Source organism: Photinus pyralis, unplaced genomic scaffold, assembly GCF_008802855.1.
Source record: "Photinus pyralis isolate 1611_PpyrPB1 unplaced genomic scaffold, Ppyr1.3 Ppyr1.4_LG7, whole genome shotgun sequence".
Classification (NCBI taxonomy): Eukaryota; Metazoa; Arthropoda; class Insecta; order Coleoptera; family Lampyridae; genus Photinus; species Photinus pyralis.
In genome coordinates, this window is record NW_022170738.1 from 31205669 (window position 1) to 31267729 (window position 62061).

Sequence of the window (62061 nt, forward strand, 5' to 3'; positions counted from 1 at the left end):
CCCTTTGAATTTTTTTTCGAAATTGGTTTCTAGTCTATAACTTTTGATTGAGAAGTCTGATCGAAAAAGTACGAATTGTTTTGGATTCTACGCACCAAAATTAATAAGAAAAAGTGTTTTCCCGAGGAATTTTGGTGCAATCTATTTTGGGTAAAAAAGGAAGGTTATACACTGCCTTTTTTTGAGGCCCGAAAAAAAAATTGTCTCAGATCGACCCGGAAAAAAATTTCCTTATAGAATGTGGCCTGTAGAATCCATAATTTCAAACAGTTCCAAGATTGGGCTACTAGTTCAAAAGTTACAGCCCTTTGAATTTTTTTTGAAATTGGTTTCTAGTCTATAACTTTTGATTGAGAAGTCTGATCGAAAAAGTACGAATTGTTTTGGATTCTACGCACCAAAATTAATAAGAAAAAGTGTTTTCCCGATAAATTTTGGTGCAGTCGATTTTTGGTAAAAAAGGAAGGTTTATACACTGCCTTTTTTTGAGCCCCGAAAAAAAAATTGTCTCAGATCGACCCGGAAAAAAATTTTCTTATAGAATATGGCCTGTAGAATCCATAATTTCAAACAGTTCCAAGATTGGGCTACTAGTTCAAAAGTTACAGCCCTTTGAATTTTTTTCCAAATTGGTTTCTAGTCTATAACTTTTGATTGAGAAGTCTGATCGAAAAAGTACGAATTGTTTTGGATTCTACGCACCAAAATTAATAAGAAAAAGTGTTTTCCCGAGAAAATTTGGTGTAGTCGAATTTTGGTAAAAAAGGAAGGTTAAGTATTCAAATACCTTGCGAAGTATTCGAATACTAAATATTTGTGAAAGTATTTGAGTTACAAATACAAATACTGCTTCCATAAAAGTATTTAATTACAAAGTATTTGAATACTTTAAAGGATTTGAATACTAAACAGTATTTACAAAATCGAATACTGCCCAGCTCTGCTTTGAACTATCGGGTCGCAACCTCTCCGAGCTCAGAAAGGCGCTCTCTGCCAATAATCTGCAATCAGGCAAAACACGACAAGAACACAACAAAGGGATGAATGTGCATTAATTTACTGACCTGTATCCGTTGATATTACAATGTGCAAACGATGCGATCTTGCACTAAAATCGCACCGTATTAGATGTAGGATAATTTATTCCACAACGGATATCGACGTAGATAGTAAAATAGTAATGTTCAATGAAGAAATAAATATAGGCGGATAGAAAAGGAGGAAAGAAGACAAAGCCATAAAAGAATATACGTGTTAAAATAATGCTACGTCATCAAAATACGTACATGCGTCAGGGCTTAAATCACTTGTAAATATAAATCCGCTAAAACATATTCAATGGAGCCAACCAACCACTACACCAGAAAAAGAGGAGAACTCCAAAGAAAATATAATAGGCAATACAAAAAACATAGGTCAAGTAAAATAAAGACGTATTACATTTCTGTTCCAAATAACCACAGTGACGGCACAATCTTCTGTGAAGAAGAACAAGGTTATATGCCAGCCAGGATTAAAAAGGAAGAGATTAAATTAAATGCCGAAATTACAGTGGCTTTGAATGGTTGCTGAATTACGTAGTACACCATTATGTGCCAAACCAATATATCTTCATTCCAGTGGCCATTTTTAATTCATGTTTATTGTACATATTTCCATTCTTCCTGATGGAGTCATAGCTGGTAGTGGTTTGAAGGAGCGGATTATTTACGTCGAAAACAGGGGTAACATGAACCTCCATGGCCATGCATATTCAAGTGCCGTAAGGGCGTGTTCTGACCATTCTCGTATTAGCTGAAATGGTGATGACTCAGATAGACTGCACCAATCAAAACTGTGCTGAGCTGAAAAGACGGATTTGTGGAAATTAGGTCTTTCTTGCCAGTGAGAATGAAGTTTTTCAATTGGCGATTACCAATTTGAGGACAGCTTTGGAAAAAAATGAACACAATTGTCCCACATCCAAGCTTTGGTGTCAATCTTATCGAATGACTCCTCTTATAAAGCAATTTCATGAGGAGCTGGTGGGGGACTGGAAGCTTCACCTCAACCAGTTGCTCCCATTTTTTCATTCAGCAGGACATTGTTTTTTACGTAAAACGTTCCTGACTCTACCTTCAAAACATGCACATGAAGTAAGAAGTCAGAATTTTGCAGTTCGAGGATCCTGTATAAGGTAGCACAGCGTTTTCGGCGTTACTGACTACTTAATTAAGGAAACCATTTTATTTTCCTACATCTAAGGGTATTAAAATAAATGTGTCATTAAACATAAAATCACATTGTCCAATAAGCGTCATTACATAGTAAGTACCACGCGTTGGTTCAAAAGCGTTCCTCGGGCTTTGTTTTCATAACAAAAACAGGTGCTGCTGATGTTTGTGGCTCGTTATCTATACTGCATTCCTTCTGTCTGCTGTGGCTAATGCCGTATAAGAAATAGATAAAGAAACCTGTAAGTTAACATGCTCAATATAATACTCAGTGGATGTGCTACCTACCAATGCAAATCCAAATCAAGAATCTCAGCCACGTGTACGCGTCTAGCTCACACATCAAGTATAAGTTAATGAAAATACTTAAGCATGGGATAAAAGGGACCCAAGGGACCTGAAATTGGAATTGACTTCGATATTGAGCCGATGTGCTTACCTTAAACGAAATTTCTATCGAGCACGTCGGCTGCCTGGCAATAACAACGACGACACTCAGAAGAATTATGGCAAGAAGAATAAATCCAGTCAAATAATAAGGATGTTCCGCATTGACAAAGGTTCCTGCATATTTGATGAAGAAGCACACTGCCAACGCTATGACACCTACAATAGATCCTTAGTGTGTGTAATAATGAATACCAGAAAACCTACTGAAGACGCATATTGCTCCCTTGGTGAATGTGGCTGTGGTACAGTTAGGGTGCTTGTTTCCATTTAAGTTGAAGATCAACGCAAAGTGCTTGATGATTACTCCAGTAGTTGTATGATGACTGTCACTCTTGGGAATCTCGACTTCTTGGGGGTCTTCGTACCTCAATATTAGCACACAAATTGCCACAATTGTGTACGCCATCAATGTTCCAATGGACATCATGTCAATCAGCTGCTGCAGATCAAAAACTAGCGCCATGACCCCTAAAATGAGCACTTACCGGTGCATTTACTCCAAATCCGTCTATACGTTTTCTTACCGCCAAAAATACCGGAAACTACTGTTGCAATTAAAGGTGTTCTGGTTTTTGGATGCACGCGTGATAAAAAGGTGAATATAAGGCCGTCATTCGCCATAGCGTATAAGACGCGCGGTAGAGGAAACATCGCCCCCAACAGACTGGTGCATATTGCAAAAACAGCGCCGATCGTAACGATCCACTTAATTACCGGCCAACCAACACGTTCAAAGACGTAAGGGAATGGAGCTTCCGCATGCTGATCGTAGTACGGCCACATCATGGTCAGCACCACTGATACCCCAAAGTACGCCAAGAAAATAACAATCAAAGAAATAACGATTGCCAACGGTATATTTCGCTGCGGCCTTTTCGCCTCTTCTCCGGTGGTAGCGATGGCATCGAACCCGACGAACCCGAAGAAACACTTGGCCGCACCCGCCATAATTCCCGCGACGCCGAACGGCGCAAAACCGCCCTCGCCCGCATTGCGAACGTCCGGTGGAATCTCCTCCTTGGCAATCTTCCAATTTGCGCTGTCAGCTAAAGCGGTTCAGGTAATTCAGGGTCATATTCCACGGGTACCTACCCTTAATCGATCCAGATACCACAACAGTTATAACGGTCAGTAGATTTAAGGTTGTCAGAATATTATTCAGCATGCTAGATTTCTTTACTCCCGCCGCTAAAAGCGCTGCAAGAAGAATTAGACGTAATGGCGAAGACATTTGGTCATCGGCTTACCTGTCACTATCATCATCACGATGAAGGAGAAGAAATCCGGGTAGTCGGCTAAGAATTCGACGTCCATGGGAAGGGTCGCGGTGAAGAAGCTTTTCATTGTGTTGTTGGAAAGGGCGTCGATGTAGCTGGAAAGTCCTCTGGCTAAACTCGCTCCTCCTACAATGAGGCAAAACATTAACAGTTCTCGTCCCTCTGTCATTCAATTCCGTTGCCTTTTAATAAACGTAGCAGTTTTTATGGTACATATTTTGTTTAAGTTAACCCCCCCCCCCCTGTCCTGATACAGTCACTGTAGTTTCTATGTACGATGCAAGGGGGACGAGAGTATTTGCCAAGCGTCTCATAAACTTCTACAAATAAAGTTAATTGCAACGTTCACACTCAACCTAACAGGGTTGGCTCTGATGAATATTTGCTAAGACGTAGCAGTTGATGTAAATCGTGTACTTGACAGTTTCCCCCAAAGACAAAACCGGAAATTGAATTTTGTTTTTTAAAAATAATCCAATGGAAACTTAAAAATGTATTTTATTTCTGCCCCCTTCCCCTCCGCCCTTCAGAAAATTGTTTAGACCCGCCCTTGGTACAGTGACTGTATAAGGACATAATCCTCCATGCCGGTCATGCTTTTTTTCCAATTTATCATGATTGGTTTAAAATGCTGCCACAATTGTGCCCAGCAAGATAAATTCATTACCTTGGTTTCCAGGCAGTTACAGCCCTTTGAATTTCCTTTCGAAATTGGTTTCTAGTCTATAACTTTTGATTGAGAAGTCTAATGGAAAAAGTACGAATTGTTTTGGATTCTACGCACCAAAATTAATAAGAAAAAGTGTTTTTCCGAGAAATTTTGGTGTAGTCGATTTTTGGTAAAAAAGGAACGTTATACACTGTCTTTTTTTGAGACCCCAAAAGAAAATTGTCTCAGATCGACCGGAAAAAAAACATTTTCTTATAGAATATGGCCTGTAGATTCCATAATTTCAAACAGTTCCAAGATTGGGCTACTAGATCAAAAGTTACAGCCCTTTGAATTTTGTTTCGAAATTGGTTTTTAGTCCATAACCTTTGATTGAGAAGTCTAATCGAAAAAGTACGAAGCGTTTTGGATTCTACGCACCAAAATTAATAAGAAATTTTGGTGTAGTCGATTATTGAAGTACAATTGCTCTACAAATCCTACATGAAATTGCACATTTTCAACTGCCCTTTAAGGAAAATTGAGTCGGACGTGGCTATTAAGTGCATAAATTAAAATGTTATTGTGAATGTAGTTTCGTACGTGGCGACATCTCATTGGAACTGGTTCAACTATTACAAGAAAATAATTAGGAAAAGTATAGGGATTACCAAAGAGATGGCGCAAATGTACCAATTGCATACACAAAAGACAATTCCAGATACTGGATCATTGAAGTACATTTGCTCTACAAATCCTACATGAAATTGCACATTATCAACTGCCCTTTAAGGAAATGGCCTGTAGAATCCATAATTTCAAACAGTTCCAAGATTGGGCTACTAGTTCAAAAGTTACAGCCCTTTGAATTTTCTTTCGAAATTGGTTTCTAGTCTATAACTTTTGATTGCGAAGTCTAATCGAAAAAGTACGAATTGTTGATTCTTACGCCACCAAAATTAATAAGAAATGTTTTCCGAGAAATCGATTTTTGGTAAAAAAGGAAGGTTATACACTGCCTTTTTTTGAGGCTCCAAAAAAAATTGTCTCAGATCGACCGGAACAAAACATTTTCTTATAGAATATGGCCTGTAGATTCCATAATTTCAAACAGTTCCAAGATTGGGCTACTAGATCAAAAGTTCCTCTTCATACGTGGGAACAAAAAAGTCACCCGGAGCCATACCGGGTGAATAGGGTGGGTAGAGTGTCGGATTAACCATATCTCAAATGGTTTAACCGTGAGAGCTTTAATAACGACCCTGTATAATTATTGCATTGTGAAAGAAAAAATTTATTTTAAAAAGTAAGGGATGTGTGAAGTGAAGGAAAGAGGGGCCTCAAGAGTTGCATTGCCTAGGGCCCCTGAGAGGATTAATCCGGCACTGGTGGCCTGTGTGGGGCAATGCCGTTTCGGGCCATGAAAGTGGTCATTGAGATGACGATGTAAGCTGGTAGAAAAACCAATCACTGACTATCGACTGAAAACTTCTGAAAACTTTTGGGTACCCGTAAGATGGCTAGGTAGCCCATGACCATTTTACGTTTGACGAAAAAAGGTCATTTCTACCAGCCACAGTCCTCTTCCTCGTCGGAGGACTCGCAGGAGGTACTTACAAAAGGCTATTGCAACTTCTGAACAAAACTGCTACTAATTTTAAGCATTTGAACGCAACTATTATTTTAAATTTTTTTGTCTGATCAAGTAGGTAACATGTTGAAAACAAAATCCTCTAGATACAATACAATTTTGACATTTGATTTTAGGCTAATTTTTAGATCTACATTTCTCAAATAAAATTTCTAATGCCGTCTCATTATCATATAATGGTTGATTTATGATAATAAAATGCAAGTGTAAGAACACTTCAGTTAGAGGATAAATTACAGTGTACAAATGGGTCCATAATTATATTTAAGAAAAAGGTGTGTCTTTTGCACTTCTTTTCGAGATACCAGTCTTTTTAAGGAACAATACATGCCAGCTTTCATGGATATTATCATGCCACCACTGAAAAGCTCGACCTGTTTAACCGACATGACTTCCATGCAGAATAATAACTACATACCCGTATCGAACACGAACTCGCAAAAAAATATAAACTACAACTGCTGCAATTACGTGGCGAAACTTTTAGCTAATTTAAATATATTGAGATTAAACTCCAGACTTTGCGATGTAGAAATTGTAGCCGGCGGCGAAGTGATTAAGGTAAAATCTCCAATATTGTTTGTAATATTGCAATGCGTGGTTACAGGCACATCGCGCCGTGCTTGCTGCGAGCAGTCCGTATTTTAACGCAATGTTCACAGGCGACCTGTGCGAAAAAGATCAAAGGTCCGTCGAACTGCACGCCATTTCCCCGCACGTACTTACGACGTTAATCGACTTTGTCTACTCTGGCGAAATAGAGATCAATCAAAACAATGTGCAGGAACTCATGATAGCTGCCGACATGTTAGAATTAGACGATGTCGTGCTAGGATGCTCCGAGTATCTGATCAAGGAGCTACACGCCGTCAACGCCATAGGAATTTATAGGTAAAGCGGAAACGGCGACGACACCTTTTAATCGCCCCCCCTTTAGATTTGCAGAGTTACACAATTGGAAGAAATTAAAAATTGCCGCATTGCACTTCATTCAAAGCTACTTTCCGCAAATTATCAACGAAGACGAGCTCTACGAACTGCCCAAGGATCAAATAATAAAGTTTTTGTCGTCGGAAAACTTACAAGTTGATTCGGAATTTCAAGTCTTTCAAGCCGCCATAAGGTGGATCACTCACGATATTGTAGAACGTAGGCGTTTTGTTTTCGAAGTATTGAAATTTGTGCGATTGTCTCTTCTTCCATTAGGTAACTAGATATGTCGCGTCGTCTCAAATATTTACAGATTGATTTAGGTTTATTGGAGCATGCTATTACCGAATGCAACGATAGCAGCTTACGTGTCGCTCTTAAAAGTATTTGCAACGATTTAGTATGTAAGAAAGGATGTTTGGTAGCTTTAAATGTGTTCCCACGTCTCGGAGCGAAGAAGCACATATTTGTGGTGGGCGGTTCCAAAAAGGAGTTAAACAATTTGACAAGAAGTTTCGAAAGCAGTTACGTGACGATTGAACGATATGATACATTTAAAAGGTATATCGAGGGGTCTTCCACTGCTTATATTTGGTGCATTTTTTTTGTTTTTGTTTCTCCTCTACTTTCAATTTATTTCCTTTGAGCTATGACTAATCAAAATGTCTACGATTTTTATTTGCATAGGCCATAGAGCATAATAATAAGGATAAGGGTAATTTCCAAATTTTATAACATCTTAAAGATTTTTTTAAACGATAGGTAGATAGATATCTGAAAATTCAGTTTTACGTCCATAAGAAAACCATTTATGAGACATTTTTAATTTTTATATTTATCCATATCTTAGATATATAAAAATATGTAAGGTAAAGAAGATATATGGAAATTTGCGCCATCTATAGGATTTTACAACAGATAATTTTGAAATAACTACAATACTGCGATTTGAACAGCAGTGAGAGAGAAAGATAAATAACAAATCAGTGTTCTTTTTCAATTATTCATGCATTAAGACAAGGGGTGGGCGATTACAGGTTTGAATAATCGATTATTAAAAATAATCAGATAATCGAATAATCAAATAAGCGATTAAGATTAACCGTATAATCATTTGTCACATACAAGGAGTAATGAAATATCTGTTTGTTCTCTTTAATACGTTCCTTACCTAATAATTCTCTTCATCCAATCGTCCAAATAGGCAAATCGATCAATAATCACCTAACAATAATTCATAGGGCGTGCGTTTAGGTGTGGGATAGTTTTGATGAATAGGTCTTAATTAAATTACTTGAAAGTTTGATTTATTTGTCAAAACTTATATTAGTTTGCGTAGTGTGTACCTTGAGTTCAATGCACTTCTAGTGCTTTAAATAATTTTTTATTTATTCATTGTGACTAAACAGTAAATTGTCTACATCTATCACTGTTTATAATGATGATTTATTATTTGTCTTTAGTTAATTTTTTTTTGTTTTTCTTATATGTAATATCTACCATTATGCACTTATTGCATTCGTCTCGGCGTTCATGTCTTACGACTACGATTTGGTAAAATAAAAAGCTCATTTTGTTTATAAGGTACCATAAAAATATATTGTTTATTGAATAACATACACTTATCTATGTAACGTACACTGAACTGAATTACATGCGATAAAAATTAATTGTGCTGCATGATCTGGAGTAAGGCCAGCCCTATTATCAGTTACAATAGAGCCTCCCTTACTAAAAACACGTTCTGACGATTAGGGGTGGGCGATTACAGGTTTTAATAATGGATTATTAAGTATTATTTAAAATAATCGATTAATCGATTTTTTTGCCCAACTTACTTGGGGAGACATGATTCTTGCATTCCCATACGTAGAGAGATTCACGTAGCCTGTTCGTTAGAAGTTTTTAAACTTTGTCGGCTCGTGTAGCGCAGTACAGTTGAAGCTGGACTGGGGTACTAAGGGTCCCTGGTTCGAATCCGGGTTCGTGCATGGGTATTTGTAAATATGTAGTGGGTTGGGTTGGTAGACCAGCCTTGGCTGAAACCCCGCCCACTCTAAAATATAGGAAAAAATAAATAAATAAACTTCCGGTTAAAATAGAAACTTGAAATTTGGTTTATAGCCAGAATCAACTATTGCGAATTGAAATAAAATAAATACCGGAACTTGAGCGATCTTGGGTTTTTATTAATGGAAACATACTTACCATTTTACATTTCCTAAATGCGCCATTTTATTCTGAATTTCTGTCATAGTTTTTGACATATGTCAATTTTTCTGTAAAAGTTGAAGATCCAAGGGTGCATTCGGAAATTCATATGTCTTAAACAGTTTAAGATAGGTGAGTGCTCTTTTTTATAACCAAATCCTTAAAGTCTAAGGAATTTTTTGAGTGACCGCCGAAAGTCTTGGAAAACTTTTCAAGACTGCTGCGATTTTTTAAAGGCGCCAATCAAGAAATGTCATAAAAAAGTTTTTCAAATTGAAACTACTATTTCTGTTGTCAGAAATTAATGTCAATTTAAATTTTAGAGTCCGTTGTTCTGTTTTCTCCCTTTTCTCTATTTTATCATCTTCAAAAAGACCTATGTGTTTATTTCCCAGATTTGTTCTTCATATCTTTTTTTTTCTTTGCATTTTCTTTTATGTTCTCTTAACTTCTATATCTCTCCTTTCTTTCTCCATCATTATTTTATATTTGTTTGTGTATACCACTCTTTTCTATTATCTCCCCCTTCATTTACCTGTTTCCACGTTGTTGCCTTTGTAATACTCTCCTTCATATTTTTCCACCCCTCTGTACTCGCTCCCTTCTTCTTGTTCCTCTAGTCCCCTTCTACATGACTCCACAGTTCTTGTTTATATCTGTATCTCCTTTGTCTTTGTATCTTTCCCTTTCTTAGTCTTTTTATCTTCTCTTTTAGACTCATTTCCTTCTGATTCTATCCTTGTGTCCACCATAAATTCTTCAATTTCTTCCAGTATTTTCTCGTTTACTATTGTGTTCAATGTGTATCAATTACGGACCTCGCTCTTCCTCCCATGTATGCATATAGCCCGTCCCTATCTCCCTCCATATTTCTGTTTGAAATTCTTCATCCCCTATTTTCTAATAATTCCAGTAACACTTCTCCGTCTTTGTTGCACTCTTTATCTCTTGATTTTATATATTGTTGTGGCATTTCTCCCTATTGCTCATAAATACATTAACACTATAGGTTGCCGAGAAAAAAATGTCCTTATTTTAAGTGAGTGGGTTATTTTTAACTGGTCAGTACACTTCCCACCCAATCCACCATTCTTTTATTTGCCATCTGTTTTCAACAAATTTGTACCTTACTGCCAGCAGTGGAAGGTATATTGCCAATCGAAAAGTGATAGCTAAATCTGTTCTTATAGCGAATGGTGTAAAGCACCGAATATGACCGTCAGTCGGATAGTACCGGGCGTGGCTGCGCTAAATGGTAATATTTACGTGGTCGGCGGTGAACACGGATCGAACAGTTTGGCATGTGGCGAAAGATACAATCTTCAGGATAACCGTTGGACTCAAATTGGAAGTATGATCGTACCTCGTTGTGAATTTGGCCTGTGCACATGGAATGGGTATCTGTATGCGGTCGGCGGCTGGGTTGGGGGAGGTGAAAGGGGTGACATAGGAGATTCCATTGAGAGATATAATCCACAAACAAATATGTGGACACTCGTCGGGAAATTACTTCAGCCCCGCTTTAGTATGGGGGTTGTTTCGTATGAAGGCAAGTTAACCGTATTAACACTATCATGTGATATTTCACGTATATTATTATAACTGTAGGTCTCATTTATATGGTTGGGGGATGTACCGAATTTCAACGATTCTCTCAGGATCTACTAAGCTATAATCCCTTAACAGGACAATGGAATGCCTTGCAATCGATGTCGGTTGCGCGATCTCAAATGGGTGTAGCTGTCTTAGACGATTACTTGTACGTTGTTGGAGGTAATAACAGATCGCAGACGCTTACTTCCGTGGAGAGGTATTCGTTTAAAAAGGTTAACGGATTGAGTAATGATGTGTTTGGAATATTTATTTGAGTATTTAGGGTACCTGGAGTACGATACCGCCCATGTCGATCGGTCGAAGTGGCCCGGCAGTTGCCGCTGTCGATGGGCTGTTGTATGTGATAGGAGGCTACAAAACTTTGGAGAATCCTTTTTACCGAGCGCAATTTACGGTAGCCTCAGTGGAATGTTATGATCCTTTTACAAATACATGGTCCGAATGCCCTCCATTGCCCGAAAGTAGAGCAGAAGCTGGTGCTGTTGTATTATGATAGCGATTTGAATTAGCCATTTTTTAAGTATTATTGTGTTGTCGCGATTCATTTTTGTCTTTATTTTACGTTTACTAGTCTTTAAGTTGCAATATGTCGTACTGTCGCTATCATTTTTTAAATTTTATTTATTATAAATTGCTAGTCGCAAGGCATTTTACCAAAGATACACCAATAACTGATATTTTATTAATCACTTTTTACTTACAGCACTTTTAATTATATTTCCATGTGTAGCATATAGCATTACTATGTAAATGTTGAAACCAAATACTAAGTTAATAACTTAATTTATTCTTGAAATAAAATTGATAACCGATTAATATAATTTTTTCATGTAAAATGTATTTGGTATCATTTTTTACGATTTTATTTTCTAAATTAATCGCCAGCATTTAAAAACTTTTCTATATTACTCTGCTCCCTCCTTAACATTGCCGTATGAATCAAATCCTGACACTTTGTTCTGATTTTGTTTTCCCCGAGTTCTTACTCTGTAGCGGGTTTTTTTTAAATTTAAAACGTAACATGTATGTGAACATTGGAAGTCTGCGCATGCGCGTTGTTTTTTTCTTATTTGTTAAGACATCAAGCATGTGTACACATATACTATAGGAATAAGCAAGAAAGCAGTAACGCTAAGATCCAATGGCGTGCGGTATTTACTGTTATGAGTACCTACTCATCACAGATAAAAACACACTTTCAATGCTTTTCTGTTTATATATTTATAAGATTTTCTGATCAGGTCTAATTACTCTCAATTTATTGATTCACCTTGCCCAGTGCCATTAGATTTCAGTTTGTCAAATGCAGGACAACACAGGTATTTATGTATTCATTTAAATTGCGCATAATGATCGTTTATTAGTCTTCTTAATTAGTAACTACATTTTTAACATGGGGGAAGTTAGGTATAATCATTGAATTTATAAGTATAATGTTGATATGATCAGTAATGATTAGTAACTCATTTGTAGGGAACTGATGTGTTACTATAAATTCGGAAACTTACTCCTTTTATTATTTGCTTGCCATTTGTCCGATTTGAAGCATCAAATGCGATAAAATTATGATGTAAGATTGCAAACATCGACAAGAGTTGTTAACGGTCATTACAAAATTTAAATGAAAAATGATCTACTGAGCCTACTAAAAGCCGATTTACATTAGGCAATTTTAGTGCAATGCAAGGCTTGTGCTATGCAATCTAAAATTGCCTTGCATTGCTTATTACGGTTTTACATTTATGCAATTGTGTTGCAACTTTTGTGCAAGTTCAGAAAAGTGTTGCAGTACTGACAACATATTTTTCAAAAATTGAAACTTTTCAGTTTGTTTACACAGAAGGTTATTCTTGAAACTTAATAAAATTGACCATTAGGTATGAGCAAACAAAAGGAAATTAAGCTGGCTACAGCTTGTTATGTGGTGGCGCTTGCTATTAAAAAAAACACACGCGAAACCAAATAAATTGTGGTATTGACAAAATTACTAGAAAAGTTACTAGAACTTGCGCCAAACTTGCAAGTGAAATAGAACTTTCTCTATTTATTTTTCTTGCACCTGAATTGCGTATGAACATGCGCAGTAACGTATCTCTAACTTGCATTGCACGAAAATTGCCTAATGTAAAGCGGCTTTTTACTCCCACAAACACGCATCCAATGTCTGCGGCGTATACATTTTTTTTGTACAAAACGCTGCGACCCCCTTTTACTTGCCTAGTGGTAAATCCGGTATTGAATACCATACCAGACTACTTTTAAATAAAGTACTTTGTGTGTCGCATATTCGCATTGGTTCACTTTCACTCGACCCGCCCTCGTAGATATGATTAATGTAGAGAGTAGGTAATCATTTCGAGGTACCTACAAGCAGAAACCTGAAAAAAGGACATGACCGCCCCCCCCCCCTAAACCCGACGATCCCGTCGCCCCCCAGCACTTTCAGTATGTTCATATTGGCACCTCAAAGTGATCTTTGCAACTTTCAAAACTACACGAATTATTCGAAGGTTCCGAAACCACATTTAAGAACAGAGCACAGTATGATTTGTAAAATATTTGCTGTTAAGTGTGCTTAAAATTAACTTCGGGGGGGGGGTCATTCAACATGAACCCTTCCTATAACTAAACTGTATACTTACGTGCTTGCATTGGTCTTTTACTAAAGTACCTCTATCTACTGATTTACAGATTACATCTTATATCAGAGCTTATCTTTCCGATATCTGAAAGCCATATATAGACTTTTTTTAACAATTCAAGTATCAGCTGTAGCCTTTAACCATGATAAAAATAATTATACAAAATGATATCAACATTTGGCTAGAGTGGTTCAAAAGTTCATCTACATTAAAGTATTATGGTGATAAGTAGTATCTACTCGAGAGTGCATGTACCTAATTGAAAACGTTTATAATAATAATAATAATGTCTTTTATTAGTTACACATCTTGCAACAAAATTTATAACAGAAAAAAAAAAGTATATCGTGTAACTAATTGGGCGAAGTTCAGATGACAGTAGTGAAACCCACTGCCTCTGCTCTTCCACTTAACCCAGTATATTACTTATATTATAAAAGCACATGGCTTCTAATTATAAATAATAAAAACTAAATAATGAAAATTATTGTTGACCAGTGCGGTACAAAAATTATGAAATGATTATGGACGTAACGAGAATGATATTAAATAGGATTACTGTTACCATATAATATATATGTTCCTAATCAGATGTTCATTGGTTACGGATCTGGCGGTCAAGTATGAAACTTGGGACATGTAAATTAAATTGTTTGGGGCTAAGCTTTTTAAATGAGTTTGGTAGAGAATTGTATAGATGGGCAATGTTATAACTATAGGAACGCTCATAAAATACCGTTTTATGCATCGGCGGAGTGATCAGCACCGAAAACCTGGTATTGGAACTGAAATTGATTTTCTCATACAAATACTGTGGAGATTTATTAAGAATTATTTTGTGGTATAAGGAGGCAGCGTGCACAAGATTCCCGTTCTCCATATTTAACCAATTTAGTTCATTTAATTTGTGGGAGGCATGGGCATATCGCCTTAAACCATAAATTAATCGAATGCATGAGTTTTGAATCTTGTATTTGTCAGCAGCATCTAAACATGATCCATAAAGAGTATCACAATAAGTGAATTGCGAAAGAACCAGTCACTCACAAAGCATAATTTTAAGGTGTTTACTAAAACAGAACCGATTATTGAATATTAACTTTAAATTTAAATAGGCTTTCCTCACCATTTCTGATACGTGCTTTTTAAACCTGAGATCAGAATCTAGAACCACTCCAAGATTTTTTACTTTGTCTTGAACATGTAACGCAGCGCCCTTAACCTAAATTTCTACAGCATCCTTATACCTACTTCTAACATTACTTTTTCCAAACAACATCGCTAGCAACTTTGAAGGATTAATGTATAATCCGCATGTTCTTCAGACGTACGAACAATTCTGTAAATATCACAAGTCATGTGCTCAATAGCCTGAGCGATGTTGTCGTGGGGAAAGTCATAATGAAGCTGCGTGTCATCTGCGTATTGATGAAAATTGGCGTGTTGTAGACATTTATAAAAATTAGAGGTGTATAATATGAATAATAGCGGACCCAGAATAGAGCCTTGTGGGACCCCACAGCAAATCGGTAGTGCATCAGATTTAATATTATTTAGTAATACCAGTTGCTTACGATTTTTAAGATAATTTCCCATCAACGTACTTGCACCCGAGCTTAGGCCAACATAATGTAATAAACTTATTAAAATTTCATGACTAATGGTGTCGAAGGCCTTGGAAAAGTCAAGCGTTACTAATAGTTTATTCTTATCAGTTGCTGCGAATATATCATCCGTTAAGTTTAGCAGTGCCGTGGCACAACTATGGCCTTTTCTAAAACCAGACTGTGTTTTAGGTAGAATCTGATACTTTTCAGTATGATGATATATTTGAGAAGCTATAACCTTTTCCAAGACCTTTGACAATACAGGAAGTACACTGATAGGGCGTAAGTCATTAAAACTTGTAGGGTTACTGTTTTTGGGAATAGGTACCACCTTAGCAATTTTCCAAGTGTCAGGAACAGAGTTAGATGTAAGACACGCGTTGATGATATAAGTTATATATGGAATTAAAAATGGACAGCACAACAAAAGCATGTCAACACTTATTCCATCTTCTCCAATGGCTTTAAACCTAATATTGTAAAGTATGCTCTCTATATCGAAATCAGAAATTTTTGAAAAAGTTAATGTGTTTTGAAAGTTTAAGAGGCGCGATTATTTCTATAAAAATTAATTAATTCTTTATTAGACTGCTGGGGTTTAAAAACAAATGCTTCATTTATTAAATTTGGTTGGCTTAAATGTGGTGGAATTGCTGCATTACAAGAAGAGTAAATATTTAAGTATTTTAATTCTTTCCACAGATTGCGTGTTTTATTTGTACGTATCATATAATTTAAATATGTCTTTTTTTCTTTATTTATTGCGTAATTAGTGATATTCCGTAGAGTCTTGTAATAGTTCCAATGCGCTATATTTTTGGTTCTTTTAAATTTAAAAGCATCTCTCAAAGACATCATGAGTCGTACGTTATCTGTTAGCCGTGGTGACTTAGGTTTAGTTATGCGGACCGTTCTTAATGGGGCATGAATGGAGAAGATGTAATTGACACATGACTGAAATAGTTACCCATATCATTAACATCCCAGAGTTCATATATATAATTCCAATTTAACGTTTAACGTTTTCCTTTCCACTTTTTATTGAGCGTATACTTATATAGATATGATATTGATATGGATACGTCCCGTTACAAAATTCCTAAAACCAAAGTTAATTAGAGATTGCATTATACCCTGTCAAAAAGGTTGTGAATGCATTAGTTTTGAAATAGGTTAGGTGTATGGTTATGCCCTACGATGGATTGCACCTCTTTTCACTTTTTTTTGGTTTTTGGGTCTAAGATCTGATTATACCACAGTAGGTAACTCCTAATCTTTGGAAATTGGTAGTAACACAAAATAATAAGTCCTCATTCGTTCGAAAACCAGCCTTTAATATATTACCTCTAAAAGTGCCCTTTCCATGCTACCCACCCTACACATCTTGAGAGTTCTTCTGGTTATATAGTACATTCTAATAGCTGCTAAGCAAAAAGCAGTAGAAATGCAATTGTACGGGTCTTATTTAGTGTTGTACACTCTTGAAAGTTGAGCCAGTAAGTTGTTTCGATGTTTGGAAAATTATTTTTTAAGATTTCCGTGGCAAAGATTAAAGCCACCTCCCTCCACCACTATCACTGCTAATTAGAAGGATGCAGTACAATGACCCTATGGTGCTCCCCCCCCCCCCCCTTTCAAAATCCATACGAGAAGAGACTTTGGATTTCCTCAAGACTTCCTAAGAGCTCTTTGATTGCCAACGACTTGTACCGCCAGGCTCTAATAACTAACGTAGAAAGTTTAGCATCACATTTGCCAGAATATCTAATCCACTTGTAGACTTAGTACCTAATTATTGATCTGATACAAGTGCAAAATTTCCTTGTATCCACCCACAATTCATAATCTATTAAATAATAGTATTTATTGTATATAAACTATTTTTGAAATGAAAATTTCATTTTTCCAGTTACAAAAGTTAGATAAAAATTTATGCTTGGTGGGTACCACAAAAAATTATCCACCTAATTTGAGTATTTATACACTTAAGTATATCTCTACCTATCTATACTTATCTTTGTATGCTAAAAAAACTACTGCATGTATTAAGTACTTGCGTCATGTCCTTGCTTTAAATACCCTATATAAAAATATTAATCAATTAGGTAAATTAAGTGGCAGGTAGAGATCCTGAAAGTAATGGAAAACTTCATTACCAATTCAAACAGTTTTTTCCATAATTACGGTGCGTAATGAGAATAAAGTTCGCCCATTAATTAAATCACATTTAAATACAATCAACAATTTTGTCGACATTTTCCTCACAGGTATATAATATTTTTATTTAGGACTGTACAATGTTTTAATTAAAACTTCTTACATAGTTATGAAGAGAAATTTACCATAAATAGATAAGTGAAATTTAAGATAAGCTATCTAAGGGGCTTGACCCGGAAAAAGGTCACCTGTTACTGCAAGTTCTAGGTAAAAAAAATGCAAAATCCTCAGCCTCACGATTGTTTATTGGTGCGAGCACAGCACAGCACAATAAATAGTGTAACACAAAATAACAAATTGTATAAAAATGGTGTGGTATATAAAATTTGTGCTAATTAATTCATTCCAATTCTTTCGATGAGACTCTGCACCTTTGCAATGTATTGGGTTTTGGCATCATCCGCTGAAAGTCCCTTTTTACCGGTCCAAGCGTCCCACTTGGCCTTTCCCTTCATATCTAACATTCCGGGTCGATCTGCACCACAACAAAAACTGCATTAAATTGAACTTTGCTTCATATACCTATGCTTACCGGTATTGTTATCACCTACGGTTGCCTGCTTGAAAAGGGCATAAATCTCCAACAGTTCTTCGTTGGTCGGAGATGTCTTCAATTTTTTTACATCTTCAGCTGCCTTTTGGAAATCCTAGGGCGAAATTTTAAATGAATATCAATCCAGTAGGCTTATGTGTAAAATGCTTACCTCGTTTAAACCCATTGTTTCTGAAAGCAAAAAAGAATGAATAAATAATAAGTGAATAATAGATAAATCAATAAGAGCACCTAGGTACTTAAACACTCGACTCACCTAATTGTGTGCCGAGTGGAGATATACCTCGATGAAAGTTACAAGCGATATACTTGCTCTAAAACCGTATCGCCGGTTATAAGTGAAAAAAATCAAGGTTAATGTCCAATTTTTAATCAGATGGGTTTCTCCGCCATGCTGTCATGACATGCAGATCGCGTGGAATGTGAGTTGCCTAGCTGCACGTTGCTGTCAGGCCTAATACAACTTTTCTAAAGTGGGTCATCGTTGGCTATTGATGTTCGATTGGTGTAACTCCAAATGGGGTAAATTGACAGGAGGGTTGAAGAAAACTCTATACATACCCAAGTACCTATGGGGGGAGGTTTAGAATTTTCTTCAACTCATGGTGCTGATGTGCTATTCAAGCACATCACTAACTTACAGAATTATAGCTAGACTAAAAGCCTGGATGCTAGCAGATTGTTTGCGCAAACTTTTGTAAAGCAGCTCCATAAGACCTTTTGAATAAATCTGGAATATCCCATATAGCCCAAAATGGGGCTTTGCAAAAAGATTTTTCACAATAGTAGGCATTTACTTACTTGTGTCCAAGAGTATACCTATAGCTACCTATAATAATTACTCTTTGCTTGCATTTAAAAAGTTGAGCCCTTTATTGAAAGAAATGAACGAGTAGAAGGGATTTGAAAATTCAAGAAGAGAGTTTTGCTTTTATTGTTAAGACCTAGTGCACATCATGAGCTGCAAAGTCAATAAGGACGCCGGGGTTGTTGATCAAGATAGTCAAAAATATGGGAGTAATAGAGCAAGGTATCCTATAGCGGTGTAGTTAATCGTCCCATGTGCATTGCCCCATTATGTTCAACGTATTTCTGGTGTGCTTTTCCCCAAAATATTTAGGACATGCTAGGTATTATAATGATTATTTTTTAAGGAGTGCCCTAAAATAAGTTTCTTTTTGTGGGAGGTGTTCGTACGCAAGTTGTAAGGGCTGAACGTTTTTGGGGAAAACGTAGCACTGTACGGCGGTCTGAGGGGGTATGGAACACCTCCCATTAAAGTGGAGATTCGATGACACCCTCCGAAAGCAAGTATAGTGTTGTGGTAGTTTTCAGGAAAAGGTAATCGATTTTCTTTGTGCTGGCCCCCGACCCCCCGATGATATGCTTCCTCCAAAATGCTTATTAGTACATGCTTATTATTTTTTAAGGGATGCCACAAAAGTTTCTGTTCTTGGAGATATTCGATACACAAGTTTGTAAGGGCTGAAGGGGTGAATGTAGCACTGATGGGGAGTACCTAGGAATGAATTACCATTTCTCCAATCCCAAATGATCGTCTGGGTAATACAGAATTTGGCTGCTTTAGGTGTCTCAAACCGCGCTTGACCATCTTTGGAAGCACTTTTCGAACTTTACTTTATTTGGAGCTGATCCAACATTCAGGTGTACATATTTCTGTGTGTTCATTCCTAAGGCCTGTAATTGCTTCCTTGCTGGCACATGTAAACTGAAGCAAATCGTAACAATATAAATCGCCAAAAAAATTCTTTGTAATCGGTTTCCAACTCCGCCTCTGGTAAACGCAAAGACGGTCAAGCCATTACCAGCGCCGGTCCCAAGCCCGGATAAAGGAGGAGGGTTGGCGGGTATAAGTTGCGCAGTTTACCCGTCATAAAAATCGTCTCATCAAAGAATCCTCTTGAGAAACTGGTGGTAAGAAATCCGATGCTACACTAATTATCCAATTTGGGTCCCATTAAATCCTTCAGTCATATTTGGTTACGAATTTTGTTTACGTGAAAGGTGAAACGTACGTTTTCATTATACCTATGACGTAAAGTGTAATCCCACTCAATACCCAATTCTCATTAAATATAAAATTTCACTAATTTTCCAGTAACTAAATACGTTATACCTTTCAAGTATAAGTACGTGCCTTATAATTAGTTTTTCAATAAGTGTCTCGACTTTTAAACGCATTCCCAATAATAAAAATGACCCATTGAGGCACTTTGGCAGCGCTACTATTATCTACCATATCTTTATCTTAAACTTTATAGCGACTTTTCTTCGCTACTTTGTGGCCTCGAGCTTGCAGCAAGGAAGTATTCTATTAGCCAGTTTTGACTCCACCATCAGTAAGATCTTGTCGTAGACAATCACATTCCCTTTGTCGGTACCCACTTCTGACGTTCACCCGCAATTCGCGAGTTTGCAAAAATGCGCTAAAAAGGGCACAGTGAATGTTAAATCGATTAGGTTCAACTTTTGGAATTGCGTATCGCTAAAACTATAACCAGTTTGAATTTCATGCAATTCGGTTCGTAACTAATGGTGATGTCAAAGGGCCTTCCTTACTTTTTGCCCTACATTGCCAATTCACGAACTCCGATCTACAAATTTGATAAAAAAGTCCACCTGCAAAATACCATCGTAAACGGTTCATCCAAGAAGCCCTCGCGCGATCGAACGATTGAGAGAAAGCATAAGCGTCGACGCTAAAAAGATAATTAGCAACGCTTGTTATTTATTTCACATATGATGGTTGTTGCTCGTAATGTAAAAGATTATCAAAGTCCTCCTGTGAGATCGAAGGCCCTTATTTAGTGTGGCGGATCAGTATTCTATTAGCCAGTGACTCGACCATCAAGAAGATCTTGTCGAAGGCTACCGCATTCCCTTGAAGTTTTGACTCCACTACCAGTAAGATCCTATCGTGGACAATCACATTCCCTTTGTCGGTACCCACTTTTGACGTCCTGTTCACCCCCGCAATTCGTGTGCTTTTTTCTCTCGCCTTTAATATCCACTAAACCTCATGACCTTGGTACGAATACCGACAAATTTACGTTGAAAATTATGCTGTTACAATTTTCACTGAAAATTTAGTCACATTGACTAGGAGCAATGCTAGGCGGTATTATTCAATGGCGGGAGTAACAGTATTGAGTAAAGACTGCATGCATCCTAAGCCCAGGATCCTGGTTCCTAAGCATCTTCGGACCTGACAATTACGGTTACTACGGCACACGCACGGACGTCACTGAGAGCGAATATCCCCCCTTTCTGAGGTTAATGATTTTTACTATGTTATTTTATTTATGGGTGGGTATCCACCCTTTCTTGACAAACTTTAAGAAAAAAAGAACCGTTTCGTTATTACGAAACAAGGCGATAAATGGTTCGACATATTTTCTCATTCCTTATTCAGCTTTGACTTTTAGATTTCATGTATTATATAACGTTGCTGACATCTATAGTTGTATTTATGTATGAGCCTTCTGGAAAATATTTACACTATCCTAAATTTCAATATTTTTCATTTCCATCTAAAAAGGATTTAGACGTAATTTTACAATGCATACATAACGACAGTCTAACCTAATGTTACACTCCAAGAAATTATATAAATATATGTCAAAGTTAAAAATCATATACGTGTAGTATTTTCAGTTTGTTAATTCAATGGATAGATGGCGTCAACTGAATAAAATAGTCAAACTCTATGATACCATTGTATTTGGCGAAATCTCTAACTTTCTAACAATAAATTGAATTATTGTAGAATGTTCAAATTCCAAGGCAAACACAAAAAATTTTATTAAAAATTGCCCCAAATCCCAAACTTCTCTTTGTTACAGGGATTATCCTTACTTCTCCATGTAACAATAATAATCCCAAGTTGCTACTCGAAAGGCGCTAGCTTTGAAAGAGAAAAGTCAATATCTTGTTCATTTTTACACTAATTAATAATAATAATAATAATAATAATAATAATAATAATAATAATATCCCTTTATTTTAAACTCAAACCGCCTTCATAAATATAAAAGAGATTGAAATTAAATGTCATGTTCTAAGCTAAAACTAAAAATTAAATTTAACGGGAAAAAAAAATACATTACTTGTATTAAATCAACTTAACCCACAAAATTAAATAATTTCTAATAGTCGACGAGAGACAAGATGTGCACGCTAAATGATAACTTGTTGCATGCAGATCATGCTAATCGTAGACACCCCCATTAAAATTTATGTTTAAAAAATAAAATAATAATAAAATAATCTTTCTTTCATTTATTTTAATTAAAAAAATTTGTGTAAATAAATAACTGAAATAGATGCAGTAGGCCGTAGAGACATTCTAAAGTATTTAGAAAATTTGAAAAATCTTTTACACTCTACGGACTAAAATAGGTACTTAATTACTTTACTCCCGCAGAACTCAGAAACGTTGGTAAACCAGAATTTCACTTCCTAGGGACTGAAAATTATGGAACATCCCACGGGAGTAAAAGTCAAAATTGCTAAAGCAGTACCTACAACGGTTGCTGCAGGTGTAGCCTAATGAATATAAAATTCTATTCAAAGGTTTCTATAAGAAAATGCGAAAAACAGACCTAAATATTCATAAAGCATCAAACCTACAGTTTTAGTTTTAGTAATTTTAGTTTTAAGAAAGGGGCAGCCATAGAAATAAGTTTTAAAACCACTGGTCTAGAAAGATTTCGATAATAAACATTTTTCGTCCTTGATATATAAATAAGTAAACGTATTTATATACTGGAGCCCTTTGATCTTTTGTAGAAAAAGCCGACGTTCATTTAAACGATTTTCCAACGATAGTCCTTTAAGACTTTATTATAAATACGCATTTGATCAATCAGTTGTATGCTCCAAAGAATAATAGATAAATAACTTTTAAACTGAATCGCCGATAATCGCCTGTTTACATAAACAAAGCGATTCATTACACAAGTACATAATTCAGTCTGTTTTAGTGAATATGTCTGTACGCACAGTGGCTCCCGCCTTGTTAAAATTAGCCGTGCAAGAACTTGGCGAGGTTCCTAGCCGACGAGCGGAAGATATTGAGTGCATCAGGGAGTGGCTCAAGAAGAACCACTGTCTTAAGAGCAGAATCGGTTAGATATCTACTTATAATGGCATGCTTTCTAAATTTGTGCACTAGACAATCAATGGATTTTGTCCTTTTTGAGAGGGTGTAAGTTCAGCCTGGAAAGTACAAAGAAAAAAATAACGCACTATTACATGATGAGGACAGTAGCTCCCGAGTTTTTAACAAATAGAGATCCATTGCTACCCGAGTTACAAGCGTTATTGCAGCTAGGGTAAGATCGGAACGTGTAAGCCTCATCTCTGAATTTGTCTGGACAGGGTGCTGATTCCTCTTGAAAAATCGACAGATCCAACGGCTCCGAGGGTGTTACTGCTACACGATTGTGGCGGCGGCAAAGTGGTGTCGGTTACAAACATGGTAAAAGTGGCATTGATGGTCATGGATATATTAGTTAATGAGGATGACAACTTTGTCATTTCCGGTCACGTGGTGCTGCACAATTTTAGAAGCATGACCCTAAACCATGCCGTTCAGTTGACCCCAGCCTTGGTTAAGAACATCCTCTCCTGCTTTGAGCATTCCTATCCGTCCAGAGCAAAAGAATTTCATTACATTAACACTCCGTCATTTTTTAATAGCGTTTTTAACGTGGTCAAGTTATTTATGTCCGAAAAGTTGCAGAAGAGAGTAAGTGCTGAAGCATTTAATCTACCGATAGTATCTTTCGGTTTAAGGTAAAAATTTACGATGAAACCTACCACAGTGAGCTAAGAAAATCGATCCCAAAAGATATCTTACCAAAAGAGTACGGCGGGGAAGGGAGTTCCGTTGCAGAGTTAATTCGTAAGGGGCTGCAGTTCTTGACAAATTCAAATGTGATGTTTTAGATCAGTGGAAGGATAAAGTAGAAGGTTACAGAGGATGGTTTTTAGACGATGAGCAATACACCTATTTGAACCAGAACGGTGCCAGCTGCCTTGTTGATGAATATGGTTTGAAGGGGTCGTTTCGACAACTAACTGTGGATTAAATTTAACTTTATTATACCATCCAAAAAATCGATGGTTTACTTGATTTTTTATACTTTTTAGTAGATTCGATCTTCCTATAGTAAAACTAAATTGGCGGAAATAATGTTAATTTCCTTGGTAAGTCAGCCAAAACGGTTCCTCCACATTTATTCACACATCATCTTACAAAAGTTGTTCCCAAAGCTTCTTTCAGAATCTCTTGTAGATATTCAATATCTTCTCTTCTTTCCTCATCGTTTCCACGAATTTCTTCATCGATTGCACGAAAATTTCTCGGAAAAACACTTTTTCTTATTAATTTTGGTACGTAGAATCCAAAACAGTTCGTACTTTTTCGATCAGACTTCCCAATCAAAAGTTATAGACTAGAAACCAATTTCGAAAGAAAATTCAAAGGGCCGTAACTTTTGAACTAGTAGCCCAATCTTGGAACTGTTTGAAATTATGGATTCTACAGGCCACATTCTATAAGAAAATTTTTTTTCCGGGTCGATCTGAGACAATTTTTTTTTCGGGGCTCAAAAAAAGGCAGTGTATAACCTTCCTTTTTTACCAAAAATCGACTGCACCAAAATTTCTCGGGAAAACACTTTTTCTTCTTAATTTTGGTGCGTAGAATCCAAAACAATTCGTACTTTTTCGATCAGACTTCCCAATCAAAAGTTATAGACCAATTTCGAAAGAAAATTCAAAGGGCTGTAACTTTTGAACTAGTAGCCCAATCTTGGAACTGTTTGAAATTATGGATTCTACAGGCCACTTTCTATAAGAAAATTTTTTTCCGGGTCGATCTGGGACAAATTTTTCTTCGAGCCTCAAAAAAGGCAGTGTACAACCTTCCGTTTTTACCAAAAATCGACTGCACCAAAATTTCTCGGGAAAACACTTTTTCTTCTTAATTTTGGTGCATAGAATCCAAAACAATTCGTACTTTTTCGATCAGACTTCTCAATACAGTTATAGACTAGAAACCAATTTCGAAAGAAAATTCAAAGGGCTGTAACTTTTGATCTAGTAGCCCAATCTTGGAACTGTTTGAAATTATGGTGAAGTTCTCTTTCGGCGTAAACCAGCCACGATTTATTTATTTACTTTTGCTGGCAGCTCGTAGCGAATTGTAAAGGAAAAACGTGCCACCGTTCTTTAAACGTGTTAAGAATGGCGGCACTGTCTCTGGTTGTGAGCACAACGATTCTCCACACACTGCGGATATACGTTCGGTTTAAACTGGAATTAATAATAATGTTTTACGCGAACCATAAAATCTTTCGCGTAAAACAATATGTAAATTCGATTAAAAATCAATACGCGATCGAAAAACGTAGAGCTTGACCGGCATATAGATTCTCTTCGAAAAGTTTAGTCAGAATCCCGCTCTCTCCCCAGATTTTTACTTAAGTATGCTTATTGCCTTTTTTTAAATTCTTTCAATTTTTATACAAAAGCTTCATTTTGTTAACAAGTACCTTTCACTTTTTAAAACGCTCTCCTTTATTGATTATCCAAGGTAAAGTTAACTTTTTTTTTTTTAATTATTACAGTTTAAAATTTTCCCCAGAATTATTATATTGTTGCATTACGTCAATTTGCCCCATTTTCTCTACAATATCCATGTATGGTTGTTAGGGGGGAGGGGATGAATGACAAGTATTTAATTTTTCTATAATTTATATAAATTTGCCGCCCCCACTCCATAAACTAAAGTCGACGTGGTTTACGATTTATTTACAGTCTCAATATTTCGTTTTAACTAGAATATACTTTAATTTTTTTCAAGTACTGCACGTGAATCACTAGAATTTAGTTTTTGTTCTTGTATACCGCAAAATAAAAAATTGTATATTTACCTGCTCGGCGTTCTTAATTAAATTAATTACACAATTAGAGCGATTTTTATAGAATGGATTTTTTAAATTTTGATCCTTTTTCTTGGTTGATATCGATCTCAAACACACACATCTCTGGGTCATCGTATGTTACAAATTTTTCTTTTCTCCTACTTCTTATGATTCATTAAATTGGGGGTGGTTTTTATTATATAATTATATCGATATGCCTCGGCCGCTCGTGGGTTAATAACCCTCTTCTGCGGTTCTGCCCTCAGAGATAAGGGTAAAGAGATAAATAATAACTCAATAATCTTTACTAACTTTGAATTGGTTCTTATTTTTCCGCCTTTGCTGAAATAGTTATTTTTGTTACAAGTACCTAAAACTAAAAGACAGTTTTTTTGGGATCAATTTGAAAGGAATGAATCTCAAAAAACGTTTTAGGTACCTACACATTAATAAACCTCTTAATACTCGTACGACTATTTTCGTATCGTTGTATTCTTTACATTACAGTTATTTAATTATTGTACATTATATCAAGAATACATAATAATAGCTACTCTTTGCTTATATCTTATTTACATATACCTAAACGATAATCGGATATGATCACCAATAGTTGCCATAGTTACTTTTTAGAATTGATTCTGGAAAAGACTCATTTACGAACATTTTTGAGTCCATAAAAAAAACTATTATTTTGTCTCTTCTATTCGTTTAAAAAAGAACAACTAAAGTAAAAATGGTTTTATTCATAATTTTTCTATTACAAATTTACATAGTAAAGGCGAGAGGATCTGTCGGTGGCATATTAATGGTTGCAGCAAGAACCGGCTGAATTTGTTCATTTCTTACAATAAATACTCTAATTGTATTATTGCCTTGCGCTTCGTCTTTAGGTAAACCATCATTTAGGCATTCAATAACCTTGTTATGGATCTTGTACGAAAGACTCGGTGGTACAAAAGGAATCTGCAATGGAACTTCGCGCATGTTAAATTATTAACTATAAAGCTTACCGGTAGCGTATACAAAGACAGTTGGTAGTTTTCTGGATTGCAATGAAATATTGCGGATAACTGGATTAATGCCTTGTCTGGGTTCATGTTTTCTACCGTTAGAATTAATGTGAATGTTGGACCCAAACCTAGCACCTAAACAGAACAACGAATAGAGGCAATAGATCCAGTAGCTCATATACCTGCGCCGATAACTTAATTTGCTCCTTGGTGTTTCCAATTCCTGATTGATCACTGTTAATTTGAAGCAAAGTCCTAGCAGATGTCAAACGTAATCTTATCAGGTCCTGTTGAAAGCTTTGATGCATATCTGTAAAAAAATGAGATTCTGGGAAAGTTTGTACTGGTTCAGAGTACTCTTGCATTGGATGCTATGTCAAGAACAGAGTCAGTCTATATTTTATATGAATATAGTAATTGCGTAGTTGCCATGGACCATTGAAGAACAAAAAATGCAGGATATTGTAACCCAATTTCTTACCAGTAGGATTTTGTTTTTCTCGCAGGCTTTGTTCCAAAAACAGTTTGCTTCTCTTCGGCAATGGTAATGGTTTACTTTGAATCGTTGGCGATATTCCCGTATCTTGATTCAAACCAAAATCTGCCGTCCGTTTCAGTATCTTGAAGTTTATCGTTCCACCTACGAATAATAGATGAACCAGCGGTAAAGCAAGCGATGGCCGACCTAAAGTTATTATCACCATGACATGGTCCTCTTGGCCCATCTGCCCGAACACGATCGCCGATGGTGTGTCGGGGGCGGAAATGTAATCGACTGGGTGCCGACTGTGATATAAGTGGATTGAGCCCCCTTGCATTCCAACGGCGACCAGCGACAAGCTTAAGTGCTGTAGCGGTACTAGTGAAATGCACGTAATCGCTTGAGCTGTTGCAACCGACCACAGCTTATTGCCCTAAAAATCTGGGTTAGTTTGCGTAAACTGTCACCACCAAGAGTATACCCGTTTCGAGTAGCAATTGAGCATTTTATCGGATGTTGCGATACATATGAACTTGTCACCGGGCATTATAAGCATGTCAACAATCGACGCGGTGGTTTGTAGGATATTTTTACCTTCCAGCCAATCTTTTCGGATAAGCGTGACGTACCGCTCCCTGCACGCCACTAGGATACGAAATTCCACTTCAAACTTCCCTGCCGCAACCACAATGCTCGGAGTTGCCTTTGTGTTACTTATCCTGGCCTGTTAACACTTTTACTAGTTTGGTTTGCTAGTAGACGCTCTCGATTACCTCATGAAGTATCGTGAATGTTTGTGAATCCAAAACGTACAACTGACCGAACTCCGTTGCCAAAACTGGATAGGAAACTGATGTGGCATCTTCGGAGTTACGATACAGAGTGGTCATACACGTTATCGGACATATTCTCCTCAACTCCGCGTTTCGGTATTTGTACACGTAGTCTTCAATCTCCTGTTGCGCTAGCGTCAGCAACTTCTGAGATCTGGAATGGAAACGTTTTGCAAAGGAAACCCATCCCCTCGCTTTACCTCCCCGATAGCTCACTTAAAGGAACTGATTCCAGCGCCTCAATTATTTTCTCATAGGGTTCGTCTGAGGAGAGACAGAGTTTTTGCCATACGTCCTGTTCGAGGGCTGATATGGATAGGGGTGGAATCGAGAATTTGTAGAATGGTTTGCTGTTCTTATATATCAGTAGATCTGATCCACAAGCTACCCCTAAGACTTTACAAAGCGATGGTTCTAAAACTATATTTTTGAAAAAGAGAATTACCTACCAGGAGTTCTTGGTTCGATGCCATCGACATAGAAACTAATTAAGGCACTAGGAACGTCGGGTAGCGATTGGTCCGAGCACAACACCGTACCCTTGTAGACTTTCAGCCGAGCCGAAATGTCGTCACCAAACTTAGCATCAACCAAAACCAATCTGTAGTCTCCATCACCACAAATATTGGCAAGTAACAAATGTTTTGGCAACGTCGTTAAATCCGCACTTCTATCGGAATGGGCCTCTAACCATCTCGACGGATTTAACTCCCTACAAAAATGGGGTAATAACTAATGTACCAATCAACTACCTACGGAGTTTTTACGTTTTGCTCATTGTAATATAAATTTGATTATGAATTATTCGACGGAAAGGGCGCCTATGTAGTAAACTAGCGGTTGTCGTAGAAACGGTAAAATCAATACCTAAGTAATGAAAGCGTTCCAGCAACTTTTCATTTTTTGATGAATTGCTTCTCAAAATTCCACAAAAATTGCCATCTTGTATTCGTTAAGATTTTATGCGAGTGCCATAATTTTTTAAGCAAGTTATTAATCAAATAAGATATTAACAAGGCCTATTTAAAAAGTGCGGGGACCAATTTTTTTAAGTAGGTACCGAATCATTTCCTGACTCGACCAATACTAAAATTATTAAATTAATCCAAGCCATTATACAGAAATTACTCCATTTATGTTGATGACAACACTGTATTTTCAGGAACTGAAATTATTCATATAAAGAAGGTGCCCGCGTCGTTGGCATTGGTACTTACTTCTGAGGAATTTTAATCGTAAAATTAGTCTGATTAATTTACAGAGCCCCTTTCTTAACGAGCTCCTAAAGCGAGTTCATGATTCCGTCCGTCCGCCTGTGTACATGATAACTCGCGAACGGTTTCGAATTTTCCAAATTTGTTTTCAGTATTATTTTTATCATCAACCAAGGAAGAACTAATTAAATTTTCAGTGACCTAAGAACTCGTTTGCTATTTTTGTTATAACTTTACAAGCTTATTTATTATGAAGTGGTCGAAACTCTAAGAATTTGCATTAGTATATAACATAACACCGGTCTACAGCATTTTTGCGCATGGGACATATATACCTTATTTGTATTGCTTGTATAGCCACAAATAAGAATTAGAACAAAAAAAGGTTATGTATTTGTTTTTGTGCGAAAAAAATGCAAAAAACCAAAAAATAAAAATACCTATAAAATCTTACTTACATTGGCATGATTTATTATAAAGTAACGTTCCTACATTTATAATTTGTTTGTCTTAGAGTCTAAATGTTTAAAAATGGAACAGTTTTGCTGTTTTTGTCATGTTCAACTGAAGTTTTTCTCATTAACCCCCCAAATATGATCTTCCATCATGCTTCCAGGTTACTGGCCTTGGTAACGTGCCTAAATTCCATTATGTCTTGATGAAAGGGTTGTCCTTGATATTCCGAATAAGCTCCCATATTATCCTTAAGTTAATCTAAATGAGAATGTAACCTGTGCATCTTTAGAGGCATTCTATACCTGATGATGCAAAACCAAAACCTGTCAGCTCGTCATAATTTTCAGCTCTCTATGGTTTCCCAGTAAACCCTGAACGGGAAACCATGGACTATTGCCTTAAAACTGTTCCAGGATTTTTTTCTCTCTTTGCTAAGTAACCGCGGGGAAATATCACCGTCCATTTTTCTTTTTATTTGAAGGAAAACAAAGATTCCAGCATTAATTTTCGCCCCTGAAAGCTTTCAATCAAATCGCTATAACTTTTGCAAAAGCAAATATTTTCGATGTCTAATTGCACTTTTTATTTATTTTTTTGTTGACCGGTGAATTTACTTACGAACGAAAGGCTATTCAACAGACATCCGGTAATATTCCAGGAAATCCAGAAATGCGACGAGCTCTGACTAACATGAAAATGAAACAATTTAACTTCCCATCCCCCAGTAACCATCAGTGGGTAATTTTAAATAGCAATCTGAAATTTTATTGAAATTCCGTTCTAAAGATCTTTTGGAGCGCTTTGAAATCTAGTAAACAAAATACCACATCTTCATATGGGTCTCTGACCTCTGTGAAGAGGTTTCAAACCTCAGATGAAAGGAATTTAAGCAAGTATAATGGTACTGTTTATTAGTAGTCTTCAAGGTTTCAGAATATTGTATATTTTTAGAATATTCACAATTTATAGTCATCTGAGAATCATCTTAGAAACGCAAAGACAAAATATTCGAGGAATATTCTCCGAATCTTCTTTCGAATCCTCTCAGAATATCCTTTTGAAATCCTTTTAGCAAATTTATAGCTCAGAATTTTCTTAGCATAGTCATAGAATCTCGTCAGAATATTTTAAATTCTTCTTTGAATTTCTATAGAACTCTTAAAATGCAATTAATGCAATAAAAAATTAGCCTTATTAGAATATGTTACCGGCAATCTGAATAATTGAGGCATTTTATACAATTCCTAGGCTGTATACCTATAGCTAAGAGAAGGATAAATGTTTATACAGCCCCTTCATGTACTTCAAGTACTTTCTCTTCTCCTAAGTTATAAAAGAAAATGCTCCCCAAATTTACCACAATGGCCACATATGGTAATTTAAAACGAGCAAGACCACGTAGATTTACGGGAGTGAATTAGAAGTATGAATCTCGCACATCTAAATGGGTATAATTAACAGCAGCTTATTTACTGAGTTGCAGTACACAGCATCCGATTAAGTCGTGCGTGGTCTTACAAGAAGCGCTCTTAAATAATTTGAATTTTAAGACAAATTACAGGTTTTCAGAACGTCAGCAAGCCGCACAATTAAATAAGTTATAATTTTTGTACGTTTTTATCCGAATACAGTGGGTCTTTTTTCCTTTGGTGTTTTAACGGAAACGTAAGATCGTTTGCCTTTGGTGTCTTGCTATGCTAGTTACATTTGTAAGTACTTGATACTTTCCGTAAATTTATTTTGCATTCATACCGTTTCATTTTTGCTTCTGCACTAAGTCGCCGATGACAATTTAATTAACAATTATCGTTGAGTGAAAATTTCGTTATTCAATGCAATTACTTAGAGCCGTTAATCAATAATGTATTGCAAAGGTTCTAATATTTGTGGCACTTATTTAATAGCACATAAAGGTATAGCTCTTTATAACATCTCAATTTTTCATAACAATGCGGCTATTGCTAAGGCTACTGTCATTTTTAAGGTGTATCAAATACTTTTCTTTGATTATTTGATGTTGTAAAATGTAGACATGTTTGTTTTCATTTACCTAGTACGTTTAGCTTTAATTAAAGGAATCGATCATTCAAGCCTTTGATTATAAAGTACACAAAGATTCAAACAATGTTTTTTGAGACTCGGCTGTTGAAAAATTGTTCATTCAACGCCTTGGCCCTTTTCTTTGTTGCAAAATTTATATTTCTCCATATTAAACTGATTTAATAAGTGTATTATTTGTATTTAAAGAAACTTTAACAAGAAAATGAGTAGAAATTACGATTCAGTAGCACATTTCACATTTGTGATTTTTTTAAAAGTTGAAGAATATGTAATATCATAGTGTTACGAAATGAAAAACTGAACATCAGTCAGAGAGGTAGACCAGAACGGAATAATATAGTTTGTCACAGTTGGGAAATCCTTGCCAAATATAAGATGAATCAAGTCGTATTTTGCAATTCATGTTTGTGGCTGATTTAATAGAGATTTAATAGACCTTTTAATGGAATTATGTCACGCAAACAATTTGTTATACCTACCTCTTTCAACCACTCAAAGATGTATAGTGCATTTTTTTTGGAAATGGGTAAAAGATACTTTTGGATTGCAAACAGCGAGAAATATTCAAAAAAAGCTTACCTAATGGCTATAATTCAATTGGTTTTGAATGAAATAGTTCCTTTTTGCATTATACTGTATCGGTGTATCCTCATCAGCTCAGCTGATGTTTACAAATAAACTTTTGAGAACATTTTCCCTTCAGAATTGCAAAAAGTTTCTACCAATTGGAATGGTGGAGACAAACGAGTAACATTATAGATCAAGGAACAGGAAGTAAAGAAGTGTTTGTAGGAATGTACAAAATTAAGTTGTGGCAAAACAACTCCAGGCAACATACGTTACATCCCCAGGCAGCGAACGGGATCATACAACTGTTAACTAAATGAGCAAATAGGAAAAAAACTGTAGACTATAAAAACAAGTAATTTAATTACTATAAACCACGCACGACGTACTTCCCAGAATGTTCCCATTTAAACCAAAATTACAAGGCGAATTTAGTAAACCGCAAACTAAGCTCATTGATCAAATTTCGAATAATGATTCAGATAATCGAAGTTTCTAACGGACCATAGCGAAAACTGTTGGATTTTTGAAATTTGATGCGCTGGTGCGCACGTGACTTAATTTAAGTCACCTGGAATGCAGAGTATGTAACAATCCAATCCGGATTTGTCGACTTTTACACGATTCTGAACGAGCAGAGACGACTAAAGCAAAGTTTATGTGTGCCACTGTTTAGTTTTTTTTTGGTACTGCAAGTTGTTTGTGGTGTGCAACGTTTTAATGAGGATTACGCGCGAAATACACGTGTTTTTGAGATAAAGTGATTTAATTCTTCGATTGCATCCGAACTACATTTTGTACTATGTAAATTTCGGTCAGTGAGTAGTGAGTTGGGAGGATATTTTCCATTTTTACCCTTAAGGAGGCTGTGTTTTAGAGGTATTTAAAAATAATTCCTTTTCTAGCTTAGTCAATCATAATGTAATCTTTGCTGTTGCGTTTCTTAATCGCGATTACTTGCATATTATCAATTTAACGCAGGCAGGAATTTGAGCATTAATTCTTGTCTATCTGAAAATTATTCAAAAAATTTAGCAAAGCTCACAGTTTTCCACACTAGGTGCAGCATTGATAAATGATGGAGGTAATTTCCACGTATAAGTAAAAATTGACTAATTAACCTACATCGTCAGAAACAATCTGTTTTTATTAACACCCCAGAAATCGCTCAAAAACGTAGTGGAATTCTTCAGCTCTTCCACGAATACGTAAAGCACTTGGTTTGTGCTTGGATAAGTTTCCTTCATCGATCCACGTGTAAATTGATGAAGCGAACAAATTCGTCTTGCCCTTGAAAGTATTTCATTTGATCACTTTCGTAAAAGTAAATTAGAAATAGTGCTGTCGCACGATCTTCGAATTAATGTCAAAAAATTACTTTCTCAATCTTGATCATTTAATTTTTGATGGAAAAAGAAGCACGGAATTTTTGGGATAGGTAAGTACATAGATTCGTACAATTTGAGAAGCTTTTCCAAAAATTTGTATTTGTTCCAAATTTTTTTAGAATTCCGGAATGTATTAACATGTAATCGCATGTAATGGTAAAAAGATGTAAGACCAATCGCTATCTGAAATTGGTCATATTTAATGGATGTTGGCCACATTTGCTACAAATTTTTGTATTCTAAAAGGGTAATGAATGCTTATCTCTATTTATTTAACGATATCATTTTTGTACAATATCCCACAAATGCGTTGCAACATGGTATTAATCGATACATAGCAAATTCAATGGATCAGTAAAGTGACCCAAAAATGTATTGACAATTTCTTCCTTCGCGTCTTCGACATTTATCTATTCTAATCTATTGTTATTTTAGTTGGGCGCATTTATGAAGGCATTTACATTTTATTTGTTCCACCTCTTTTGAGTCGTTTTTACCTCGTTTTTTACATACCCGGACTGGGCTTTTTTGAATTTTGGTGTAATTTTTCATTCTGTCGTTGCACCTTGTTTATGTAAATGAATAAAATTGAATACGGATTACGGGGCTGTTATAAAATCCCTTACAAAACAAGGACAACCTCCAAAAATTATTCTTGAAGAAATCATGTCTAATACCCGTAAACGCCTTTCTTTATAAATCGCACTCGTAAACGCATAGGTACACCTCTCTAAACACGATTCGCAATTTATTATTTTTGACGTTATTTAGGGCCGAAAAAACGTAATATCTTTGGTGGAGTTTGATACTTGATTTGATTTAGTAACGTACTCTGAAATTCGAGATTTCGTCAGATCCGGTGGTTTGTCAATATATTTTTTTAAATTTGGCTTTCCAATACAGGTAATCAAATCGGAAAATTAAAATATTAAACATTTCCACAATTGAACTTTCGAAAAAACTGTAAAGAATTTTTACTTACTCCGATTTTTGAAAATTCTCAAAGCTCATGAAACCGGATTTATTCGAGGATTTTTTTTAATCCTCTGCGGCCAGAATTGGAATTTCAAATTTTCGAATGTACCTACTGTAACTCAAGTCATAAAACCAAAATTTTAGAAATACTTCTTTCCACTCTCTGTACTTACCCCTTTTCCTTGCCTGAGTTTTATTTAGCTGTTAGATCCTATGTGAATACGCATTTGTTTCCTTGGAAACTCGCTTGGAAATAATTGGCAGTAAGAGGCAAGAAAAACGGAGTAACTTCAGGCATTTAATATGCAAACACCTTTTGAACTCGATTTTGAAATCGAATTTTTTCAATTCTTTGCCGCCCGAATCGGAATTTTCGAGGGAATTTCAAATGTATACCGGAACCCAAGTCTCAAATTTCCTCGCAAATTTCAGAAATTTTAAATCCTGTAAACTCTTAGGACCCGTTTTTTTGTGCGAGTTAAATATCAGGTAGATCCGAGGGTAGATCCTATGTGAATGCGCATGTGCTTCCAGGGAAGTTATTAGTTAATTGCCAGATATGTTTACCCTCGAGCTCGCCCTCGAGTTTACCCGAGAGCTCGCCTGAGACAAGAGAAACCGGATCGGATCTTAAGTGGTGCTGTATAAATTGCTTGTATGTCGAAAATGTTGTAGACTTTTTGAATGTTCGGAGCCTTTGAATTGTCAATTCTAGTCTCGATTCTAGTAGCCACGTGTCTTTTTTCCTAATCTTGAATAATGATTTTCAGCGAGATCTTCAGTAAACTCCGAGGTAACTCTAACTCCGAGGGTAACTCTAAACTGTCTTAGCTGATCAAATTTCGTGGTTTAGTTTTACACTCGGTTTTACACGTAATCTCCCCTTAACTATAATGGGTCTTTCGTTACAATGAAAGTATCATGAGAGGATTCACTGATTTTTTCAACCTACGAGAAAATTTTGAAAAAAATCATTGAACTCATGATACGTGTCATGATATTTCGAGTGATATTTTGACCTGTAGATATTGTACAAGATACAAAAATCGCATATTTTCAGTAGGGGAATTTTTTACACTCAGCTCGCATTCGGAAGCGCGACTTTTAATCCTGCTCATATATCAAGCAGAACTCACTGTAGAATTTTGGTGTACAGTACTAGTATTTTGTAAATTTTTTTAGTTATTCCCTCGGTTTTTCCGTATATTTCGAGGTATATTTAGTCAACGCGCATTTATTATTGAAAAAAAAACTAAAAACTAAATGCAAAAGTTGTAGGGTTTATCATAAATCGCCAGAAAATGTAAAGTGAAGAAACAAAATCGCAAAGCTAGTGAAAAATTCAAATTTGGTATATTTTAACAGAACGCTCCGAGGAACGCCCTGTATATTTTGCAAGAATTGAATAGATCTTTTCCTCGATCTTTTCTTTCTGATTTCAAAAATCTCTCGAAAAATCTATATGTTGACATTTGTTTGTAATATAAAATAAATTTTAAAAAACATTTTTTATAATAGAAGCGAACTACCTATTTCTATTTTTCCTTCTTCTGTATTATAACCCATTTTATCGATGAAAGATGGAATGGAATAAAATAATTTTAACAGCAGAAAAAAAACTAATTAATAATGGCGATCAAATCATTTGTTTTGTCATGGCAACTGATTTGGTAAAACAGTTTGATGATATATTACTCGATAAATTCAAATATTTTAAAAACGGCTAAATCAAATGTCAACATATTGAATAGATCTATTCTTTGAAAAATGTATAATGGAATTTTTGAAAAATATACAGAGGGAGTTCGATTATAAATTTACCAAATTAACATTTTTATTAACTTTACTAAATGTACTTCTTTTCCAAAAATATGTTTAAATAATTGGGTCACTAAACCATAATAAAAGTACGCCACTTATAAGGAGGACACCTGCATTTCATTTTACTGCCCGGAGTTGACAGGTGTAAAAATGAACCTAATCCTGATTGCTGATTTAATTGAAATGCGCCAATTAGGGCAATAAATCGTGGCAGAGCCGACGAGGGCCGCAGAGCTGTGCATTTTCGGGCCCCTTTCTCCTGACTTGTTCTCTGAAAAGTTGAACCATCGCCTACGAGATCGTGTCTCTCATTCATTCCCAATGTCTTAAGTTGACTGATGCCTAAATTTGAGTTGTATTCCATCTCGTATTCGATTCGGAACATTTTAAATTGAAGCAAAACAACCAGCAACGGAAATGCTTACGCAAGATCCGCACAAGGAAATAAGGCTAAACCAGTTTTCCTCCCGAGCCTCCAGCGCGTCAGTAGGAAAATACGATATTGAGCATTGGTCGGTTACCGAATTACGTCAATTGAAACGCAAAAGAGACGCGAAAATCTTGGGAATCTTTAAAAGTTTCGCACATAAATACTGCATACCGAGCTGCATACTTTAAACCGAGCTTTAAACCGTCTGAGCTTAAAAATACTCAAGGAAATCGCTGCTCAAATCAGGAAATGGAATCTGCTTCAACTTCAAAATTACTTACCTAACGTACCGTTTAAAATTTTAGGGGTGCTATAGCAATAAGAGATAGTAAGTAAAAAAAAAATGAAAATCGATTTTCGGCTTAAGGCGAGTAACTTTAGCACATTTTCCATGAATTGATCAGTACTTCTCGAAAGGTCATTTAACGGATTATATTTACGAAGGGAAATAAGTTAGGGCATAAATATTCTTATAAATAGGACTTACCATTGCGCACATCTGATGTTTAAAATATGCGATATGTTTGCCTTTACTAGAGAAATCTTTGTTTAAAATTTCAAAAAATATCTCGGTAAATAAGAAAGTTGACTTTGCGCAGTCTTGGTTGAGGTGCCAGAGCTACCGAATGCAAAAAGAACAAATTAAATATCTTGAAAACTTGAGGAGAAGTTAAGGCCTCGTATGGACGACGGATGGACGGACGGGCGGAAAAAGTGGCCATAATAGCGCCTTTTAGTAATAAATTCAGAAAAAAATTTCTTCCTTGGTGCCAGCCTCCACACCATAACGAACCAAATAGCGTGAAAACGAGCGTAAAAAGGAGAACAATTAAATAGCTCTTAAGATAAAGATCTAGTGGCGACAGCGACACAGGCATAGGGACGGACAGACGGACGGATAATTTATTTTTGTGGAAATGCGCTAAAATATTGTGCACATACTATCTGCAGAAAAGGCACAAAACATTTTAGAGGCAATTCAACGGGACTAGCGACATATTTTGACACTTCGTTACCGACATATTCGCACTTGAATTATTTAGATTCGACCAACCGACCCTTTCTGAGCCCTTCCGGCACTCCGTTCTCAAGAAATCTAACCGATCTCCATATGTGTACGGATTAAGGGGATGGATTTCTATTTATAAGGGTTAAGATACAAAAACTTGAAGGTCGCCTGGAGACTTTTTTGCCAAAAACGCATTGGGAGAACTAAAGTCGTTGAGATTTAAAAAATAACGCATTGCATGGTTCTAAAAGTAATTCGATGTGATAAGAGGGCTTTTCAATTACGGTTTTGGTGACTAACGATAAGACGACAACCTGTTATCGCTTCACCTTAACAATGCAGTATGTGGCGAAAGTTTGAGCGGTGCGGTGTATGTAGCGTCGTTCCAATGGTAAATGGGGTGAATGGTATAAGGTTAAGGGTGAGTTTTTATTGTTCTTTAATTAGCATGCAGTTTCATGAGGTAGACCTAAAACCCAAAATAGTTATTTGTTTCATTAGTACAAAAAATGTCAGTTTTCGCATTTTTTGTACGAATAAAACATAAAATTTTTTCTCCAACCCCCTTTACTTCAAATTATATTCCAATTTAGATTCAGTTACAGTTTCACTACTATAGTATAAGAACTTCTGCTTTCTTGTCCTCACGTGTCATGCCACTCTAGTTTTTAGGTTAACTTATAACCTATTCGTTTTTACCTCTTACTTCTCACCTCTCGCGACTTTGTAGGGAGCAAATCTTGAGGTAGCATGTTCTGCCGTTTCTATAATCTCTGACGGAGTGCAATCCATGTCGCTATCAGTTTCAGTCATTTTATTGTATACACAATTAATATTGTTATATTTTGTATTGAAATAAAAAACTTACCATACAGTTTTTTAATTAAAATTAATTGCAATTAACTTTTTCAAATTTTGAATTCAAAATGACAGATAATAGTGCAATGGGTCTGAAGTAGATGGCGTTACGCGCGACGGCGGGTTGTCTACGTATTAAAATTACGTTCACGGAATATGTAAATTACGTTACACATGGTTTAAATAAAAATAGCGAGCGTAAATCATTTTCAATACATGTACATACGTATAGGTAACATCATTATTTGCATTGAATCTGCAAAAATATTTGATTTGTATGTATAGAAATATCTTACAACCTGCAATGTAAAACGATGTCAATGTGACATATCTCCGTGATTGTAATTTTTTAATTGGCCAACTTTCAAGGTCAATTTCTTTTTGGTACTAGGACCAAAAGTATCCACTTTTTGTACAGTTGCCATGGTGAAAGCGATTAATCCGCAAAACGTCAATTTTAGGTACCGAACACTGTCACAAAATAGCGTCTTATTCAGGTGGTTGGAGAAAAAGGTAATTATTGACTAAATTACAACCCCATCCGAAATGTACCTATTTCGAATCTATACTTTGTTTCGTTAGGTACCAAAATGTTTTCAACGTGTATAAATAAGGCGTTAGTCATCAATAGTGCGTTTGAAGAAAACTATCCAAAAGGATGGTAGTTTTAATACTAAATAAAAATAAATTTGGTGGCTTTTTCTTACACAAACTGCGGGCGGACCTTAGTGTTTTCAAAAGTGTTCCAAAAGTATTGATTTTCAAGCAAAATTTTTTACAGAAACGCTAATGAGTTTATCATTCATACTGTTACAAGAAGACACAATTATTCGAACTTGGGAGGGTATTTCCCAAACCACTAATTTACCTAAATCAAAAAAATGAGCTTTCGGTCGCAGGTACCAATTTGATGAGCAAGTGAAGGGTGTATCCACTTAAGTAGGCAAGATAAGTACATACTCAATTCATCAATTTAAGACACGGGAGGCAAGTGAAAGGAAAATAAACTGTAAACTGATACAAAACAAGTTCTCATTGAATATTCATTTCTTATATGGACCTTTTTTAACTATAAAAATAAGACGATCGGTATCTTCGAGATTCACTTTCTTATTTGGGCAGTTACCCTACATACATCACTTCGTGACCAAGTTTATTTATTACAAACTCGAATGTCGCTTATTTGCGTTTACAGCAAAACCACAATTTGAAAGTTTGGTCCATTTTTAGACGTTTGATTTTCTCAAATATTTCTCACGCATTCTTAGTGTTCGAAACAATACCAACCTCCCGCACTTACACTTTCCGAGGCATTTTAAATTGGTACGTATATAAATAAACGAGAGCGATTCATCATCCACGATTTGTATGTCGTTCACCCGACGTCGGCAGCAGTAAAATTTTCGCAAAACTTACCCTTTGTAAAGCTCGTTGACCGCACGTGGATTACTTGTTCCTAATTTAGAAAAAAAAAAAGTTTTCAGAGAAATAGGGTGTGGTGTCTGCAAGGATCTTTGCTTGTCCACTTTCATATAACTACTTTAATTGTTTTCCACTTACAAGTGAGAGTTTTTTGCCCATATTTGCTCTTTTTAAGATTTCCCTGCGTCGAAATTAATTTTCCTTACTCGAATTATCATTATGCCGCCAAATCGAAAAGAAGGTGATTTATTATTGGTGGGATAGGTTGTTTGTGGACACCTCGTAGAGTAGAGTAGCATATAATTTTGTTCTGTACTGAATCTGTCATGGGATGAGGATTGCAGGGTTTATTGAATAATCTCCATGCCCCTTTCGAGCGTCTCCAACACTTTAATCCATTTAGCGATATACACGAGGATATACAGAAGAAATAAAACCAGGATTTGTTTCTACATCAATGATAGGGAAATGTTTTTTTTTCTGTTTGAGGTATAGGGTGCCCCCCCCCCCACTCTGTATTTATTCGATTTTTAGATTCTACGTTAATTTCTAATATAAATCTGTTGAAAAATTGTGCTTAGTCCAACCAACTTTTGTATTAAACTGACTTTTGCAAAACCTGGGTCAAAGGGGTGTCAAAATATAGTGAATAACCCGGTACTGGAAAAGCACTGATTTTTAGAGAAGAAATGCTATTACTATTTTTCCGTATTTTTCCTAATGGCTTTACAGATTGGTAAATCCGAGGGTAAATCATGTTCACCCAAAATAAGGATTGCACCTCGAATTGCACTGACTAGCTCAAGCGAACAAAAATAATCATAAGGGATAAAATTGATTGTTTAATGACAGTTGACCTGGAAAAGCTGATTCCATTGAACCTCCACCAACACAGGAAATCTCTACTCAATCTGGTCGATAATAAAACTCAAACTTTGCTAAAAAGTTGAGTATATTGAAAAAAACTCACCGCGATATTTTACAGTTTCCTGAGTGACAACAATATACCAAAAAAATTACAATACGTCGATATTCAGAGATTCCTTCATAGCAGAAAATTCCCCTAGGCCAAGGTCAGCGTGCTTTAGTATGTGTAGCTTCTTTCTTCACGGGAAATGAAAAAAAAAACTCCAAAATGTGTTGACAATTGGATGCTCAGTTCGTCCCAGATTAAGTAGATTCAGGGGCGATTTAGGCTAACTGAGGAGTGTTTCAATATTGCGATTGATAGTAAACCTACAACTTTCATCCCTTAAGTACACTCAACAAAATTTGCCTTTTCCTGAAATAATTTTTAACCTTAGTTTCTTAAATAAACGTAGCAGGTTAAGATTAGTCCAACTGAGGGGTGTTTGGGCTCTATTTTTTAAAGTATTGCAATTTATTTTAAATATACATCTTTCAACCCTTAAAGAAACCGAACAAGTTCTTTTTACATTTTTTCTGAAATAGTCGTTTTGCTTTGATCCTGGATTCCTGGCTTTGATAAACGTAGCAGTGGAGGATTAGTCTAACTAAAGCGTGCTTGGGGTCTAATTTTTCAAACATTGCAAGTGGTATTAAATCTACTTCTAAACGTTCATCCCTTAAATTAAGCTAATACAATTTGTGCACAATATTTCATTTTTTTATAGTAGTTGTGAAATGAATGGTGCTCAGGAGGGTTGGAGATAATAGGCCTTGCCTGTGACTACTATGAAAAAGAGGAGAAATTGCTGGTTTGGACATATTCTTATACACGAAGGTTTGCTAAAGACATTACTGGAAGGTTCTGTGAAAGGTTATCAGGGCCCGGGCTATGTTTTTAGCGCCCTGTGTGACTATTTTTTTGTCGCGAATCTCAAAAACACCCCAAGGCGGCTAAAATTTAGGGACAATTACGAACTTATGGCAACCCTTGAGGGCCATTTTGCGGAATAACCAAATGAATATTTTTATACTGGATTAAAGATGTTATTGAAACTATTATTACATTCCATCGACTAATAAAAGTTACGTAATGCATGTTGAAAGATCATCCTTTTAGCAAAAGTCGTTTACACCTCGAAACGAAAATATACTCATAGGAGAACAAATTCATCATCCGTTGTATGCCATGAATAAAAAGCACAATAAACTACCCCCAGTGCTGGTTGCCGTCGCAGACGACAAAAAAACCCGTCGAGTAAGGTTCGTGCAGGTATCAGACGTGGGAAAATTTGCAAACACCAGTTGGGGGCCGAAAACAGAATAACGGAAAACTTTGTTGTAGTCCCCACATTAGAACATGTCGGTCATCGATCGAAGGATGATGTAACTTTTGCGTATATTGTGATTTTAGAAACAGGATGTGAATTATGAATATTCTAATCTGTTTAGGAACCTTTTCTATTTTTATATGAATTTCTTATTTATGTGATTACCATTTTGTATTTACAATAGAAATAGAAATGAACACGTGCTTTTGTCTAAAAGGAAGGAAGATGACCATTTTTCAATAGATTAATGACTTGTTTTAGAAATCCGGCCACGTCTTGGTATTTCCTATTGTTTTTGGAACTCTATGCGAGTAGAAGACAAGTGTCTGAACGGCGTAGTTTTCCATTGTATTACGTAAAATTTCTTTTCTATGTATTGAGGACAGTGTTGACATTTCAATATAATAACCTTCAATTGTTGTAAGGTAAATGCTTTACCGTTAAGAATTTTAATTAATTTAACCGTATTCTTACCGATTTGACATAACTGCTAAGGAATGCTGCTTTTATTTAGGAAAGAATAAAATTATTAACTACATTACGGCAACCGATAATGAAAGTATCCCAAAATAATTTGTGGTGGTTTATCTTTGTTTTTAAAATATGATTTCTAGTTAATGCAGCAAGTACATCCACTCCCCACACCCTCCAGACTGAATTAGTATAAGTGCAAAGAAACTCGTAGGGAGTGAAATACTAGTTTTGTCCTTTAAGATTAAGAAACCACTTCGATGATCATGAAACTGCTCCTTTCCATTTTCAATTGAAACTTTGAATTATTAACATAAATATATTGCGAGATATATTGATAAATACAACAAATTTCAATCCACAATCCTCTTCGCTTTCAAGTTTTCCCTTTTTCTACCTTTTCTAACCTTTTGTCAACCTGTGGTCACTTTTTTCTATAATCTATTCCTAATTTATAATAATGAAGTAATCAAAACTACTCTTAAATTTCCCTATTGCACATAGAAGATAACAAAAAAATTAGTAAATTCGGACCCATTTGCATGGACAATTTTACTGAATAATAATAGCGGAATTTCGATGGAGATCCAAATTTAAGAAATTTCCAATACTCAAAATTCACTTTTTTTAAATGTAATGACTATTTTCTTACTATCGCATTTGAAAGATAATCAGAATTGGCATATTTCAATAAGTATTCCTCTTTAACAGTTTTTGACTTATTCCCATTTCAATCCTTTCGGATTTTCTTTTTAGTAGTCGACCATGATTTTATAACAATCGAATCTTACACAAATCAAAGAAAGGAAAATCATTCATTCTAATCTCTATAATTGATTAATAAAAAAGGCACAAAGTGATCAGCTAATAAGGAAAAACACAAACTCATATCAAAATAAGATCAAATTATTTTAAAGCCCTCTCTTTTTCTCTCATGTCTTCTCCTGGTCTTCGTCTGACCAAATAATGTTCCCCAACATCTACCATCTTCCTGTTCCCTTAACTTTAGCATTCGCAAAACTTAATTTATCTTGGAAGGTTCCCTGGTAACATCGAATGCACATTATAGAAAGAAAATAGTGGCGATAGTGGCAGGTTTATGGAGAACTCATTATGAAACCAATGCCTTACAGGAATTAAAGGACGCAGAAAGGACAATCTTCAATTCCACAAAATGCTTACAGATTTATTCTTACAATTTCACTAGTCAAATAATTTAAAGGATTTTCGGTCCTTTATATATCGACGCCCTGGAATTTTTGTATGTTGTGTATTGTTATTTTGGTACAATTTCATATTCTGAAGGCCTAAAAATGCCATTTTCTTCATAAAGAAAGGGCGTTTCCATGCTGTACATTGGGACATCTTTTGTAACGAAAATTGGGAAATGTAGTAATGTGGATCATGCGATTTGATTAATCCTCGGATTAATCAAACTTTCGAAATCCCCATCAGATAGCGCGGGCTATTGTATTTTTGCGATCTGCTTTTAGGGGATGTGTAGTTTTTCGCTCAGTAGTTAATTCTTAAAAATCAAAATCACTTTATACAACACTACTTCTGAAATCGAATCGGGGATATTTTTTAGAATTTTCAGGCGAAATACGACAGGACTAGCTCCTGGCATCCAATTACATGAAAATAGCGTTTAATTTCACATTAAAAATTTTGTTTTACAGTTTGTTTGGCGTAGTTTTTAGAGGTGAAATATGCTTCGCACTTGTGGGTGTGTCAATTAATGGATAATTATGGGTGGGCTGTGATAAGGAGGTTATCACATTCGTTAATTTTCATTTAGGAGTTAGTAATAGTAGGAAATAAAACGCATTTTCAACATCAGTATTTTTTCACAAATGCAAAAGAGCTCTATACACCTTCTGTAGTTGTTGTCGCCTTATACTGGTTCGTTATAGGTGCTTCTACCAATCGTTAGGCTTGTCAAGCGTTTTTCTTTTCTTGTAAGCTCAAAGATGGCCTTGTAGAAGTGTCAGACCTATTTGTTCCTGATGGTTATAGGTTATAGGTCTAGGACCACCAATCCTGTGAAACCTCACTTCCTGGCTTTTCGACGTTAAGATATATGTATAGGGTGTTTCCAACTTTGGATCAAATCTCAGAAACGGTGGTTCAAAAAACTGTTAGTCAGTTTTGTTTTTATCTTCCTGATGAATGCAAAGTTTGACGGAAGAGAAGTTCGAATCCAAGCAAACCGGCTTCAATTTCACTTAATTTTAATTTTGTCACTTTTTTGCATTGACCTAAACTACCCCAATTTTTATAAGACACTATCTAAGTCTCTTGAATTTCCTCAGAAATTTTCCTGCAAAATTTCTTCGTCGATCTTCTATCTGCTTGCTCCACCTTACTCTTATCCTCAGATAGATTTTTGCATTGTCTTTAGGATCTTCAATTTTTGCGAAATAATTATCAACATTTTCTTAAAATAAAAAATTCTTGTTACAAACAAGCGAGCGTAACTATGACACCCTACAAGCCTGCCTTACTTTTTCGTGTTTTTTATAGCATATTAATTTTGAAATGGATTCAGATCGGTCGGTATTGGAAAAAATAGTATAAGTAACACTGGATTAAACTAGTTTTTGTTACCTCAAGAATTTTAAACCATCCTTTCAGGAACAAAAATTCTTTTTTCTACAACTGTCAAAAAAACCTGTCATTTTCTGACGGATTTCGAAACGCAAAGTACTAGATTTTTAATCGGTTATAAGTAAGGTTGCTCTTGACAACGTGCGCGAAATCGTCAACAGTGAAAAAAAGTATTTCGCGCACGGGACAAAGTTGAACTTAAACAGCAATTTAATTAACAATCGGTTCAGTTGTAGAAACAATATTGTATATAACGCTAGCGCGAAGTTATTTCGCGCATTTGACTGATATTTTACCTTCAGTCTCAATGCGCGAAATTGAACTTCGCGCTCTTGTTATATAAATAACTATTTAATCCCTTGTTACTTAATATACTATTACCGACTCATAAGCTACCCCCTTTTGTATCAAATGCTATTTTCGGTAATACGAGCTTTAGCCATTGAATTTAGTTATAAATTCAATGCTTTAGCTTTAATTAGTGCATAGACGAACACATCACAGAGGACTTGATCGCAACGATCAAAGCCGTTACGTAGCTTTCTTCAATATAACATTTTTAAGTCTCATTAACCAAGGAATCCTGGTTATGAGGGGTGCCAGTGTAAACGTCAGCTTTATTTTACCCCAAAGCATTTATGTTTTATGATGCGAACGCGAAGAACGAACTGGTGCCAGTTAGCTCGCTAGTAAGTACTGGCACTACATTTTCCCGAATAAGTCGATTGTTCCTCTTTCCCAGAAGACATTACACCCACAATCGTATTTAAATCAAATTGCTCAGACGGGTTATTTAATGTCAACAACCTACGTTGGTTACACTTCCTTTACATAAATAGCAAATTCATTAGCGATCATCCCGTAATTAATTAAAGTTTTTTTCTAATTGGAAATGAGAATTAAAGTAAATTGAATCGAACTAGGTACATCCTTAATGCGGTGGCATTTTGCCGAATTCCGGTCCAGTTAGCTTTTTTTGTTTTACATTTGTAATCGAAATCTTGCTAGTTACATTTAACGACCTGAAATTTTAGATAGAAAGTAATTTAGTTCTTTTTTGGCCAACAACTGGAAACAGTTTAATCTTGATAGACTAGACTAGTTGACTTCAGTACGTGAAGAATTTCCACCTAACATACAATTATATGAAAATTACGGTGCCGCGTTTACGACAGGTTTCTTGTTTCGCACAGGAGAGAAAGATTACGTAATTTTTATAAAGGTACGATATTACTGCAGGTGTGTTAGAAATTTTTTTTTGATTATGCTGTTATGCGATCCTGTTTCCTGTTAGATCGACTTACTTTTTACTTCTGCTTGTGGTAAACCTTGTGGTAAACGCAGATATGGTCATTTTCGAAAATTACTACTGGATTTAGTGCAGGATCAGGATCTTAAGATCAAACAAGTTCTCAAAGACTAATAGAAGGATTGAGTGACCAACATTTTATGGTTGTATCCGAGGTTGTATCGTATTTTATGCCAAGACCTCTGCCAAGACCATTAACCAGTTACTTTTATGTATGTTACACGTAATTGTTTGATATAAGTTAAGTACCTACATTGGAGTAAGGCTTGCCATAAGATTACGTCACAATCAAACCCTTATGAATCGATATTCTAAACCTAAAGCATCGGTGCAAATCAAAAACTTTTAAATTTTGATTGATGGTTTTTTTTTAAGTAGAATCGATCTTTTTGATGGGGGAATTGAATCGCCCGACAAGAAATATTAAAAAAAGTCCTGCGTGATGCAATTACTTTTACGAAATACGCCAAGTTAGGTTATGTTATGACTTATTGTGCTAATGGGAAGTTTAATTTTAATTATCTTGAGCTCATTACGTCACCCAAAAGTTTCATTGCCCAAAATTTTCTTATTCATCAAAAGTTTCGCACAATAACTTGAATTTTTCAATTTCTATGCAGTGTTTATTGTACAAGTTGACTCCCAAAGTTGATTCTAGAATCTTCAGAAATTTCTTCATGCCCAAAATGCTTCCCCTAGAATTTCCTTTAATTGACATTGACATAAATTTCTAGAAAAACTAAGTAAATCGGTTATAACTTGCATTTTATTTTCATTACCTGACAACTTCCTTGCATTTCGTCGTATATTTCTCGAGAATTTCTACATGACAAAATTTCCCCCTAAACCTCCGTGCCAAAACTGTCCTTAATTTCCTCCCTAAATTCACTTAATTTTGTCACTTTTTTGCATTGACCTAAACTACCCCATGTATGCATTGTTTTGAGTATCTCCAATTTTTGCGAAATAATCATCGACATTTTTTTATGTACCTTTAAAATTCCCAAAGTTTCCCTCTTATTTTCCCAATTTCCTCAGAATTTTATTTTATGTCGCCAAATTTTCCTTACTTCCTATATTTCGACAGATTTATTGTTAGCAGGATTTCTTTGCAGTTGTCATACACTTTTTGAGCAATTCTTCAGCTCTCAAAGTGTCCTTTTCTTTCATTATATTTCCCACAAAGATAATCTAGTCTCTACAGTATTGTGCATTATGTTAAATTTCTACAATTTCGTTAAAATATTCTTACATTCTCCCAATATGTCCAATAAATTATTCTACCAAATTTTGTCCGCCCACGTTCTGACGTTTCCCATATTTTGTACCTTTATTAGGACTTTCTTCAAAGTATGCCTTTTGTATTCTAACATTTTCACCAAAATTCATATTCTCCAAGATTATGGCTTCCAAGGTTTAACCACTTGTACTGTTTTTAAGTAATTTTTTTCATATTTGAAGGGGGGAAAGGAGAGTGTAAACAGGTGGTCACTTAGTCGATTTCAAATTTGAATTTACGAAAACTTACACATATACCGCTTCATAGCGAACGTAAACGAAAGTATGAGAGCGATAAAAAAGTGCTTTTTCGAGATAAAAAGCTAGTGAGACCTACTTCAATAAAATAGCCATATACAGGATGAGTTTATTCTTTTTTATAAGGGATACAAAGTCGCTTAAATGAACAAAGTTGTGCAGAATATTATACTGATTAATTTTCCCATTCTTAGTTTCTTGTATCTCTGCAAATAGCGAAGTTATCGTAAAAAACCGAAAATTGGATTTTTGAAGATGATCTCAAAAAATAATTTTAACAAATTCGTAGGAGTTTTTTCTCAGCTTTCTGGTGGTGCTAAGCTAAAATTCGTATGACTTTTTGCTTTCGAGTAAGTCACCCTACCACACCATATTGGATTTTTACATGATTCGATGTAGAAAGAATTACAAAACCAATGATACTAAACACTTAGTAATTCATTTAAGAATCAACGTTTTGGCGCTGAAGTTTGCAATGTATTTCTTATAGCAAATTTCGTCGAAGGGCTTTTATTTGAGAGGGGTAAAATATACGCAAAGGAACATTTTCGAGTCAGAGAACCGCCTTTCAAGTAAAAAAAACGCAATTAAATTTAAACTGACATTAAAATTCATTGTGATAAACAAAGAAAGTTTTCGGATCGCTAACAGTAACGGCTTGTTCTTCAAAGGTGAGTGACGTAATTAGATAACGCATTGTGCAATAGTTAACATTTTGTATACACCGGCATTTGGCAGATAATTTAAAGACAATTAATCAATGCATTTACCTTACTGACAGAAGTGACAGATTTCAGAAGTTTCCTGATGAGAATTAATATTCTCTCTAAAATTTTTAGATCATTAGGTTCCTAAATACTAGGTCAAATATTACATTTCATATTTTCCGCAATGGAAAATAGCATAAATTATCTTTATTTTTTAAAAATTCTGTTGTTGAGAAACATTTCTGGCGTTTTGCAATGCAATACGGATAACACAGATAGAGAAAGCTCATTCATCCTTCTCGGAAATTGCTATTAAAAATACTCGCGATTAATTTAATTTGAGAAACTTGTGCGATTGATGATCTATTTACAAATACGTATCGCTTTCCTTTTTGTACCAGTTAATAACAATGCTATTTTGTTTCAGGTATGTTCTTCAAGAATTCAATCAATCGGCGGAACTACTTCACTACTTCACTAAAAAGGTAGTATTGCATCATGTTCGGCTCTCTTTGTATGCTCAGAGATTATAAATGATATTCAAATTTTCCTTAAACAGTGTTCCAATGATACCATAATCTAAGCCACCCACTTGGGCAACAGTTTTCCTGTAAAATGAACAATTACAAAATCGAGTTAATTTAGCGATATTTTTTTTAACTTCGCCAACATCGTGTTTGTTAAGATAACCGAGATAAAGTTTTGATATAATTGAAACTCTTCAACTCTTTTTTGTGTTTTTTAAATCACAGTTGAAAACTTTGCCTATCCCCTTTCATTCATGGTTTATCTTGTCTTTCAACAAGCGAGTTTATGATTTTGAAATTTCTGTCTATCCGTCCGTCTGTGTACATGATAACTGTTTCGAATTTTCTAATTCTGTTTTCAGTAATAGGTAGGTAGACAATGGTAAAGGGACTAACTCATTAAATTTTGGTGAATACTCGTCAACTAGAAGTAACCTTGTCGTCCTTGTCGCTCGTTGTGGCTATATTGTTTCAGTTGAAGTTTTTAGCACATTTTACAAATGGAAAAGCAACTTTTCTGAGCACTTTTTTATTACAGACTGCTAATGATCTATGAATTAATAATATCTCGGCCAATACACAGCAGATTTAGGAAAAATGCGCCCAGAAAGTCGACAATTTATTGGGATGCTTTATTAGTACAATGCTGTCATACTACTTGCGTAAAGAAAATAAGGTTGAACGTCAAGGTAATTTGCTTTATTGTTTCAGTGTATAGCATCAATCAATTAATGGCGTTGATGCCAATGTATAAATTTATTAATTGCAACGGAAATTGTTAACCTTTGGGTCAAGTGTGTGTCAGGGTAAATTAATAAAAAAATCCGTACAGCAGTTTTTTGTACTTTCGTATCGAAATTCGAAGTTCCTCAAGGTCTTCTTCGGGGACCGTCGCTATTCCGTCTATTTTTACAAATGAAAATTCGAAATTAGTACATGGTTTTTGTTTCGATTTTGGGTCAAACGAAAAGAATGACGGAAAATATACTTTTTTAGTACCTACTGCTTTTAAGTTGTATGTGTTTCTTTTCCTGTTGAAGTAATTACAACTTTGATAACACTAATGATACTTGCAAAACGACATTAACCAGTTTGACAAGTCTTATACAATACGAATGAATGAGGTTGGATATAATGCTATAATCATATCTCTTTTATTAAAATCCAATTGAAAACTTCAAGCATAGAATTTATTATTGCTTTTATGTGTTGTAGTCTGAATTTAATTAAATCTGGGGAATACCCACGGTAAAATTCAGGTGGGTCGATTGCTGTCAGGAGCTTCACTTTTGGTATTGGTATGCACTTGTAGGATGGCTAAGGCCAATGTCACCGGTGGTACCGATTTGTATTCCGCGTACTTTTGATGTTATTTACCGCTCCTTATTTGCGCTGTGGTATTTTTAATTTTATGACTTGCATATTTTGTAGTTTGCCTTTATAAATTCTTTCAGGTTTGATAATAGAGAATGACATTTTGTGCTCGGAGAGTAAACCATACAGTTTTCGGTTAATGCCATTCAACTTTATAAGGTCCTCGTGCTTTATGACGGCTGTATATTTGAATAGTTTTTCATGTGATCGTAAAAAGGTCATAAACTGTTCTTAATAGTGGTAATGATCGGAAGTATTATTGGAAATTTTTTTTAGGCTCGGTGTCCTTTTAAACTAGTTACTGAACGTTTTCCTTTTCTTGTGTATGGTTCCATAAACTGCTTTTTCCTTGCGAAAATGCTGCACGCGTATTTTTAAGAATTGTTGACTATTTTAGTAAATTTATTTCAAGAATATTAGTAACAAAGAAACATGTAAATTTGCCCCTAGAATAATCACCCTGGAAGATTCACCCCTGGTAGAATCGCATCTGGAATATTGCCGCTCGCAGCAAAATAGCACACTAGAAACTTACTAGCTCCAAGAAATATGCACTTGCAGAAGAATTTTTCTAAAGATATTCGTTCCGATAAATTTAACTCTTAAGAAAATTCACCCATGGAATGTTCACACCCAAAGAAAATTGACCTTCTCTGAAATACTCGCTCATTTAGCATTTTTCCCTTAAAAAATGTACAAACGCCAACGAAGGTCCATCGCGTTTCGTGTGGGAGCCATCCTCAAAAAAGTGGTGGAATTCGCATCTCTTGTTATTTTGTTGTGCATAAGAGCCACAAAGTCTGGTGGCACGTCTTCGAGTAAGTTTGGGGAATACCTTTTCCGATTTTTCAGAAATTTTTTCAAAATTCCTACCACGAAAGGTCGCAAAAAATTTCTGATTTCGACGAAATTTAGTATCTGGGGGTTTTTGAACATGAACATCACGAATCTGACATTGATTTTTGAAAATTAGAGGAGAGACTTCGACGAAATTTGTTGTGTGCATACTTGATGAGTTCAGGAACAAAATGTTTGCTTCATTAATAAAACCGCCTCAAAATTTCACCAGCACCGAAGATACGAAGAATCGCATACGATTTTCAGTAGGGGAATTTTTTGCCACTCGGCTCTTATTCGGAAACCAGACCTTTGATGCGGTTCATATTCAATAACACTGATCCTTGAACTCGAACTTGAAGTTGCATCCATTTCCAGTTAAACCGGAAACCGGAAATGATACCGGAAATTTGAATGTACGATCAAATAGATCGTAATCTCACACATAAAATTATATTTAACAAATTTTTCGTATTCTCGCTAAATAAAAGGGATATTAAGGTGGCCCTCTTATCTCAAACTCACTGTATACAGAGGACTGTGAGGTCTGCCGTTTTTGCAGCTGATAAATTACCAAAATTTATTTGTTGTCCATATGAACTTATGTTTCCACCAAATCTGGTCAACATTGGAACGCTATCTATATCGACAAAGATAGAATTGGCGAATTTTTTGATTTGTTTGGAAGATCTTCGAACGGGCTATATTTAACATTTTGAAAACTCACTTTAGGCGTTTTACATACAACTATAAAATGTTACAATGTCCCTTTTCGGATTTTTGCGGACATAGTTTTTAAACTGAATAATCTTTCCTTTAACGAATTTGTAAATGTTTTTAAAACCAGCTAGCTCAAATAAATCAAAAATTGAAACATACAATTTTATGATCTCTCCTCGTACATCTCCGGCATTTACTACAAAACAAAATCCTAATGATAACCCAATATTAAAATTTAGGAGACTCAGTCCCAACAATCTTTCGTAAATTTCAAAGAAATCAATACACAAATTTTGTTTAACAGCTCAGATAAATCTTGGATATAAATAAAAGAAAGTCTGAACATGAGACTCGTATCTGGATCGTAAAATCGGTTCCAAGAAACACACAATGAATTTTGTTTGACAAAAGCATTTATTTCGAAAGTCAAACGGAATAAACCGATACAACGAAATTTCGAAGGATCCTCAGTATTACCATCACTTTTTTAAAGACCATTTATTTCAACCTTGCAATGGCAACAAAAATGCATCAAATCATGTCTTGGGTATTGAGAACACGCTCTTAGTCTGTTTTCCAACGATCTTGTTGCATGAATAACGATTTTGACATGTTTTTATCAAAATACATGAAAATACAGACTTGAACAGCCGTACGGCGAGACAGGAAGAAAGAAAGCTGGTGAAACTATCATCAACTTCCGTTCTTCCTTTTCCTATTTAAGGTAATCCAGCACCATTACTGCAACAAAACTTTCGTCAACTTCAATAATCAACAAAATCGAAGGCGTCGCGCTTCCCTACTTACGCCGAAATTAATATGCAAAAGAAACGGTACCTCTTCAGGGCGATGAAGAACAATTGGAATCGATACATTTCTTATCGAAAAACGACCAGACGTTTAACATTTTATAATATGCAATTTTAACATCTTACAATTTAAATAAACAAACTTACACAAAGGATAAAATTTAAACAAGAAAAAATTGAGCAACTAAAATAACAAATTCCGGAGTCATAATCCATGACCGGCTTTATGGTTCAGTGGTAGACAGCTGGGCTATAAATCCGGAGGTCGGATGTTCGAACCTGGGTTCAGGTGAATTTTTCATCTGTGGCAGAGATCGGAATTACCTTAGACCAGTTTCGCGGGCATTCTGCCGGCTACTCCGAATTAGGTTTTCCTGCAGTTCTCCTAATTCGTAAGGTAAATACTGGAGTAGTATAGAACAACTTAAGACCTTCTGCAGAGGCATCTCTAAAAAGCATTATGCGGGTCACTCTGTAATTGGGCGCAGGCCTGTTGAGGGTCCAGAACAAGAGAGGGATAATAAATAAATAATCGAATTCACTATTTACTGTTTACACAGTTCTTTTATACCGGTCACTTTCAGAAAGTCTAGTCATGCTAATTGTCGCATATAAAAAATTTAAAAAAGGCCACTTTGAATTTCTGATGTGGTTTTAGTTGATTAACCTCCTTGTCTCCTTCCCGATACAAATTGTAATGTTTATACAGTGATGTGCTATAAAAAAATATGTACGATGAATCACATAATCAAAACATATTCAAACAGTTTAATGAGAGATAAAACAAATGATCTTCTGCCCTTTAGCTTCAGTTATTGACACATCGCCCGTTACAATTCGAACAATAAATTTCATTCACAACGTTTCCTTAATTAGAAACAACGATACTTCCTTTTTTTATTTATAAAATCAATCATGCAGACTTTCTTATTGATCGTTTCAGCACGTAGTGTAAATTGCTGACATTTTCAATTACAAAAATTAATCTTGCAATGATATTTCAATTCGGTGTGTGTAAAAGTGTGACGAGGATGTGGAATTGGAATTTCCACTCGACCATACAACAAGGAACTTGGTAAAAATTAGGACATGGAGACGTGAGTAATCGGTTATGAATTAAAAGCTTTCACTTAACCCATTGCCGTATCAATACAAAAAGATAGTAAGTGGCAATGAACTTATTTCAGTTATCAAGGCTACCTTTGTGTATTGACAAAATTGTCTCTTAACGGCATACGAAGAATAATATGGGAATACCAAATACCAGAACAAGTACATTCTCATTGCAATATTCATATGGCATGTTGCGATTGTGCTTTGACTTTCAATCATCGAATAAAAACACTATTTTTATTCATTGCTTTCAATGTAGAATCTCTGAAGGTTGATTGTTAACTTAAAAAGGCAAAGCAAAACCCAAACAAATAACGGGGGATATAGTTCAATTTTAGAACAGATTTGGTATAGGAAAAAAGGCAGTAATCAGTCAAGTATTTTAGTTCCAAACAATAGATAATACTATACACTCCGATCATAAATTTCTCTCCACATGCGACCTTTGGGACAGTTTGCACCCCAAGTAATTTGCACCCAGGCATATTTTGGCCCCCTAATTGTTTCAATTGCTGGACAATTTGACACCTAAGTGCCCCTCCCCCTGCCAATTTGGTTCTATCGTAATTTTGAAACCGGTTACGCGCAAAAAAATGAAATCGTGTGCAAACGGGGGCATACAATGCGCAATTCATTTCAAAAACGAAAAATTTTTGTTTCCTAAAATTGGGGGGGTAAATTCACACAGGTTGTATATTAAATTTGTTTTTTTTATATTTTCTCATCAGACCACGCAAATTTTGTACCTATTTTAGGTGATATATGCAAGGTGGTATATTTAAGTGGTGGTGGTTGAGGGTGCGTGGGTAAATGCTACAACAAAGATATACCTTCCCCCTCTGCCAAATTTTTTTCGTATTTTTGTCTTTCGTTGTATATTATGTAAGGTAGCTTGTTTTCAAATGAATTTCGGGTGTGGGTCACTAAGTATGACTTCAATATCAAAGGTCGTATGTAAAACTAATTACATACAAAATGATAAAATAAGACAAATAAGCTAAATTGTAAATAAATAAAAGCAAACAAGATTATCGGCACTGCATGTAGCTGTAGCGATATTTATTGACCTCATTGTTCATGAGGAAAATTTTTTCTGTTGTAGGCAGAAAAACATTAATATCCAATAAATAATTCTAAATAATAATTACACATAATACTCAAATTGGAATTTAGTAGATTAACAGAGTTTCTAACAAAAACTTTGGAGTGTTTTCCTATTGCAAAAGGTTTGTTTATATTTTGGGAAGCTTATCTGCCAAGTGAAGATGTTATAAAAATATGGTCAGTCTCAACAGTAGAATGTTGCAATTAAACGACATCAATAATAATAACAATAATTTAAACAAGGTTTCTGGGCCAAATAAAAATTTAGCATGCCCGATTATTCCATACTAATTCCATTTAAACTAATAATTCTTGCGCTTCATTAGTTAGTAGTGTATTTTAGTACCTATCACAAAGTAAATACTATAATATCAGATGGCAAAAATTCACCAGAAAACCACCAGGTAAGCAGGGTCAAAGGTATGAGTCTTGAGCTCTTTTTTATCTAGAAAAGTCACAACACAAAGTGGACGTTCGGAATATATTGAAGTATATTACTGTTTTAATACCCTCAATAATCGACAATCTTAATAAGGATATCAAAGAACAAAAAATTGGGAGAAAGGTTAGCAGTTAATTTCAATGTACGCAGTATTTCCTATTTTGATTAGAATTACCATTCCTTTGTCAAATACGTGTAACCTACTTTATAATGATCACGTTAAAAAGAGTATAACCATAAAATTGGATTTAACTGAATAATAAAACCGTATTTATTGCTATCCTATATGCAACGACCGAAATATTTCTCTCGATAATGATTTTATTGGTGATTATAAACAAATTGTTAGCAGGAAACCTTCAAAAGATGTTATTAACGTGTCTAATTATAGCTATACGCTCATATATTGACGTGATCTGATTGGTTTGTCTTTGTAAATCAACAAAAGAGTCAAGTCATCCTTTAAGAACGAGATTATTGAAGGAAGATGCAGGCAAAGAGGGAAGCAAGTGTTGAAGAAGAGCGGGTGTAGGAGTCAACAAAAATGCATGACATCAATTTCCTATAGATTCATTTCATTGTGTCGCATACAATGGCTTATTGATCAAAGTTTGTGGACAATGGAATACCGGATACCCTCTGGAATATCATTAAATTCACTCCCTGGATTGGAATCGAGGATGTCGTAAAGGTCGCTGTTTGGGTGAAGCAGAAACCATAATCTTGGGAACCAAAAAGATCCATCACTATAGAGAAAATATGTACCTACTTGTTTAGTTTGCCTGAAGGTGCATGGGAAAAAATAAATCAAAATTTTGCAACTTGGGTACATATATTTTTGACTAGATTTGTCGAACAAGAATTACTAATTAACAATGGAAAAGTAAGTGTAAGAACAAATATAAAAATTCAACATTTGCTTTTATAACCCCATTGAGACTTCGTATTCGTCAGGGTAGTCCTTCTAACGCAACTACTACGATTAGCGCATTTTACTGTCACTGAATTAATTAAACATATCGCAATTTTGTTACGTAATCAAGCAGAAGGTTCGCATCATAAGTATCGGTACGTCCAAACCGCAGATCGTCGATTTATCCAACATTTTAATTAAAGTTTCGAAACAGTGATTTTTTTGCTTATACCTACGTTATTGAAAGGGAATGCTACTTTTACAAAATTGTGATGTAACGATGAAACAAGTTGGTAATTGAGCCTTCACTAAACATACAAATATCGGTTTGATTGATGTCATGCCATAAATATGTGTTTTAATTGCTTCAAATTGGTGGGAAATTATGATTGCAACTGACGTAAAAAAGCACATTCTTCTTAGCGCATTTCAAATAATTAATAATACTTTTTTTAATCTTTAAAAAAAATCACCAAAAATTCAATCACTACAGTGATTTCCCAAAAATTGACGTTGGGTTTTTTTATTCAGAAGAGGGTAGCCGTACCACTTAATGCAAGGTAAGTCAAAAAATGACTAGCTCCTATGCACACAACCGTTTCGCACTAATGAGATATACTTGTAGGATTTCAGGTGCATAAAACCAAAATTTTGGAAAAAATTGGCTTATTATTTGATATTGAGGTGCGCTGTTTATACTTTTATACTTTTTTATTGTTGTACATCCCTGCACATTTTTCAACTTTTTTCTTTTGGAATTTGTCGAAAATTTTGCGTTGTTTTTTCGATTTAATTACTTGAAATTTCCAGATTTTTTTGTATGATCATTCTTTTTTTCAGCTTTTCCAAATGCCCCTCGTCGTAATATATTCGATAACAATTTCAAGAAACGCTACATCGCCGTAATGGTAATATTGGGTATAGTTTTAACAGGAACTTCAACAACCACAAAGATTATTATTATGTTTCTTGTATTTCTGCGGATTTCTGACTACAGTTGTACAATTGATTGGAAAATTAAGAAATAGGTTTAGTTTGGTTTGTGATAGGCGGTGTCATAAGGTGCCATACTCTTCCTTTTGCAGGCATAGGTATTGTCAGGCTCGAACTGATTCCAATTATCCCCAGGAGGTCACAAGTAGGCTCCCTCGCCCCACATAGTTAACATAACAATTAGAAGAGAGTTGACTCTCAAGCCATTAGACGATCTTCCCACCCCTTAAGAGTACCCTCCTCTGACACTCCGTTCTCATCATTTTGACATCATTAGTAGATGTGTCTCATGCAGACGATCCATTTTTCCTTAGTGAGTACTAACCAACAAAAACCCCAAAATTTTCAAACTTTTAGCCAGTGTTTCGGTTATATCTTATAAACTAACAATATTTTTGCTATCATAGTGCATTACAAAGTTGTAGGGCATTAAATTTGCAAAACCGGAAAAATGGGTGCGGACAGACAGACATACAAAACGGAAAAAGTAACAGTACCACTAGATACAAATGTATTACATCATACAAGAACTACAAAATCTGCCTTTATACAGGAACTATAAGAACTACAGAAACCATGTAAACTGTACCGCGAAGAAAATATAAGAAATACAGACTGAGCATACTTGTTTATTCATTCCGTTTTTTTTGAGGGTTGAAACTCTTAGTGATGTTCGGCAAATGTGTTCAGCTCATCGGAAAAAAACTGTTCATTTTTTTGGTGATATTTCATGGGCGGTCGTTTCCAAAAATTTATCGTGAACCTTAGATTTTGGGGACATAGGTGCTGTGCGAGGTTAAGTGAAGAGAGATAGGATTTTAAGAGGGTTTTAGGCAGACGAGGTTAGACTTTCTCTTTTAAATTATTTATTATTTATTTAAATTCCAAGCGATCACGTATAAATATCCTCGAGTATGTATAAAGATTGGCGCGTGAATTCACCGTTGGACATTTTTGTTGTGCGTTCATCACGGTGTTAGCTGTACCATACAGAAGCGATCTGTTTCCAAACTTTTAGGGAGACAGATGAGACCAAAATTGTAACCTCAAAGGAATCTCATTCACGTCAATTACTGTTATTTTAAATTTTTGGTGGCCAGTTATCTTAAGGAATATTAATTTTGTTTGAAGTAATTTTGATATCCCTGAAGAAATCGACCTATGAAATTAATTGCATGACCAGATTTTGTATTGTACTGCCATACTGCTGTTGCCTAATATTCCCACCCTTAGACTTTTAGGGCAAGAAGGATATCTAGATCTTATTATTGATTTATTTGCTGCTTTTAATGATCTCAAAAGACTGTTTTTCTGATCTAAATTCACAAATTTTCTTTATTTATTTCAATTCGAAGTAAAAATAAAAATTGTGAAAGTATTTTTAAGGAAGTGGCGTCACCCCTGTTCCTAAGGGATGACACTTGCGCTGCTGCGGGTAAATTTGCTTTGCTTATTTACATCCAGACTATCACTGTGCAAAGCGGCTTGGTTCCATCCAAATTTAATTTTCAAGTAGACATAATTCGAACGGAATTTTTATTTGAATTAATTCAGCCTGATGAAGTGAATTCGGTTCGGTATTAAAGCACCTGTTTGAGTGGAAGTAGTAGAAACTTTAGTTAACAATTCGGGCCACGCTTTATTTAAATTAACGAATTAAAAAAGCATTAATTTGATTCGGCGGTAATTGAAGGATTTTGACTATAGCTCTAACACTGGTTTTTTTTTCGAATTTTATTTATAGAGATAAGTAAAGTGGAGATTTTTGAGATTTTAATGGTTAGAGCAGTTTAGGCATTACACATAGAAAATCTACCGCGCGAAAAATTAAAGTGGAATTAACAACCGTCTTTCCTGTATCTTTTGATTTCTATGGTGTATTGTTTTCATAATGGGTTTCGGAATTCGTAGACTCCAGTGGGTCGGAGATAAAAAAGGAAATCTTTCTCAGGAAGGTTTCTATTGGAAAGATAGCTAAGATAGGATAACGGGGCACTGAGGTCATTCGCTTACATTGTGATAATACAACTCGGCAAAAGTCACAGCGTAGTTTTTTTAAGCACTCGTCCAAGTAATGTGCATTTCGAGGGGTTATAGCGAATCCGCTTGGATCTCAAAGAAAGATGGTTCGCTTACTGAAATAAGTAAGGGAGGTCATCCCGGGAAGAGATTTCACATTCATTCGGTGGTAGGCTACTATATCGCCGTGCAGCTAAAAGCACACTAATTTTTTGCTAGGTTAGCCAGACTAAAAAGTTACCCTTTCTGATCAACATAAAACCAAATAATATAAATCGCGAGAGAAATCGTGAACGCTGAGGACGTACATTCTAAATTTTGGTGCTATCGGGGATTTTGGTTAAACGGAAATATTCGCGTGACTTTACACATTTTATATTGGAAAAAACAAATACCAAAAGCGAGTTAATTGAATGTGTCAGTTTATAACACCACGAAAAAGAATTGTATAATTGGACGAAAAAATGGTAACATGCGCTTTTATTATAGTCTTCCAAGATATGATAGCACCAAACAATGCTGAGACTCTTGAAAATTTTCGGCAGAAACCTCCTCATCCTTTAATGAAACCTTTTCCTGTGTCTTCGCTATTTTTAAATCATACTTTACAAACATATCCTTCTCGACTTCCGACGTAAGAATGGTTTTATCCACCTTTCACAATGGATCATGGCGTCTATTTGCCCTATCTTTTATATTTTATACAGAGTGGCCCAACGAGAAGTATACAGAGGGCTTTTAGGGTATTAAATTAAGAAATTTCGAAAAATCCTCGAACACGTCAATTTTGTATTCGAGGGGGACAACTTTTGGAATACAAATCACGAACCCAAGTCTTCACCCCTCTACGTAGGGAGCTTAACCCCTAAAATTTTAAATGGAATCATATGGCAAATGGCACATTATTTGAAAGCCAATTTAATCGTGATTACTAATCTGCTTTGCTTTTTAAATTCTATTGATTCGTTTCGGAGATATTCGCATTTGAAATGAAAAAAAAAACAAATACGATCTAAGTCACCTTGTATTAAAGGTTTAAATTGTGCAAAAAATAACAAATAACTTTAAACAAACAACATTTATTTCAATAAATGCTCGAATTGCCTTCCGCCTGCTTCCATGCAGTAATAAAGATTTGCTTCAAAACGCTGCCGTACATGTTGCAAGATTTCAGGGCTAATCACTCGAAATTGTTGAGTTATACCATAGTGTATTCTATTCTTACACTATGGTTATACGTGCTCGCAACCTTTGTAATGTTCCGGGCGGAGTAGCATAAACTTTATTCTTTAAATATCCCCACAAGAATTAATCTAAAGGACTTAAATCATGGGAAAAAACCATTTCAAATGCGAATATCTCCGAAACGAATCAATAGAATTTAAAAAGGAAAGCAGATTAGTAATCACGATTAAATTGGCTTTCAAATAATGTGCCATTTGCCATAGGATTCCATTTAAAATTTTAGGGGTTAAGCTCCCTACGTAGAGGGGTGAAGACTTGGGTTCGTGATTTGTATTCCAAAAGTTGTCCCCCTCGAATACAAAATTGGCGTGTTCGAGGATTTTTCGAAATTTCTTAATTTAATACCCTAAAAGCCCTCTGTATACTTCTAGTTGGGCCACTCTGTATATTCGTCCTATATAGCCCGTGGCAAAAATCATTTGCTGCCAAATTTCGACCCATATATTGGAGTGTCCTTACGACCACATCAGTTAGTATTTGCTACCAAAGGCGATGTTGAACTCGAATCCATTCTACCAGACGTTATTTTTAGTACCCTCATAGATGCTACTGAAGATCGACTTCATGAATCCCTTTAATATTATGCAAAATCAGCACAACTATC

At 35.5% G+C, this 62061-nt stretch overlaps 5 protein-coding genes across 6 annotated transcripts; 2 read left to right on the forward strand and 3 right to left on the reverse strand.

The window, feature by feature from the left end:
* Positions 1-2207: 2207 nt before the first annotated feature.
* LOC116175657 (cationic amino acid transporter 3-like) lies at positions 2208-4437 on the reverse strand. Its single transcript, XM_031493887.1, has 7 exons — positions 3911-4437; positions 3756-3860; positions 3188-3709; positions 2868-3131; positions 2653-2819; positions 2502-2610; positions 2208-2453 (listed from the first exon to the last, which is right to left on the reverse strand). The coding sequence occupies exons 1-7, from the start codon at positions 4107-4109 to the stop codon at positions 2326-2328; spliced, it is 1494 nt and encodes a 497-aa protein (XP_031349747.1). The 5' UTR covers positions 4110-4437; the 3' UTR covers positions 2208-2325.
* Positions 4438-6306: 1869 nt separating this feature from the next.
* LOC116175655 (actin-binding protein IPP) lies at positions 6307-12448 on the forward strand. The gene is made up of 7 exons (XM_031493885.1): positions 6307-6801; positions 6848-7131; positions 7178-7446; positions 7494-7731; positions 10572-10930; positions 10990-11207; positions 11258-12448. The coding sequence occupies exons 1-7, from the start codon at positions 6568-6570 to the stop codon at positions 11486-11488; spliced, it is 1833 nt and encodes a 610-aa protein (XP_031349745.1). The 5' UTR covers positions 6307-6567; the 3' UTR covers positions 11489-12448.
* Positions 12449-17685: 5237 nt separating this feature from the next.
* On the reverse strand, positions 17686-18420 carry LOC116175659 (acyl-CoA-binding protein homolog 1-like). The gene is made up of 4 exons (XM_031493890.1): positions 18271-18420; positions 18166-18185; positions 17994-18108; positions 17686-17936 (listed from the first exon to the last, which is right to left on the reverse strand). Exons 2-4 carry the CDS (start codon positions 18178-18180, stop codon positions 17797-17799), a joined length of 270 nt encoding a protein of 89 aa, XP_031349750.1. The 5' UTR covers positions 18181-18185; positions 18271-18420; the 3' UTR covers positions 17686-17796.
* A 4391-nt stretch (positions 18421-22811) lies between these two features.
* LOC116175658 (retinol-binding protein pinta-like) lies at positions 22812-24228 on the forward strand. Of its 2 annotated transcripts, none has more exons than XM_031493889.1 (5): positions 22812-23161; positions 23209-23368; positions 23415-23784; positions 23832-23940; positions 23990-24115. In XM_031493889.1, the coding sequence occupies exons 1-5, from the start codon at positions 23023-23025 to the stop codon at positions 23998-24000; spliced, it is 789 nt and encodes a 262-aa protein (XP_031349749.1). In that variant the 5' UTR covers positions 22812-23022; the 3' UTR covers positions 24001-24115. The 2 variants fall into 2 exon arrangements, with proteins under 2 accessions (XP_031349749.1, XP_031349748.1); XM_031493888.1 differs by having other exon boundaries at positions 22813-23161; positions 23985-24228.
* A 2506-nt stretch (positions 24229-26734) lies between these two features.
* Positions 26735-29128, reverse strand: LOC116176170 (Bardet-Biedl syndrome 1 protein). The gene is made up of 10 exons (XM_031494648.1): positions 29061-29128; positions 28743-29005; positions 28494-28689; positions 28234-28447; positions 27942-28184; positions 27665-27893; positions 27461-27619; positions 27162-27289; positions 26980-27114; positions 26735-26932 (listed from the first exon to the last, which is right to left on the reverse strand). The coding sequence occupies exons 1-10, from the start codon at positions 29069-29071 to the stop codon at positions 26735-26737; spliced, it is 1776 nt and encodes a 591-aa protein (XP_031350508.1). The 5' UTR covers positions 29072-29128.
* Between the last annotated feature and the right edge of the window lie 32933 nt (positions 29129-62061).

Coding starts and splice junctions, on each gene's coding strand:
- LOC116175658 (XM_031493888.1), top strand. CDS start 23,023: ATGTCTGTACGCACAGTGGCTCCCGCCTTGTTAAAATTAGCCGTGCAA. Junction 23,162..23,208: donor CTGTCTTAAGAGCAGAATCG/GTTAGATATCTA, acceptor TTTGTGCACTAG/ACAATCAATGGATTTTGTCC. Junction 23,941..23,984: donor TTCCGTTGCAGAGTTAATTC/GTAAGGGGCTGC, acceptor GTGATGTTTTAG/ATCAGTGGAAGGATAAAGTA.
- LOC116175655 (XM_031493885.1), top strand. CDS start 6,568: ATGCCAGCTTTCATGGATATTATCATGCCACCACTGAAAAGCTCGACC. Junction 7,732..10,571: donor CGATATGATACATTTAAAAG/GTATATCGAGGG, acceptor CTGTTCTTATAG/CGAATGGTGTAAAGCACCGA. Junction 10,931..10,989: donor GGGGGTTGTTTCGTATGAAG/GCAAGTTAACCG, acceptor TTATAACTGTAG/GTCTCATTTATATGGTTGGG.
- LOC116175659 (XM_031493890.1), bottom strand. Junction 17,937..17,993: donor CGTAGGTGATAACAATACCG/GTAAGCATAGGT, acceptor GTTGTGGTGCAG/ATCGACCCGGAATGTTAGAT.
- LOC116175657 (XM_031493887.1), bottom strand. CDS start 4,109: ATGACAGAGGGACGAGAACTGTTAATGTTTTGCCTCATTGTAGGAGGA. Junction 3,861..3,910: donor CGTGATGATGATAGTGACAG/GTAAGCCGATGA, acceptor TTCTTCTTGCAG/CGCTTTTAGCGGCGGGAGTA. Junction 3,710..3,755: donor GGTATCTGGATCGATTAAGG/GTAGGTACCCGT, acceptor GAACCGCTTTAG/CTGACAGCGCAAATTGGAAG.
- LOC116176170 (XM_031494648.1), bottom strand. Junction 28,448..28,493: donor TTAAGTGAGCTATCGGGGAG/GTAAAGCGAGGG, acceptor TTTCCATTCCAG/ATCTCAGAAGTTGCTGACGC. Junction 27,290..27,460: donor AGAAAAACAAAATCCTACTG/GTAAGAAATTGG, acceptor ATTTTTTTACAG/ATATGCATCAAAGCTTTCAA.